This window comes from Gorilla gorilla, chromosome 9, assembly GCF_029281585.2.
Source record: "Gorilla gorilla gorilla isolate KB3781 chromosome 9, NHGRI_mGorGor1-v2.1_pri, whole genome shotgun sequence".
NCBI lineage: Eukaryota > Metazoa > Chordata > Mammalia > Primates > Hominidae > Gorilla > Gorilla gorilla.
Genome location: NC_073233.2, coordinates 126,297,962 through 126,358,909, shown reverse-complemented (window position 1 = coordinate 126,358,909; position 60,948 = coordinate 126,297,962). Strand labels below are relative to the sequence as shown.

At 41.1% G+C, this 60,948-nt stretch overlaps 2 protein-coding genes and 1 long non-coding RNA gene across 4 annotated transcripts; 1 reads left to right on the top strand and 2 right to left on the bottom strand.

Moving 5' to 3' along the window:
• The first annotated feature begins 578 nt into the window (after window positions 1-578).
• LOC134756479 (uncharacterized) lies at window positions 579-37,963 on the top strand. The gene is made up of 4 exons (XR_010129203.1): window positions 579-617; window positions 772-878; window positions 1,976-2,059; window positions 37,812-37,963. It is a non-coding gene; the product is annotated as an uncharacterized lncRNA (long non-coding RNA).
• Window positions 10,158-22,853, bottom strand: ATP5MG (ATP synthase membrane subunit g). Its single transcript, XM_031015794.3, has 3 exons — window positions 17,700-22,853; window positions 12,323-12,483; window positions 10,158-10,357 (listed from the first exon to the last, which is right to left on the bottom strand). The coding sequence occupies exons 1-3, from the start codon at window positions 17,749-17,751 to the stop codon at window positions 10,259-10,261; spliced, it is 312 nt and encodes a 103-aa protein (XP_030871654.1). The 5' UTR covers window positions 17,752-22,853; the 3' UTR covers window positions 10,158-10,258.
• UBE4A (ubiquitination factor E4A) lies at window positions 20,205-60,146 on the bottom strand. Of its 2 annotated transcripts, none has more exons than XM_004052217.5 (20): window positions 59,760-60,146; window positions 54,198-54,359; window positions 50,583-50,756; window positions 49,853-49,965; window positions 47,723-47,875; window positions 46,723-46,882; window positions 46,102-46,304; window positions 45,705-45,896; window positions 44,158-44,491; window positions 42,663-42,783; window positions 39,599-39,903; window positions 37,849-37,981; window positions 36,596-36,783; window positions 34,634-34,734; window positions 34,424-34,537; window positions 32,756-32,930; window positions 29,482-29,662; window positions 28,617-28,764; window positions 26,529-26,686; window positions 20,205-23,112 (listed from the first exon to the last, which is right to left on the bottom strand). In XM_004052217.5, the coding sequence occupies exons 2-20, from the start codon at window positions 54,316-54,318 to the stop codon at window positions 22,986-22,988; spliced, it is 3,201 nt and encodes a 1,066-aa protein (XP_004052265.1). In that variant the 5' UTR covers window positions 54,319-54,359; window positions 59,760-60,146; the 3' UTR covers window positions 20,205-22,985. The 2 variants fall into 2 exon arrangements, with proteins under 2 accessions (XP_004052265.1, XP_018892653.1); XM_019037108.4 differs by having other exon boundaries at window positions 45,687-45,896; window positions 59,760-59,855.
• Window positions 60,147-60,948: the final 802 nt, after the last annotated feature.

Here is a 60,948-nt window from a genome sequence, read left to right as displayed (position 1 = left end):
CTCCCATCTCAGCCTCCCAAAGTGTTGGGATTACAGGTGTAAACCACTATCAACTATTAGTCTTCCCACAGCTTCAATTGCTCTCATTATTCTAATCCTACTGACCATTCTCAAAGTCCTCCCAAGTTTTTTTTTTTTAATGAGGGAAAATGGATAAAACTGAGCAATATTATCTCTCCACTGAGATGTCTAGCTTTTTTTGAGTCATGCTTAAAGTCTAACTATATGGTCTAAAATTGGTTTAGGATTCCTTTCAGCCACCAGTGCCAACTTATCTTAGGCTAAAAGGAATAGAGTTCAGTTGATCTAATTTAGAACAAATTTGTATCCGTAGATGGGACGGAAATCTAGGTGAGGATTAAGGTCATGGCCAAGGTACAAGAGGAGGAGGAAGTCTGAGTTAATTATAACCTAGGTTATGCAGTCTTAATTCCAGGAAGCTGTGCCTTAGCTAGGTAGACAACTTGTTGATTGAGTAATATTGTCAGAGGAACTGGAAGCTACCCATTTCTGAATTCCGAGCTGAATTTCTACGTCATCTGGGATGAAGGTGAAGGTGTCAGCATCCAAAGACTAGAAATTCTAAGAGAAATATGTCGCTTGGAGAAAGCCCTTTAGTAAGTATTTGCTTATTTTCTTTCCAGCAGTCATGACTGGCCTGGAAGATTTCCCAAAGGTTATCTTTTTCAAGACTAGTTGGGTAAGGCTGTTTTGATATGTTTTTGAATATACATTATAATACATTCATTGTGTTTATTTGTTTATTCCTAGATTTTAAAAAAAAGTATATATTTTGCTAATAACTAAAGTAAAAACAGATAAAACCAAGAGAACATGGCCATCATTGTTCAAGGCCTCATACTCTCTGATGCAAAAAGGTAAGCCTGAATTAAAAGCTACATTTCTTAATGTCTCTCATATGAAAAGCTATATAAGCTCCTGGTGTCAAGTTTAAAAACTGAGAACTTATTTGTAAACATTATGGGTAGAGATTAGGGAGTTAAATGATCACTTTTTAAAATGTTTAGGGTTAGGTATTAACACCTATTTGCCTTATTCCCTTCTTTACTAAGAGCCCTCTCTATCAATATATAGCAAATAGTCTTGCTTAAGGCCCAGGAAAAGTCACTGTATCCAAGGCTTGATGCAAATTATATGTTATGAATCTTCACTTACTCCTGCTAAAGTTAAAATGGAGTGTCTTACATGCGGGTTAGAGTTCAGATGTAAGTTTCTGAATAAAAACATAAAAAGTGAACCATCTCCCTTACCTATTCCTGCTCCTCACAGTACAATAAACAACTTAAATATCGCAGAGTAGAGGGAATGTGGTTAGAGTTAGGACACCGAGGAATCAAGTCCTGCATTCCAGTCCCCTACCCCTGACTCATTCACCTCAGGCAAATGGTTCCACTTCATTTCATTTTGTACTGAAAAGTGAGGAGAGTAACATTTTGTTTCAAATTTTCTTAGGTGAGTGGGTTGGGCTAACCTGCAAGGCTTTTGCTGAAGTTGAGATGAACAAATAAGGAAAATATGCAACTATGGATTGTTTTAAGAGAGGTGGGAAAAAACCCAACGGATTTTGTTGCTGATTTGTGTCCTTAGGACTTTCCACAAATAACTTTGAGAGATTTACTACTTAGTCCTTAGAGGCAGCTTCCTTCTGGGATGGGTGGATATGAGGCGTGCGGTGGGGTCAGATGGTGATGGGAGAGCAAAGGAACACAAGGGTCCCAAATCAAGGCCCATTTGGCTTCAGTGTTTACCCTCAGTGCAGTGGGGGTGAAATTTGGAGCCCAGGGTGAGGTAGAAATTAGTTTCCCTGTTGCAGTAGTAACTTGGGTATCAGATAATAAAGTATATTTCTGCCAGCATATTCTAAAGGCAGATGACACTATACAGGGGTTTAAGGTAAAGCTATGATGAGCAAAATATCACCCCTGACTTTTTAAAATTTCATTTTATGTTCCAGGGTACATGTGCAGGATGTGCAGGTTTGTTACATAGGTGAACGTGTGCCATGGTGGTTTGCCGCACCTATCAACCCATCACCTAGGTAATAAGCCCAGCATGCATTAGTTGTATTTCCTGATGTTCTCCCTCCCTCTGCCCTCCCCTTGACAGGCTCCATTGGGGGTTGTTCCCTTCCTTGTGTCCATGTGTTGACATTGTTCACCCTCACTTGTAAGTGAGAACATGTGGTGTTTGATTTTCTGTTCCTGTGTTAGTTTGCTGAGGATAATGGCTTCCAGCTCCATCCCCATCCCTGCAAAGGACATGATCTCGTTCCTTTTTATGGCTGCATAGTATTCCATGGTGTATATGTACCACATTTTTTTTATCCAGTCTATCACTGATGGGCATTTGGGTTGATTCCATGTCTTTGCTATTGTGAATAGTGCTGCAATATGTATGTATCTTTATATGTACCTAGTACATCCACTTTCAAAACAACTTAATCACCTTTTTGGAGAAGTTTTTTTTCTGATTTTCCCAAACTGCTTCCCCTTACCCTCCTGTTGATGCTTCTTGTAGCACACATCATTGTATAATAGAATGATTTATATAATTTATAATGATATAACAGAATGATTTATGTTAGAATGATTCATATTCTATAGAATAGAATAGAATAGAATGATTTATATTCCTTTGGGTATATACCCAGTACTAGGACTGCTGGTTCCAATGGTATTTCTGGTTCTAGGTCTTTGAGGAATCGCCACACTGTCTTCCACATCACCCCTGACTTAATGTTTACTTGGTCATTATTACTTTCATTTTTTTCCCCAATCTGGGGCTTACATGACTTCCTTTCCATTGTTCTACCTGGAGGTCACTAAAATTGGTAACCACTCTTCCACCATCACCTTATAATTCACTGTCTTAGAACTACATTTATTCAGTTGTTCTATTAGGTTCCCCACTCTCTTGAGACCCAGAGTCAGATGACATCAGGTAAAAATGCAGGCTGTCCTTAGGGGAAACAGTAGCTATTTTAACAAGCAGGCTATAATTCAAAACCACACAACAGTATTTAATTGCTTTTGGATTTGACAACACTGGAATGCATTAAAACTTGGAGCCTCTGAAGATAACCTTCCTAACTTCATGCAGGAAGTCCAAGGTATAGTTCTTATAAAAATCCATCCATAGGTTGCATATGTAAAATCCTCTGAGGAAAATGGTGGTGCTATAAACCTTTACATGATGAGCTTCTTTCAGCTGTAACAAGGATATAAATCAGGAAATGCAGGCTTGGCAAAGAAAGAGTTAAGATGATCAATTTCTAAGGAATTTCAGGGATTTTCAGATTTCAGGCTTGGTCTTTTATAAAGGATCTTCTGCTGCCTACCTCCTGGTTCTCCCCTGCTAGACCTTACATATGCAAAGGTAGCTTTGCATTAGCTAGCACAGTAGAGAAGGCTAATCAGAGATCCACATCTCTGTTTCAGAGTTGGAGGTTGAGATGCAAGAGTGACTCAGCTGGCATCAGCTCTGTAGCAGTCTCAGCCTGCAGGCCTTCAGGAAGTGAGTCCTCCAGGCCTGCATCTCCCTCTGTGGCAAATTGCCACTAAACTCTGCTGTTTATCAACCCAGTACCAAACACAGTAGGAAGAGTCTGCTGTTTCACTGTTTTCAACAAAACCAAAAACACAGAAGCCAGATTATATGATGGGACAGTATTACAAAAGTGTATTAGATACAGTATCTCCCTTAAGAAGCTTACAGTTTAGTAAGGAAATAAATGTAAATATAGCATTAGAGTGCAATGATGTGTGCTACAAGAAGCATCGACAGGAGGGTAAAGGGAAGCAATTCGGGAAAATCAGAAAAAAACTTCTCTGAAAAGGTGATGAAGTGGTTTTGAAAGTGGATGTGCTAGGTAGAAAGTGCCAGGAATGAAGGCAGAGGGGAAAACATTTATATAGATTCATTAATGGATACATTCACTTTATTCATCACATTTGCATTGAGTGACTTCTGTGTGCTTGCAGCATGTGATATGAACCATATAGTACAGGCAAGGTGGTGTATATATATAGGTGGAGATATGGTAAGATGAGATAATGATGTTGTGGGAGTAACTGGAAGTTCTCCAATTGCTTAAATTTTCTTAGTCAAGTAGGAAGTAAGGTCATCTGTTGAAGGATGTAATTGCGGTCTGAAGAAACATAATATGATTGGCTGGTAGTATTAAGTGCTCTCTTAAGGTTCTGACCATCATGAATATAAAGTGAGACTACTTTTTTTTGTTTGTTTGTTTTTGAGACAGGGTCTCGCTGTGTCGCCAAAACAGGAAGGAGTGTAGTGGTGCAATCTCGGCTAATTGCAACCTCTGCCTCCCAGGTTCAAGCGATTCTTATGCCTCAGCCTCCCAAGTAGCTGGGACTACAGGTGCGTGCCACCATGCTCAGCTAAATTTTGTATTTTTAGTAGAGAGGGGGTTTCACCATGTTGGCCAGGCTGGTCTCAAACTCCTGGCCTCAAGGGATCCACCCAGTGTTGGGATTACAGGCGTGAGCCACTGCACCTGGCCAGACTAGTTACTTTGTTTTCTCCAACTTCATTTGGCTGCATAGGTGCAGAGCAGGTAGACAGCTGAATTAAGCCAAGGAGGCGGTTTTGGTAAGTGAGTACAACGAAGTGAGTGAGAGGCAAGGAAGTTGAAGGTGTATTCAAGAGAATGCTTATGATTGATCATGGAACCTAAGTTGTATCAGGAGAGAAAAGCTGAAATCAAGGGGGTGAGGGAGATGGTAGGATCAATTTATTGATGGTCATGAAAACTCTGAATTTGTGTAGTTATTTGACAGAATGGGCTAGGAAGGTCATAGGTGGTCAGAGAGAGGGATGCATGAAATTGAAACTAAGATGGTTGATGTTTTTGGTAAAAAGATGGGAATCAGTATTTAAGGAAGGTGAAAGGTATAGCTGTTAAGTTTTTAGGGAATCAAAAGGCCAGGTTGGTTGAAGGATCATTTATGTTAATAGTTCTCAAACTTTAGCATGCATTAGACTTATATATGGAAAGATAATTAAAACACAGATTGTGCTGGGTGCAATGACGTATGCCTGTAGTCCTAGCTACTTGGGAGGCTGAGGGAAGAAGATTGCTTGAGCTCAGGAGTTTGAGACCAGTCCAGGTAACATAGTGAGACCATCTCTAAAAAAATGCAAAACAACACAACAAAAAAAATACAGATTGCAAGATCCCACTCCTAGTTTCTGGGGTAGAGCCTGGTAATTTTCATTTCTAAATTCCCTGGTGATGCTGATGCTGCTGTGGTCCAGGGACTGTACTTTGGAAACTACTGACCCATGTGTATGTTGAAATTGCAATAGTCAAGAATTAAGATAGAAGTAGTGTTGTAAAGTGACAGTGAGCCAGGACACAAAATTGGCAAGAAATAAAGGGGACCAGCTGCGGTGGCTCACGCTTGTAATCCCAGCACTTTGGGAGGCCAAGGTGGGGGATTCTTTCAGCCTAGGAGTTTGAGACCAGCTTGGGCAATGTGGCTACCCTGTCTCTACAAAAAAATAGCCGTGTGTGGTGGCGTGCGCCTGTAGTTCCAGCTATTTGGGAAGCTGAGATGGGAGGATCTTGATTGAGCCTGGGAGGTGGAGACTGCAGTAAGCTGTGATCATGCCACTATACTCCAGCCCAGGCAACAGAGCGAGACCCTGTCTCAAAAGACAAAAAGAAAGAAAGGGGAATGAACTGATTAGTGGAAAATTGCAACAATCAGGGACAGTGGATACACACTCTAATAACATGGCATTTAAAGCTAGGTTTTATGGGGATTGGTTAGAAATGGTGGCTGAAACAATGGTTGGCAGCTAAGTGAGATTAAGGTGAGGCAGAAGGGAGATTGCCAAGGGCTTTGCATGTTAGTATTTTATTATATCAGGGCCTTTTGTTTGGTAAACAGGTCTAGTGTAAGTTCCCTGCTAAGGGATTACCTCTGGTGGAACTGTTACTGAATTCATCACAAGGGTGATCACAATCTTATGTCCTGGTAGAAACAAAAACCACACTAATTAGGAAATAGTAAGTCCTACTAAACTACCTATCACTTTACATAAGATTAGGGAGGTTGATATCTAATGAGACAAGAAATCTTAAACAACTTAATAGTAGGGCAAAGCAGGACCAAGAATATATAATACAGAATGGAACTGTGGAAATACAAAGCAGGACCCACAAGCTGGTCACAGGTAGAGTCAGGGCACAGACTACAACACAGGATCATGACCTGGGCCCAGCTTATGCTGCCACCACTTATTGCTCTTGGGATCCTAGCCAAATTGTTTTATGTTTTCTGCTCAGTTCCTCTCTTGTTAAATGGTATATCATTTATGGCACGTGCTTCAGAGGAAAGTTGAGGGCTAAATGCGATAGTTGGTGCAAGTGCTTTGAAAAGGTAAAGTGTTATACAAATATGAAATATTTAAAAAGAAAGCATTGAGCTATCCTTAGAAATCAGGGTAGAATACTTAGGTATGTAAGAGATGAATGGAAAAGAGGAGAAACTGTTAATCTAAGAACAATGCTGAGATGTATAAAACAAAGGATGAGGCCGGGCGTGGTGGCTCACTCCTGTAATTCCAGCACTTCGGGAGGCCGAGGCGGGCAGATCACAAGGTCAAGAAATCGAGACCATCCTGGCCAACGTGGTGAAACCCTGACTCTACTAAAAATACAAAAAAATGAGCTGGACATGGTGGTGTGCGCCTGTAGTCCCAGCTACTTGGGAGGCTGAGGCAGGAGAATCTCTTGAACCCAGGAGGTAGAGGTTACAGGGAGCCGAGATCACACCACTGCACTCCAGCCAAAAAAAAAGGATGGAATATGCAATGTGGACAGTTTCACATTCGTTTTTTTTTTTTTTTTTTTTTTTTTTGAGACCAAGTTTCGCTCGTTGCCCAGGCTGGAGTGCAATGGCATGATCTTGGCTCACTGCAACCTCCACCTCCCAGGTTCAAGAGATTCTCCTGCCTCAGCTTCCCAAGTAGCTGGGATTACAGGCATGTGCCACGACGCCCGGCTAATTTTGTATTTTTAGAAGAGATGGGGTTTCACTATGTTGGTCAGGCTGGTCTCCAACTCCTGACCTCAGGTGATCCGCCAGCCTTGGCCTCTCAAAGTGCTGGGATTACAGGTGTGAGCCACCGCACCCGGCCTCACATTAGCTTTTTTTTTTTTTTTTTTTTTGAGACGGAGTCTCGCTCTGTGCCAGGCTGGAGTGCAGTGGTGCCACCTCGGCCACTGCAACCTCTGCCTCCTGGATTCAAGCGATTCTCCTGCCTCAGCCTCCCAAGTAGCAGGGACTACAGGCATGTGCCACCACGCCCAGCTAATTTTTGTATTCTTATTAGAGATGGGGTTTCACCATGTTGGCCAGGATGGTCTTGATCTCTTGACCTCGTGATCCGCCCACCTCGGCCTCCCAAAGTGCTGGGATTATAGGCGTGAGCCACCGCACCTGGTCACATTAGTTTTGAAATGATGAAAGCCTCAACAAAAAGCCTCACTTACTTATACATAGATAGCAGTTTCCTTAGGAATAAACCTTTGGACCACAGTGACAAATATTTGCATAACTGGCTTTGACTTAACCATTATGTTCTCTCTCCTCGTGATGCCTACTACTAAATGAGTACTTCTACTTTTACATACTGAGAAAATTGTAGGACCACATGCACTGTTACATGAACCCTATGCAAGTTTGCAGGTTTCTATTCTGGCTTTTGTTACATGGAATTGAAATTACCTGCTGATGTTAGACTACCCGTTACTTCAGGGCAGGACTGTGCCTTGTCAAAATCTTTCAATGGCTTTCCATTCAATGTCCTTAAAGAAGTCCAAGCCTTAATAGGCATAAAATACAATCTGGTCCCCACCATCTCTGGCTTTACCTCTCAGTGCTCTCCTCTGCCTGGCAATTTGGCCACACTTACACTCTCAGACCCTCAATGTACTACACTTTTTCTGACAGTAGCTTTTGCACAGGTTGTTTCACTTGGCCAGCATACCTTGCTCCATTCTTCTTGGCTAATGTACTTTCCTGGTTTATATAGCTACTATTTTCTCTGACAAGCTCCCTTGAATGTCCTTCTCATCTGGGTTAGCCTTTTTTTTTTTTTTTTTGAGACAGAGTCTCCCTCTGTCGCCCAGGCTGGAGTGCAGTGGCGTGATCTCGGCTCACTGCAACCTCCACCTCCCAGGTTCAAGTGATTCTACTGCCTCAGCCTCCCGAGTAGCTGGGACTACAGGTGTGTGCCACCACGCCTGGTTAATTTTTGTATTTTTAGTAGAGACAGGGTTTCACTATATTGGCCAGGCTGGTCTCAAACTCCTGACCTCATGATCCGCCTGCCTTGGCCTCCCAAAGTGCTGGGATTACAGGTGTGAGCCACTGCACCCCGCCCTGGGTTAGCCTTTCAAGTATACCTTCCCCTTCCCTCATTATAGTACTTCTCACATCTTATTATAGTAATTGCATGCCTAATTACCTGTCTTACCAGATCAAACTCTGTGAAACAGGTAACAGTCTTGTTCATGAATGTTTCTGCCATTTTAATTGTGCCTAGAACTTAGGAGGTGCACAATAAACACCGAGTTTGCCAATGCCAAACACTTGGCAGCACACATTCAGTGAAAGCCTCAACAGTTCTGTTAGAAGATATTTGGGGTTGATGAGGACAAAAAAAAAAAGAGAAACAAGCCTGGTGAAGTCAAGTGGCCACTTCAAGGAGCTCACTGCTATTTTAACCTAAGAAAATTCCGTACATGCACTATTAGCCACAGGGGAGACCAGAGGTGTTGTGTATGGCAAAGGAGGAGGAAGTTGCAGTGAAGTGAGTAGTAAATGTTTATTTTGAGGACCTTCTGGTGTGACCGTGGCGTTAAAAACAATCACATTACATATCATGAATCAACTAGGTGTCTGTAGGTTTTAACTAGTACTAGCTGATCTCCTACCTTGTTTTTTTCTGGTTAATTTGAATAATCATGCACTGTATGAAAAAGAAACTGATTGCCATTCTCATATCAGTCTTTTTGAGCACTTTTTGAAAAGAGGTCGTTTCAGTTTTGACCACCTGTTTATTGCAGGAGTAAGTTAGGCATTACTTCACATTTTAGCAGCGTGGCAGTCTCTATGGGGACTTTCTTGCCTATCACTTAGATAAGCTGTGATGTTTATTAGGCTAAAATAGTAGTGTTCTAAATGCAGTGGGTAAATTTGGGATTGACTGGATAAAGGTTCAACACTATTAAAGGATTAATACTATATTGTGAGCCATAATGCTTTTGTAATAAATATGCAACCACCTTTTGGTTATCATCAGTTGGTATTGCATGTTTTGCTGTGGCTGCAAGAATAACAGTGGATTTAGGAAAGTACCAATGAGTCAATTTAGGATTCTAAGATCCCGGGGAAAAGCTAAGGAATGATCAATCTCTCCTATATACCCAATAAAATCGCTCCAGAAGACAGACTAATAGCAATCATTTCATTTATTTCAGGATATAATATACTATTTAGATCCAGGGAAGATGCTAAATTATAACCTTGTTTAAATATCTGTAGGGTATTTTGTTTTTGCAAAGGTAGTAAAACCAGACAAACGAATAACACACATAAAAATCAGATTTCAAATGTATGGCTCTGTCCTACTGCTAAAGATGTTACAAAGATACATACTTAGAATACCACCCTGTTCTCTCTTGGGGAGGCTATATTCAAGATGACAAGTACTCTAACATTTTTACAGACATAGATGTTGTCAATAGGGTCTTTCCGTGATTTTAGCAAAGAAAACAGTTGAAATGTTATTCTAACTACTGACATGATTCATCTCTATCGCTTTGGCATATGGTACTACTATTTCTTCTACTTTGGCAAGTTATAGTTTTCCCAAGACCTAACCCTCACTGTTCTGGAAATAAAGCTTAAATATATATATTCCAAACCTTCAAATTAAAATGTTATCCCCATATATTCATGCACCAGGTTAATATTGCCACATATATCCTCTCCAATTGCGGGCTAAACAGACGTGTATTTAGAGTTGTTTAAAGACAACCCAGCTTAATATCAAGAGAAATTGTGACCTTTCATGGAGTATCTGATGGAGAAAACACTGAGTTTTGACAAATCTTATTTTATTCAGATAGCAGTCTGATCACACATGGTCCAACAACACTCAAATAATAAATCAAATATAATCAGATGTTAAAGATTGGTCTTCAAACATCATAGCCAATGATGCCACGCTTGCCTATAATCTCTCCGACATAAAACCACATCAACACCTCAGTGGCCACCAAACCATTCAGCACAGCTTCCTGAAAAAAGAAGCATACATTTTAAGGTATCTTATATATATATATATATATATATATATATATATATATATATATAAATTATATATGTAAATAAATATATATAAATATATATATATTTGAAACTATTCTTTTCCAGAATTAAGGAGACAAAGAACATAAAAGATGCTATTCAAACTAGAAGGCAGTTTTAGTCAAAGTTGAGAATTACTAACATTACTTCTCTTCAACTGCTGAGAACCCTTGAACTTTCAATTTTGTAAGGTAAGTAGTCAGAGCTTATATAAATTCTTTCAAAGCATTCTTTAAAGACCTGAACTGACTTAACCCTTTCATTATAAGTTTATGAGACACTTTATGAGCCCTAAAACAATCCACATCCTGGATATAGCTGGCGCATTTAGATAGGGCATTCATATGAAAGGATGGCTCTAGGAAGGCCGAGTCTCTGAATAGACATTTTTGTCTGGCAAAAGAAAATCTGCTGAAAGATGAAGTGCTGTCTTCCCCTTTAGACCTCATTTTTATTCATTCAGTATTTGACTTAACTCTGACCAAGTATCTGGTATTCGTATCAACATTTTGTTGTCCCAAAGAGAAATATGCACATATGGCTCAGGAAAGCACTGTTATTAATACATGGAGCAATAATATGGATCTTGAAATTCTACTTGAAAAAATAACTTTCCATAACAAAACTGGACCTTTTCCTTTTAGCACTTCTGGAAGTGAATTTTCCCCATCAAATTAGACCGGAAATTTATGGAAGTCTTCTGAAAAACAACCACACTTCCCAGGATGTAGGCTCTAAAACTAGCAATTATTTAGGCTTTTTGTACTCTGTGCTTGGATCATGCAAATAAAATCCAAGTTCCAGTTCTTTTTTGTCCTTTTTCTTTTTTTTGAGATGGAGTCTCGCTCTGTCACCCAGGCTGGAGTGCAGTGGCACGATCTCGGTTCACTGCAAGCTCCGCCTCCCAGGTTCTTGCCATTCTCCTGCCTCAGCCTCCCAAGTAGCTGGGACTACAGGCTCCCGCCACCACACCCAGCTAATTTTTTGTATTTTTAGTAGAGATGGGGTTTCACCGTGTTAGCCAGGATGGTCTTGATCTCCTGACCTCGTGATCTGCCCGCCTCAGCCTCCCAAAGTGCTGGGATTACAGGCGTGAGCCACTGCGCCCAGCCTTTTTTCCTTTTTTTAAGAGATAGGGTCTTACTCTGTCACCCAGGCAGTGACACAATCAGAGCTCACTGCCTCCTCTAACTCCCGGGCTCAAGCGATCCTCTCGCCTCAGCCTCCCAAGTAGTTGGGACTACAGGTGCATGCCACCACACCTGGCAATTTTTTTTCACTTTTTTGGATAGAGATAGGGCCTTGCTATGTTGTCCAGGCTGGTCTTGAACTTCTGGCCTCAGGCAATCCTCCTACTTTGGCCTCCCAAAGTACTGGGATTACAGGCAGGAAGTGACTGCATATGGCTGCAAGTTCCAATTCTTACAGTTTTTAGATTTTATCTTCACACAATTCAATAACCCAGTTTGGTATTTTTATCTTATATATAAGAAGTGTTAGCTTCCTGACTGTGACATAGTTCAAGAGATGTTTTGGCTGAATTGGGGACAATCTCAGGACTACAGATGAAAAAAGTACAGACTCAGCAAAGCAAGCCATCATATTTTAGTATACTATCTAATATAGGAAAGGAAAAAAAATTTCCCAATAAAAATGGTCACTTTTTTGCTAGGTTTAAGACTCTTAGGAAACTAAGACATAAAATGGGCTAATTATTTCTACCCAGGTGACAAAATTAGAAAAGTAAGTATCTTCCTCAGCAGTCAAAACTTTTTTCCTCATTATGCTGGATTCAGCCTCATTGGAAACATATATATTAATCAAAACAATCAGAAAAATCCCAAGGGAAGACATTTTCTGTTATGCACATCCGTTTTCATTTAGCCCATGGTTACCTTAACTGTGAGCTGTTTGAAGCTACCAGTCTGAGCACTATTGACTATTTTTTTCAGGCTCTGAATAGCTCTAGGGATCTCAGCAGGGGTGGGAGGAACCAGCTCAACCTTGGCGTAGTACCAAAATGTGGCCAATCGAGGCTTCGAGTAAGTCACAGCAGCTGGAAAACAAAACAAAACAAAACAAAAAACCAGGATGAACTCACTAGAGACCGAAAGAAGCAGATGTGTGGGCTGGACACAAATATTTATTCATGCATCACCTTCATTCACTGCTTGTACCAAATGTGCACCCGGTGTGAAAAGTCAAAGCTGCTCCCTGGTAACAAGAGGCTTTTAAAGATGCAGAACACCTGTGCCACAGGGATGTTCAATCAGGCAGGATGCTATAAGCACATTCAATTATGCCAGTACTTCACTATTGGCCAGCTAGTACTGTACTTCATTTATGAATGGCAAATCTAGCTAACTGTAAAGATGCTAGAAATTGGATTTAAAAACAAGAGAACAGTCAATTTATTCATATTTTCTTGGAGAGAGACCAGCAAATTTGAAGAAAGAGGTGAAGAAAGGGATGAAGGATTTAGAATGGCACTCTTAAGAACAAGATGAAAAGTTATCATAATATTATCCACAAGTCCAGATGGAATTAAAACAACTGGTACCCATTTTGGTATCCTCATCAATATGTGCTGGATTAAATGTTTCTCTGACAAAAGCACAGCTGCTCCTCTTTTAAAGGCACCACAAATAATAAAAGTAAAATCTACATGTATAGTTAAGAAGAGCCAAAACTAGAATCTATTACCAAGCTGGAATTCCTCAAGGTATTTACTATTTCAAGAGAAGAGATCATTAACAACCAGGGTAGTTGTGAGACTGCAGTAGTGATTTCAGAAAGAGGAAGACATTTTTTATTTAAAAAATTATAAGAGAGGCTAAGTGCAGTAGTCATGCCTGTAAACCCAGCACTTTGGGAGGCCGAGATGGGCAGATCACTTGTGGCCAGGAATTTGAGACCAGCCTGCCCAACGTGGTGAAACCCTGTCTCTACTAAAACTACAAAAATTAGCTGGGCATGGTGGCGTGTGCCGGTAGTCCCAGCTACTCGGGAGGCCGAGGCACAAGAATTGCTTGAACACGGGAGCCAGAGGTTGCAGTGAGGCAAGATCTCACCATTACACTCCAGTCTGGGGGACAGAATGAGACTCTGTTTCAAAAATTACAAGAGAAACGTAATAAAAATAGCATGAACGCCCATAAAGTGTCTACTGTTCAAAGACAGATTACCCAAGGCTCTTGGTGTTTTCCTCATATTAATGGCCTCCATTTGAGTATTTCTGAATTACTATCTCCCTCATCTTCTATGTTTGGGGATATGGGCATACCTTTAAGCAGACACAAAGCTCTAAGAGATAGTTCCAAACAGAACTGCCAATGCCTGTAAGATGGGACAATAAAAAAAAAGTACAATCTTGTGTAACAGTCAATCAATTGTCAATATTATCTCCAACACACAGATATTTCATCCTTAAAAAAAAAAAAAGAATCAGTATACTGTACATAAACACTATTTTAAGTGGTAAATTTGTTTCTTAGGGGATACAGGTTAAAGAGTTTGAAACTGCTTTACATGTATACAAGAGATAAAACATAATGAATGGTAGATAATGGGAGCTAGATTTCTCAGTGGAGGTTGAGTGATGTTACAGGTAAGCAAGAAAAGCAGCAAGAATAAATCCCACAGTACTGGGTTAGAGTTGGACTCAGGTTTAGCTTAATATATACACAGACTGATAGACACAGAAATAATTATATATACATATATGCATGTATATACATGGCTTAGTATGCACGTATACACATACACACATCTATACTGATACATATCTATATTCCTGTCAAATGAGAGGAACTAGAAGTAGTGATATTCTGGTAGCAAGGAACATAAACAGCACCCAGACCTTAGTTTCTCAATTCTATTGTCCAATAAAAGGAACTAAGGTTCCTTGGAGAAATGGCTGATTCTAGGGCTGGGACAGGGAAAATACAATATAAATCTGAAGCATCTTGTAGTATCAGAAAGGGAGGCGGTATGTCAAAGGGACAGAGGTGCTAACCTGAAAGAGCTCCCAAATAGCCAAGGCTGAAATAATTTGAGCAATAATACAGTATTTGATACAGAAAGTATGAAATCAACGTACAAGTCCATACAATAAGTGACTGGATAAATAAATGGAGAAGAGACAAATCTTTCTCACAGAAAAATTCTATTTAATTTATGTAGATATTCCCCCCTACAGGAGATGGAATCCCCCCACTGTAATCACACTTTGCCTTTATGGGATAGGCTTAGTTATTTGCTTCTATAGAACACGGAGAGAAAAACAGTAACTTTACAGTAGAGGAACCTATAACCAAGTGATGAAAGCTTGTATCACCAGAGATGTCACAGGAATATCATATACCTCCTGACATGTGATTAGGGCATCTCTTCACTGTGGTATTTCCTCAAAATCCATAGTTCCAAACTAAGCATGAGAAAAACACCAGACAAATCCAGATTGAGGAAATTCTTCAGGATACCTAGACAGATACTTAGACAAGACAGATACCTAGACAGACAAGATACCTAGATACCTTAAAACTGTCAAGGTCAGGAAAGATGAGGGAAGACTGGGAAACTGTCCCAGACCAGAGGAGGTTGGGAAGACACAGAAACTAAATGCAATGTGGTACACTGGATTGGATCCCGGAACTGAAAGATTATTGGAAAAACTATTGAAATACAAATAAAGTCTACAGTTAAGGGAAAAAAAAATCAGATTCTATGATCTTCCTAGGCAAGCCTGATGATAAATTTACTTATTTCCATAAGCTTTTTTGACCCCCAGGGGAATTAACAGATATAGTCAGTAATTTTTATTAAATATTTAACATTCACATTTAATACACTAACCTATGTATGTTATAAAGCAAACTGTATTTCCACGTTAACATTCCAGCCCAGTTGAGTCCTCCTTTCTAAGTACTTTTGGAAGAATAACAAGTTATCTTTCAATTATTTACAACGGAGGAAGGGTTTATATTATATATTTCATAACAAAAAAATTACCTTGGTGTTACTTTTCTTTTTAGATCATAAAAATTAGTTTGCAATTCCTTAATATGCGCCACCTAAAAAATGTGAAAGCCACACCAGAAAAAAAATCCACTTGAAATATTAAGAATTGTGCCTTAAATCACCCACAAAGTCCAGAGTGAAGCCTCTAATCCTTTTTTCTCTTTAGTTTTTTTTTTTTTTTAGACAGAGTCTCGCTCTGTCGCCAGGCTGGAGTGCAGTGGCGCAATCTTGGCTCACTGCAACCTCCGCCTCCTGGGTTAAAGAGATTTTCCTGCCTCAGCTTCCCGAGTAGCTGGGATTATAGGCGCCTGCCACCATGCCCGGCTAATTTCTGTTTTAGTAGAGACGAGGTTTCACCATATTAGTGAGGCTGGTCTCTAACTCCTGACCTCAGGTAATCCACCTGCCTTGGCCTCCCAAAGTGCTGGGATTACAGGCGTGAGCCACAGTGTCCAGCATTTTTTTTTTTTTTTTTTTTTTGAGACCTAGCCTCGCTTCGTCGCCCAGGCTGGAATGCAGTGGTGCGATCTTGACTCACTGCAACCTCCGCCTCCGGGGTTCAAGCGATTCTCCTGCCTCAGCCTCCCAAGTAGCTGCGATTACAGATATGCACCACCAAGCCTGCCTAATTTTTGTATTTTTTGTAGAGATGGGGTTTCACTATGTTGGCCAGGCTGGTCTCGAACTCCTGCCCTCAAGTGATCTGCCCGCCTTGGCCTCCCAAAGTGCTGAGATTACAGGCGTAAGCTACCACCGCAGGGCCATCTCTTTTGATTTATATAAAATTGTAGAGCTCTATGACAGATATCTTAACAATCTTAGTAAAGTAAAAGATTTTCTTGCAAGCTTACGAAATTATTTGGGAAAATGTGTAAAATGTTTCACTAGTAGGCTATGAGGTTCTGCAGGACAGCCTTCAATAACTCATAGTTTGGCTGGTGATGGAGGTAAGGGAGGAGAGAATGGATAAATTACCCGGCTGGCGCTGTGGCTCACACCTGTAACTCCGGCACTTTAGGACACCGAGGCGGGAGGATCCCTTGAGCCCAGGAGTTAAGAGACAGACTGGGCAACATGGCGAAATCCCGTCTCTTAAAACATACAAAAATTAGCTGGGTATGGTGGCGCGTGCCTGTGATCCCAGCTACTCAGGAGGCTGAGGTGGGAGGATCGCTTGAGCCTAGGAGGTGGAGGCTGCAGTGAGCTGTGATCTGCACTGCACTCCAGCCTGGGCGACAGAGTGAGTCCCTGTCTTCTAGAAAAAAAAAAAAGAAAGAAAGAAAGAAAGAAAATACCCAAACCAAACTCAAACACAGCAAAATAGGCTAGAAAGTATTACATTTTTTTTGAAGTTCTGCTTTCTATTCACATTTCATAAATCTAGGCGAAAGTTAAGAGATCCGACCTTCAGTCACTTACTGGAATACAGCACATCTAGGAAAAACTTACGTCAATTTAGCTTATCTCACTTCAGGAATAAAATGAATAGCTTGCCACTGAGAAGACAACTGAAATATTTACTGGCCAAATAAACTAGTACTCAGAGGCTGTGATTATTCAGGGTTGTTGTGAAATACAGCGGTCTACCAGTGAGGCTCTTCAAGCTGAAAAAATTCCACGAATGCTAAGCTGTAGTAACAAAGATTATTGTTTATACGGATCCCGTTCTATGCTTCTCGGGGCATGGATACTCATCCATGAAGTCCATTTCCACCTAAAATTTCCCTCGGATTAACGCGGAAGTATCTTAGAATCCGTCTAGGACAGAAAGCAAAGTCAACGTTCAAAAAAGCTCACCCATCTTTAAACATTTCTGTTGACTTCCAAATACTCCACTGAGAACAAGACCACATGTGATGAGGCCGAATTGATTTACTTTCACGTTTCTGCCCTTCCTTTTCTTAGCTCTCCTAACAGAACCATCCCCTCTAGATCCCTGCTCTTAGCGATCTCAGGGGGAGTAATGGTTGCAGCTGCCGGGCAACGCCGGGCTTCCTTCACACTACCTCTCTTCCCAGTCGTGGTTAGAATTCAGGAACTTCTAGGTTGTGTAGAGAACCCAATCTGCAGGTCAGACGAGCGGAAGGTTAGAAAAGAGTCGCCAACCTGCTTCCTGCTCCCTCCACCTGCAGGCCATCCCGCCCCGGCACCCGCAGGCCCCTCGGGTCTTCGCCGCCCGCTTCTTCCTCTCAGGCCATCGCAGGCCTCCCTGCCGCCCGCGTGCCCGCCTCGGCGGTCTCACATCGCGCTCACCGTTCACCAGCGCCGGGGTCTTCTCCACAAGGTTACGGACAAATTGGGCCATGGTTCTGGGATGGAGAGTCCGTCGCCCCGAACCGCCGGCTGAATGTCACCCGCCGGAAGGACCCGCTGCAGGACCCCGTCCCACTTCCAAGGTCAGGCCGCCTCTTTTCGCGCCGGTCGAAGATACTTAAATGTCCAAAGATCTTTGCAGAGTCTAGTCTGTCAATTTAATTTTTCAACATGGAAGAGAAAGTGCATATGAAAAGATGGTATTAGAGAGCATGTGAAGAACAGTAGGATTCCGCAGAGAAGCAGGCATTTTGTGGGGCAGCCACTCGTAGAGGTCCGGAAAACCGGCAAGGAGCGGAAATGCGCATGCGCCCTGAACCTGCAGTGCTTTTCTTGGCGCCGACCTCCGCTATTTTGCGTAGGGTGCTTTCGCTGCGATTCTGAGAACCTTTGAAGTCAGTACTGGAGAAGGATTCGCTGAGATTCTTCTAGTCCAACACGATCGTTGTACAGAGGTAGAGAAGGTCCAAGGCCAAACATAGAAAGTTAGGGGCCGAGCCATCACCACACAGCCTGTCACCAGGCTCAACCCATAGCCCTTTTTATTTGAGACAGTCTCGCTCTGTCGCCCAGGCTGAAGTGCAGTGGCACGACTTCGGCTCACTGCAACCTCCGTCCCCCGGGTTCCAGCGATTGTTGTGCCTCAGTCTCCCGAGTAGATGGGACTACAGGCGCCCGCCACCACGCTTGGCTAATTTTTGTACTTTTAGTAGAGACGGTGTTTCACCATGTTGGCCAGGCTGATCTCGAACTCCTAGCTTCAAGTGATCCGCCCGCCTTGGTGCTGGGATTACAGGCGTGAATCACCGCGCCTGGCCCCATAGCCCTTTTAAAGTTGATTTTTTGTAATCCCAATCTCCCCAAAGTGCTGTATCACGATTGGAATCCATTTCCCCTAATTCCCTAGTTAACCACAAGGAGCTGTGCAGATGTGAGGAAAAAAATCACCTGTATTGAACGCCCACACTATGCCAGGCATTTTGGAATTTAAAGAAAGCCTGTAAGGCATTGTCCCCATTGAGACTGGGCTTGAAAAATGGCCACACAGTTTGGAAGTGGCAGAGTTGAGATCTGAAGTTGCAATGTATACTCAGAGAGGGGGCATTCCATCAGATTAGGCATGGTGCTGATTTCAGCATACTTCCTAGAAAAGATCCTTGAGCCGATGTGTAAGAGAACAGCTGTATACTACAGAGGGCTGAAACTTCATAGTTTAATATGAGGAGGAAAAGATGTATGTAGGGAAGTGGCATCTGATGAGAGGAACAGAACTATAAGTAATGTAACCTGGGGAAGTCTGAGCAGAAGTAAATCTCCGATTTTTGGAATGGTTAGAGAGATGGAAAGAAAAATTAGAAGTGTTATCAAGGAACTAAGAACTTTTCAATGAAGGAGTGATTCTGCTGCCCTAGATACTGCAGAAAAGTCAAATTAAGGATGGGAAAGTTAATTTAGCAATATGGCAATCTTTAACTCATTAGCGCCTTTTCAAAAAATTAGGATAGGATCCAGGGTGAACGGTGAAGAAATATGGCTGTAAAGGATTACAAGTCAGAAAACCAAAGGGGGATGTGGAACTCGGGAGAAATTGAAGACAGAGAAGAGGCAGTCATTTATTTATTTAGAGACGGGGTCTTGCCACATTGCCCAGGCTGGTCTGAAACTCCTGGCCTCAAGAGATCATCCCACTTCAGCCTCTTGCTTAGCTCTGGGATTACAGGCACAGGCCATCCTGCCTGATAAAAAGGGATATTGACAAAAGCCCTGATGAGGCAGGAAAAGAGAACTAGCCAGGGATCTATGGGGCCTTTTCCACAGATGTGATTATGGGAGAGAGGTCTGAAAGTCTTCACAGTCTCTGAAGTCTTTATCTTCCCAGCAAAATGAAGGCAAAGTCATCGGATTGTGAGGGGTAAATGGGAGGGGGGAATGGGAAGGAATTTGAGAAAGGAAGCCAAAGTTTGGAATAGCTGAAGGACACACAGAAGGGTTGTTGGGCAACGTTAGAGATAAGTTTGTGGTTGTACCATTCTAAAAATTGTGTTTTTCCTCCAACAATGGTCTGCAGTTTGGATATTACAGCAGAGGGGAATGGCTGAGTTAATCTAGGCTGACGTCTTGCATGGCAGGGGTATGGAAACAAGGAGCAAGAAAGGGGAAGATAACAGCAACTGATTACAAAGACCTGGGGTTCAGGCCAGATAAAGAAAAACAGTGAAGCCAAAAGAGAGCTGGTTAGGAAAACCATACTGTGAGATTCATCTCCTGAGGGTAACCCCAGGGTCCCCTCCAGAGGCCTGGTAAGGCAGGCTGGGTCAGCCAGGTCACACATATTTGATGTTACTTACCTAAAAAAAAAGTGAAACGTCAGAATCCTCTAAGTTTTCAGGGGGATTTCTGAAACTGCCACTAGCTTTTAATACTGGAATAAAGTGATAACAAAGGTTGTAAGTCAGATGTTCATTTATTAAATACAAGTTTTGAACAAACACTGCCAGGCAAGTTTGACAAGAAGTAACCTTCCTGGAATGTTTCAAAATACAGTCGCGTTGATCAAGTTTTATTTCAATCAACCTTTTCATTTTCTGTTTCTAGGTTCATTTCCTGTTGAGCAGTTAGAGCATGTGCATTATTTCCTCACATGACATCAACAGTGCAGCACCAGCCTCTGGCATGTAAAGGCACCCAGTAGACTTATGCTCTGTGCAATGGCTGCTTAGCAACCACCATCAAATAAAGTAATGAAGCTTTTGTAGAGTGTGATATCTAATAGCAACTGGCACCTTCACTTGCACCATTAAAAAACCTTTAACGTTTCCTTCAGTTTTCACATATCCATTAAAAAGTATATTAAAAAACAAAACCCAGACTGCTTGATAAAACATACTTAAACAATTTTCCAAGTTTAGTATTAGCCTCTTGGTAAGTTATGAGCAATACCAGAGCTGAGTAGAGTCTTCATTTTGCTATCATACTCCAGCAAAGCCAATACACGAAACTAGGTATGTTAGAAAGTCTGCTCTACTAGATTTAGAGCTGCTTCTAAGGTCCAGACAAAACACCTTTTTAAGCTTCCAAGTGTATATACACACGGTGTTGTACCAAGATAACTTTTTAAAGTCTAATTTTTTTGGATATTCTTAAATTACTTCACAGAAAGAAAAAAGGCACAGAGGACACACTTGGTTTCCTTACCAGTAGTGGCCTTAAGCTACACACTTGCCTGTGCAGAGTTTAAAGATATTCAGCAGCATTAATGGTGCCATAGCCATTCATAAAAAGTTTCAGGAAAAGAGTTTAAAAAAAGAAGAAAAGCTTGCCAGAAAAGGCTTACAATCTGAAGGTTAAATACAGAAGAATACAGACAAAGACTGGAGGCAGCATGGGGGTTGTTAACTAGGAAGCTGCTGGGAATAGCTGCCTTCTGAGTTTTTGTGCCCATTTTCCTCCAGTTTTCTCCTGAAAAACTCTGGTCTTTTCCCCTCATTTTTAAAATGAGAACATCCTACTAGATTGGGTTTGGAGGATAAATGCAAATAGGCAGAAGCTTGTTTTATACATAGTTCATTCTCAGAGAGGGAAAGGAGGATGATAAATATTGAATGAAGCTAATTTTAGAAAATAAACAAATCCTGTCAACCCATGCCATAAAGGCCCAGGGAGCACACTGAATGAATCTTACATTCTGGCATTTGCAAAAGTGTCCTCAACTTCCTTTTTCATTTTATAAGCACAGCAATAGGCAACACCTATTTTATATCTAGGATGGGAAGCCCTCTTAGATTTGAGGCTTTCCAGCTGATGCAATCAAAAACACATCAAGGACTGCTTATAGCAACTTGTGTTGAAATATAAAACTACTATTTTATTTGAAAGAGACCATAGTTAATAACATGTTCCAAATGAAGCAGTGACACCCATTTCTTGATCCTATCACTTTTCTTGTCACTTATGACATCTCTGGGCTTAGAAAGACAGTGATATAAAGATAATCCATAGGGGAATGTCCCTAGTCAGCATATTAAGCTGCAAAATTGAGTAGTGAGCTCAAGTTCACTTATGAAAGTGGTGTCCACCTACCAACTACACAGGGCTAAGTGGATATTTAAAATGGCTGCAGACAAGGTTGTGCTCAACTTCCTACTTTGTTAATTGAAGACCTAAGGCTGTGTTAGAAGTAGCTCTTAGAAGTCAGGTCACAAGCTCACACAAATATTAACTATATACATTTTATAATCTCAGAATTTTGTGAAGAATGAGTATGTTAGTAAACATGGCCACATACTGCATACATCTCATTATGGAAGAGAAAATATAAAGTGGTACTCAGTTTACACTAAACCAACAAAAAAGCACATGGGGTGTATGTGTGTGTGTATTTATATATCTCACACACTGAGATATACTGTTGATATTAGTGTCTTAAAATGACATTTTTCATGGATATGATACCCGTTGCCTAAATCTACTTAGGCCTAGTCCTTGTAGAAACAGATTTTCATAAGAGAATAAGGGCCCAACAGTCTCCTCACCCCCATCAATTGGTAGGATTGCCCTACCAATCCTTATTAAAAAGACTGTATAACAAAATTAAGAGTTATCAACAGAAGTTGCACAAGATTCCTTTAAATTCCTTTTTTAAAAAAAATTCTCGTCTATCATCTTATTCAAAAGTCTACACAAACTTAAAGGTATCTGCTTTTATGTGAAGTTACTCTGTAACACAGAAAAGGGGTTAAGTCTAGATCATGAGGACTAGTAAATACACAGGGTAACACAGGATTTTTCTGATAACATCAGCTGTCACTGAAATATGTGACATCACATACTTCTAAAAGCAGCACTCACCAAAAATGTTTGAACAGTAATTGGAAGAGAAATAGCAGGGTGGCGGGAAGTTTTAGTAGTTGAAATAATATAATTTCATTTAGGAAAAGGAAGAAGAATATGAAGAGACAACAGAGGGTGAAAATTAGTGATGATTTCTAAACTTGGTGATGCTATAATAAGTATAATTTCCTGCAAGCCAGGGGAGCATTGTCAAGTTCTTAGGAATCTTAACTATCATAATTTCAGCAAGAGCAGTTCTCTAATTTAGTAAAGAAAAAAAAAAAGAAAAGAAAAAGAAAAGAAGAAAGAAAAGGAACAGAACCAGAAAGAGAGAAACCACAAACAATTGTTTATCTGCACTCTGGGGTTGGTTTTGGTTTGGTTAGTTCACAGTATCTATTCAAGTTGCTCCTTTTGTTGTTTCCTCTCTGCAAGCCACCGTTGGATTTTTTCTTTTAGTTCTGTGTTTGGCCGGATCTGGTCCATGGTGAGGGGACTACGGTTAAAGGGATCTGTTTGGTCACTGGGACAAAGAGAGAAAGGGAAATAGGGTTATTTCCATAAGTTCTAACATTCTAAGCCAAAAACAGAACACCCGGGTGTCGCATCTTAAGAATGAAGCCGGAGTGCATTATAACTTTGAGTCAAATGCCGAGTTGGGGTTAGAAAGAGTGAGAACAAGATGATTCAGGAGTTTTTGTAGCTACTTTGTCTATTTCTTTCTTTCTTTTTTTTTTTTTGGAGACAGAGTCTTGCCCTGTCACCCAGGCTGGTGCAGTGGCACCCAGGATGGAGTGCAGTGGCATTATCTCTGCTCACTGCAACCTCTGCCTCCTGGGTGAAAGCTATTCTCTGACCTCAGCCTCCCAAGTAGCTGGGATTACAGGCCTGCACCATGACACTCAGCTAATTTTTGTATTTTCAGTAGAAACAGAGTTTCACCATGTTGGCCAGGCTGCTCTCAAACTCCTGGCCTCAAGTGATCCACCAGCCTTGGCCTCCCAAAGTGCTGGGATTACAGGCGTGAGCCACCTACCTGACCTCTATTTCTTAATAAACTTTGTCTCAACACTGTTGTTCAGATGATATTTAATTACAGTGGCTTAAAAAATGCTATGCTTCTGTCACCTTTAGATTTCTCTAAGGCAGAGACACTATACATTCATGTCAGTGTAAAGAACTATTTGTAATTATAGTGACAGATTCTTAGAACAGTATGAGATGTTAAGGAATAAAGCCTTGTAGACCAACATTTGATTTAGTCAGCTGATTGTTATGCAAGTACATGCAGATTATGGTTTCTTGAAACATAAGAAGGTTTATGACAGATGTCAATCTTTTGGCTTCCCAGGCCACATTGGAAGAACTGTCTTGGCCCATACATAATTCTTATAATGTTTTAAGAAACGTTATGAATTTTTGTTGGGCCACATTTCGAGCCATATAGTGAATGCTTAATACCAAATACCAAGAGGTAGAAAATTCTTTTTTTTTTTTTTTCCTGAGATGGAGTCTTGTTCTGTTGCCCAGGCTGGAGTTGCAGTGGCGTGATCTTGGCTGACTGCAACCTTTGCCTCCCAGGTTCAAGGGATTCTCCTGCCTCAGCCTCCCGAGTAGCTGGGACTACAGGCACGTGCTATCATGCCCAGCTAATTTTTGTATTTTTAGTAGAGATGGGGTTTCACCATGTTGACCAGGCTGGTCTTAAACTCCTGACCTCAGGGTGATCCACCTGCCTTGGCCTCCCAAAGTGCTGGGATTACAGGCGTAAGCCACTGCACCTGGCCAAAAATTCATCTTTTTAATATTTAAAAATTTCCTTAACTTTGGGTCAAAGTATACCACATGTATCTATCTGTTTATTTAGAGACGGTGTCTTGCTCTGCTGCCCAGGCAGGAGTGCAGTGCTGCCATCATAACTCAGTGCAGCCTTGAATTCCTGTGCTCAAGCGATCTGCCTCAGCCTCCTGAGTAGCTAGGACTACAGGCATGTGCCATTATACTTGGCTAATTAAAAATAATTTTTTGTAGAGATATAACTTAATTTTTTTTTTTTTTTTTTTGAGACGAGTCTCGCTCTGTCACCCAGGCTGGAGTGCGGTGGTGTGATCTTGGCTCACTGCAACCTCTGCCTCCCAGGTTCCAGTGATTCTCCTGCCTCAGCCTCCCAAATAGCTGGGATTACAACAGGCATGTGTCACCACTCCCGGCTAATTTTTGTATTTTTAGTAGAGATGGGGTTTCACCATGTTGGCCAGGCTGGTCTCGAACTCCTGATCTCAAGTGATCCACCTGCTTCAGCCTCCCAAAGTGCTGGGATTATAGACGTGAGCCACTGTGCCTGGCTCGATATAACTTAATTTTAAATATGGAGAGGCCAAACAAGGTGGCTATGCCTGTAATCCCAGTACTTTGGGAGGCTGATGTGAGTGGACTGCTTGAGCCCAGGAGTTTGAGACTGGCCTGGGTAACATGGAGAGACCCCTTCTCTACAAAAAATACAAAAATAAATAAGCCAGGAACAGTGGTGCATGGCCTGTGGTCCCAGTTACTTGGTGAGGCTGAGGTGGGAGGGTTGCTTGAGCCTGGGAGGGTGAGGCCACAGTGAGCTGAGATCATGCCACTGCACTCCAGCCTGGTGACAGAGCAAGACCCTGTCTCAAAAAAATAGATAAATAAATATATAAATAGGCAGAGTCTCTCAGTACTCATTTCTTTCTAATGCTGGACTAAAAAAAGTTAAGGGGCCCATTAAGCAGCTAATAAGCTACCATTTATTGCTTCATTCCTGTCTTTTCTATAGTTATCATGGGGCAGACTGTCCGAAAATAGGCAGGCTGGGGAAAGTTCATGGTTACCACAGCTGACACAACAACAGCAACAGAACGTGAGTTAATCCACATGGTGAATATAGTGTAAAACCTGAATTAGAAAAAGCAGGCTGGGTTAGGTGGCTCATGCCTATAATCCCAGCACTTTGGGAGGCTGAGGTGGGAGGATCACTTGAAATCAGGAGTTTAAGACCAGCCTGGCCAATATGGTGAAACCTCATCTCTATTACAAATACAAAAATTAGCCAGATGTGGTGGTGCTCACCTGTAGTCTCAGCTATTTGGGAGGCTGAGGCTGAAGAATCACTTGATCCTGGGAGGCGGAGCTTGCAGTGAGCTGAGATCGCGCCACTGCACTCTAGCCTTGGTGACAGAGCGAGACTCTGTCGCAAAGATAAAAAAACAGGCCAGGCGCAGTGGCTCACACCTGTAATCCCAGTACTTTGGGAGGCTGAGGCGGGTGGATCGCTTGAACCCAGGAGTTCAAGACCAGCCTGGGCAACATGGTGAAACCCTGTCTCTACAAAAAATACAAAAATTAGTTGGGCATGTTAGTGCATGCCTGTAGTCCCAGTTACTCCAGAGGCTGAGGTAGGAGGATCACCTGAGCCCAGGCTGGAGTGCAGTGGTGCGATCTCGGCTCACTGCAACCTCTGCCTCCTGGGTTCAAGCAATTCTTCTGCCTCAGCCTCCCGAGTAGCTCAGACTACATGTGCGTACCACCATGCCCCTCTAATTTTTTGTATTTTAGTAGAGATGGGGTTTTACCATGTTGGCCAGGCTGGTCTCAAACTCCTGACCTCAAGTGATCCACCTGCCTCGGCCTCCCAAAGTGCTGGGATTACAGGCATGAGCCACTGCACCCGGCCAGAAATTATTTTCTTAAGGCAGGAAGAGGTAAGGTTAGAGTTAGCATTTCTCAACAGAATGTTTTGTTTTGAAATGTTTATATCCTAGCAATTGAAACCAAAATGTCTTCCAACATATCAGTAAATCAATAATATGTGGTATGTATTGGGTGCAAAGTACTGTCTTAGGTGCCTGGGAGAAAAAGATAGCAAACTAATATATACATGTGCTCTTGAGTCTGTTTTTGGGACTGGCCTACCTGAGCAAATGTCTTGCAATGGTGGATCTATCCACAGTGACTCTGGAAGATGGCAGCACCACAGGGTCACACATCAGTGTGCTCATAATGGGATCCAGGAACTCATCACAGGCATCTGCATAGGTTTCCTCTTCCTGTTGTTGGAGGTCTGCAAGAGACTGAGTATACAACATCTGGTAGTTAAAGTGAATTCACAGTGTAGCTGAATTCAGCGTGCTCAATGACAGAGCGAGACTCCATCTCAAAAATAAAAAAACAGGTCATTAATAACCCTTGACAGTGATAGTGACACACGTGAGCTTCATTTTCTCAAAAACAAGCCAAGATATTCTAAGAACAAATTAAGCATTGAGCCCCAACTCTGGACCTTTAGGTTGGCTCAGCTGCTGGCAGTCATACTGGAAATGGGTTTAAATGTTAGGAGGAAAAGAAATACATCACATATAACATCCATCTGGCAACAGTTCTGTTGTAAATGCCATAATTCAAAAGGGGACGGAGAAGGGGGAATGGAGGAGGGTATTGTTTGCATAATTAGAGTCACTCATGCAGCCTGTGTATGAAAAGCAGTTTTTGATTTTTGATACAAACAGGTATAGGAATTTTAAAGTCATTTTGACATTTAATTCCTTCACAACTTGAGTTCCTCAGGGATCCACCTGGCTAAGCTCTAAACAAAGATGAAGTCCAACTCAATAAAAAAGAAACTCAATAGAGGGAAGACTGACAGCAATAAGGAAGGCTTTCTATTAGACTTTTGTGCCATGATTTTCCTTCTTCTTACCTGCTAATAGAGCTCTGTCATACTCTAACCAAAGGGATTTAGCTAAATACAATATAGTATTTTAATCTTTAAAATGTATGCATATTCCAATAAAAGCCAACTACCAACTACAAACATAGAGACAATCCAAATAAAAATTAATGACTGAAAACTACTCATCTTTTTTTTTTTCTAAAAAGTTATTCTGCATTAACACCCTAGCTTTCAAAATCTATTGGTAACACTGTGCATAAACGTTTTCATAAAAACATCTTACATAAATGTGTACATTCTTCTCTTCTAGTTGAGGTTTCTTAAATTTTTTTGTTTTCTTTTTTGAGATGGAGTCTCGCTCTTTTGCCCAGGCGGGAGTGCAGTGGCACTATCTTGGCTCACTGCAAGCTCTGCTCCCTGGGTTCACGCCATTCTCCTGCCTCAGCCTCCTGAGTAGCTGGGACTACAGGTGCCTGCCACCACGCCCGGCTAATTTTTTGTATTTTTAGTAGAGATGGGGTTTCACCGTGTTAGCCAGGATGGTCGCGATCTCCTGACCTTGTGATCTGCCCGCCTTGACCTCCCAAAGTACTAGGATTACAGGCGTGAGCCACCGCGCCCGACCCTTAAATTTCTTTTTTCTTTCTGAGATGGAATCTCGCTCTGTTGCCCAGGCTGGAGTGCAGTGGCGCGATCTCGGCTCACTGCAACCTCCGCCTCCCAGGTTCAAGCGATTCTCCTGCCTCAGCCTCCCGAGTAGCTGGGATTACAGGCGCCTGCCACCACACCCAGCTAATTTTTGTATTTTTAGTAGAGACAGAGTTTCACCATGCTGGCCAGGCTGGTGTTGAACTCCTGACCTCAAGTGATCTGCCCACCCTGGCTTCCCAAAGTGCTGGGATTACAAGCATGAGCCACTACTGTACCCAGCCGATTTCTTAAATTTCTATTCTCACTCTCATGTTGACAAGAATAAAACTAAGAATATTGTAGTTCTAAGTGACTGTCCAAAAAGAACCATCTGTTTATATTTTCTCTTGGTAATGCTCTTTTTCTCCCTGAAATAGAGTAAAAATCAGCACAGCTGAGGTGACAATCTGATTTTTTTTGCGTGGATTTTTAGGAGATGGGGTCTTGCTATCTTGCCAAGGCTGGAGTGTAGTGGCTATCCACAGGCATGATCATAGCACACTGCAGCTTCAAACTCCTGGGCTTAAGTGATCCTCTAGCCTTAGGCTCTTAAGTAGCTGGGACTACAGGCTTGAGCCATCATGCCTGGCTGACAATGTGGTTCTTAATGAAATCAGCAAACAATTCCTCCTCTTCCTCACCTTGATTCTCTCTGCCAAGTTGCTGAAAGCCACAATCATATTCCCAGGCTTATTTATTTTCTTCAAGACTCGAACTGTCTGTGCAAAGAGAGTTGGGGAATAGGAACGTCCATCCTTGGGCACAGTGGCACAGAAATTCTCCTCATCCCTGGAACGTTAGCATCAGAAAAAAAATGATCACCAGAGGGTTGGTCAATGGAAGAGACAATAGGTAGGCTGCAGAACAAGCATTCTCACCACTTAAAAGCCATGAACATTCTTTTGATATAGAAAGACTTATTTCAATATATATTATTTATAATATATAAACATTATTTTATTATTTATAATATATATTATTATAATATATAGATATATTATTTATATATTATAAATAATATATATTCAATACATTATATATTTAATATATATATACTTTTTGATACAGAAAGACTTTCTAGGAAGTCTATCAAGTATCATGTGACCCTAAAAGAATGCTACTTTTCTAAACAGCGCTACAACCAGTCAAGTTTCTCTTTGCACAGATCAAAGCAGAATACTGGAAATCTCAATGTCCCATGGGTCACACAAAATCTTACTAGTTTTTAGAGACAGAGTCCTGCTGTGTTGCCCAGGCTGGTCTCAAACTCCTGGCCTTAAGCAATCCTCCCACTTCAGCCTCCCAAGTAGCTTGGACCACAGGCACACGACACCTTGCCCAGATAAAATCTCCTTATTTAAAACTACAGAAGATTCCTTCATCAAGCAACTAGGAATTAACCATTTCTTTTCTATTTTCACATAATTACCAACCAGTCATTCTACTATCAAAACCCTAAATCAAAACAGCATCCCCTCTGGCTTGACAGATTTCAATCTCAGGTACCCAAGATTTAAGTAGATAGTGCAGATATCTGATACAAGCTGCTGGGGTTTGAAGTCAAATTCGCTGAAGTCCTTGACTTTTAAGGCACCCATCTTGGGGCCAACCAGGTGTTGCAGGAAGTAGTTCAACATGGAGATGATGCGCTCAGCCAGGAAGGGATGCACAAAGAGTGACTTGATCTCTGGAAAAGAATCCAAAGTCTCTGAAAACTCAATCCATTAGCACTCTTTTCCTTATTAGGTATAGTTTATTTGGAGACCTCTGGGGACTACTGTTATTTTATTTCTAAAAATTTTGAAGGAACTACTTTTTTTAAAAACTAAGTAATTCATTTTCACTGCAGAAAATATAGACAAGCAAAAAACCAAAACCAAACAAAAAACAGAAAAGACAAAAACTACCATCCAGAGATAAACACTGTTAACATCTTGCTAATTTAACATTTTGTCCTTCTAGCTTTTCTGTCCTTATTTACACACACACAGACATTTTTAAAACAAAAATGATCATCTTTTACATATTCTGAAACTTACTGTTTTCAGTAACTATATTGCAAATACTTTATCATTTTAGTAAGTGTATGTCCCTGTGCTATCCAACATAGTAGCCGCTGGCCATATGTGGCTATTAAAATTAAAAATAAAAAATCCATTCCTCAGTCACACTAGCCACATGTGGCTAGTTAAGTATGGTTCTGGACAGCCCAGATTTATAGGATATTTTCACCATCACAGAAAGTTCTATAGAATAGGGGTGATTCACATAATCTTTTAAAAAAATGAGATGGGGTCTCACTATATTGCCCAGGCTGGTCTCAAACTCCTGGGCTCAAAGTGATCCTCCTGCCTCGGCTTCCAAAGGGTTAGAGGATTACAGGTGTGAGCCACTGTGCCCAGCTGTTTTACATCATTTTTTTAAAAAATTATTTTTTATTTTTTTGAGACAGGGTCTTGCTGGTGCCTAGGCTGGAGTGCAGTGGCACGATCATGGTTCAAGGCAGTCTCAACTTCCTGGGCTCAAGTGATCCTCCTGCCTTGGCCTCCCAAAGTGCTGATATTACAGGTGTGAGCCACTGTACCCAGTCTGTTTTACATCATTTTTAATGGCTGACTTTTCCAGTTGTAACTGCACCATAAGTTATTTATTTAATGTCTTTACTGGTGGACATTTTTACTATTTTCAGTTTTTTCCTACACTTATCAATGAACTTCATTGTGGATACATCTTGTAGACTCATCGCTTCTTTTTTTTTTTTTTTTTTTTTTTTTGAGATAGAGTCTCATTCTGTTGCGTAGGCTGGAGCGCAGTGGCGTGATCTCCGCTCACTGCAACCTCCGCCTCCTAAGTTCAAGTGATTCTCCTACCTCAGCCTCTCAAGTAGCTGGGACTACAAGCACATGCCACCACACCTGGCTAATTTCTGTAATTTTAGTACAGACGGGGTTTCACTATGTTGGCCAGGCTGGTCTCGAACTCCTGACCTCGTGATCTGCTTGCCTCGACCTCCCAAAGTGCTGGGATTACAGGCGTGAGCCACCGTGCCTGGCCTATCGCTTCCTCTTAACAAATCTGTAAGGAACTGCTATGTTATAGGGCATGAATTCCAAAAATTAAAAAAAACAAATTTATACATGCCAAATTTAACAAGTCAGACAGTATCATAATGCTATGTTTGGTTGGTACTAATAGTTCTTGATTTTTCAGTTTTAGTCATTATCACAGATGCTCTCAATATATAGTCAAATTTTTGGTTAAATATTATTCACAGCAGAGCCATGTGCTGTCCTAATGAGTATATAGTTCCTTTTTAGTATAACTTTTTACTTATTTGCTTATTTTCAGAGCCTCTTATCACTAAATCCTTTCCAAACTCTCCATTGGAATTTAAAACTCTCAACATGGTCATTTCCAGCTGCTGATTTAATTTTTGGAAACATTCTTTCTGGATGTTTCCATCCTTTGCTCCAACCTGGACTGCTTGCTCTACAGGCCTGCTATGTAGTGGCCACACAAGCTCCTTTCACCGTCATCCTGGGAATCTCCTTTGCGTCTCCCTTGTGTTGAATTCCACCTTCCTCCTCCTAGGTTTACTTTCCCTCAGAAATATGTCTCAGCTTCAAATGACACTGTTGGAAGTGCAAAGCCATTTTGATACTTAAACTATGGTAACATTACCTGACTTCTCTGGGATATTTTAGGGTTTTGTTTTTACCATGATTTCCTAAAATTTCACAATGTCATACCTCAGTGTGGGTTTTAAAAAATTCTCTGTGCAGGGGCCTTGGCAAGCCCTTTCAATTTAGAGGCTGTCTTTGAGTCTTGGGGATTTTTTGGTATCTTTGATAACTTCCTCCCCTCCATTTTTCGCTTTTGAGACTTCCTAGATCCATCCTTTGTTTTCTTATCCTTTCTCTTCTAATTTCCATCTTTTTCCTTCTGTTCTATGTTCATAGAAGAGTTCCTTGAATTTATATCTTCTAACTCTTTTACTAAATATTTAACATTTCTGAGGTAAAAATTTCAATATCCAAGGGCTCTTATTCTTTAAACAATCTCTTTCATTGCCTCTTTGTTCTTGTTTTGTGGCTGCTGTATCTTCTCTTATCCCTCTGAGATTAAAAAGTTTTTTAAAAAAGTTTTTACAAAGTTTTCACCTATTTGTTTTTCACATTAGAGGATTTCCTCAAATGTCTGGTTATTATTGATTGTCATATCACATTTAGCTGAGACATTAAAAATGATAATTTCAGTATGTAATCAGTATAAAAATGGACAGATTTCACATTTTAACACTAAGTCTTGTACTTATAGCACATCTCAATTCAGACCAGCTACATTTTAAATCCTTGAAAGCCACATGTGGCAAGTGGCTACTGAATTGGACAGTGGAGCTATAGAAGGAGTAGAGATAAATTTCTGTTAGATCCACCATATTTAACCAGGATTCAAGCATATTTCTCAGATTAACAAACATATATGTATATATGTGTGTGTACAGACACACATATATTTATATGGCTAACTTGTCCTCAGGAAAGATTTTACCACCTTATGCTCTCTGGCAGCTGTGTGAGGGTGACCATTTCCTCACTTCCATGTCAACAATGGGCATCATCATTCTTTTTGAAGCTTCTCAAGTGATTCGTTTCCCTTCCAGATGTGGAGGATACTGTCACCAGGGTCTGAATTCTTAGTTTCAGCTGGGCTGATCCCCCAAGTGAAGCTGATCTTGGCCATTACTTTTTTGGGGGGAAGCAGTACTTCGTGTCCTTACCTGATGTGAGAAAGGCAAGGGTACCGATTGTTTCATTGGACATGATGTTATGGAAACGTGCCAGCTGTCCGAACATCTGTAGGCCAGCCTCCTTTTCTCGGCGGGCTTCTGGAGTCAGACTATCCCATTCACCTCGATCCTTCTCAATTTGCTGAATCTTTATCTTGCTCAAATACTGCAGAAACCAGAGATGGGATATATCAGAGAAGAAAGGTGCAGTTGAAGGGACGTGACATTTAAGAGGTCCTATTCAAAATCCAGTCAACTAAGCTGGGAAAACAAGGGACCATGTAAGAGACATGAGCCTTTATTTCTCAGCATAAGGCTGAAGCTTAAAAGAACTTTCAGGAAAAAAAGAAATTGTGGCTTCATACAGATTTGTTTCAGCTTGGGTAGATTCACAGGTAATTCCCCTAGAAATAGTATAGCATTGTGAAATGCAAAGAAGGATGAATAGTTTAATATATGAAACCCAGGCCAAGAAACAGAAAACTAAAAAACCCCACACTATAGTGAAAAAACAATGAATCCTTCCTGAAAGATGAAAACAAATCCCCCCTGCCAAATTGCTTACCAAAAAATCAAAGCTCTATCACATATGCAAGATGCGTGGAAGAACCATAATTATTTAAAACTCTCTACCTCACGTCATCCTTCCTGTTGTAGCAAACAACTTGTTAAACTTACAGTCTCATGAAAATACCATCTGCTTCATGCTTTGTGTCACACACCTCTTGCTTAAAAGGGCCTGTTTGTAACAGGACCTATTCTCGCTTTTGAAGAAAACCTATCTTAAATCCTAAAGCGTAGGATTATGAAGAAATCAGATCAAACCTTTCTCACAAATTAAACACAAGCTACTCAGGGGATTGCTGATCATAAGGAGGAGCTCATGACTGTCTAAAGGCTACCCTCAGGATTTACCTGCTTCATCTCCCTTTAGGTCAGTGCCCTGTCCATCCTATACCCATCACAGGTAAGGGAAGTTTTGCTCTACAGACAGCCAAGTTTTTATGGGAGAAGTAAGCAGTTCCACCAGGGAAGGTTAAGGAAATAATACACTGAAGGAGCTGAGAGGCACCCAGCTGCATTTTATACTTTGTGAAACCTTTGTTTCACCATATAGCTAAGAATTTAGAAGGCAGTGGAAATATGAGAAGTATTGACAACTTGGAGCCTTTATATGAAAAAATAACCCAAATCAGAGATTTTCTTTCAAGTAGTGGTGCAAAAATCAGAATCTTTTAGGAAAGTGGGTTAAAAATCATTGTCTTAGTGAGATATTTTACTGACATGTTGAGATTAAAAGAGTTGAAAGTCACTGACCAAAAGCAAGCTCCTCTGATTTCTTTCTGTAGTGCTGGCCTGATGAATTACTCCTGCCAGTACAACTTAGTTTGGCTTCACCATATGGTATTTTTGACTCTGCCAAAATGTCCATCTCATGATGCTTCAATGACCCTTGATCTTGGTCTCTAATGGAATGAACTAGAAAGCTCTATAATGACAAGCTTGGTGGTACACTACTAACCACAAATTTTTGGTGTTCAAGTCTGGTACTAGGGGCATAAGGACTGCTCTATTATGATTAAAAGGTAAAATGTATGTACTGATGATGATTTGATGGTATGGAGAAGTTAAATCTTTTTTTTTTTTTTTTTTTTTTACCTGTATGGCTTCATCCAAAAGGAAGATGGCATCATTCATTAGCAGGTTAAGAAAGCGGAGGAAAAGTGGGGGATTCATGGCTTCTAAATTCTTAGAGGCATAGTCAGCCAAATCCTGTAAGTCCCAGCCCACAAGAAAACCATTTTAGTACTGAATTACAACTCATTGGGGCTTATATAAAGCAACAGGTTTCATCAAAAACTCTCTCACCTTAATGCTCTCCCGATAGGTATCTGTCCCCCACATGTATCTTAGGATAGGATACATGGGACGGCGGTAATTAAACTTCTGTTCAAATTGATGGGGGTCTCCTGGAGTAAGGCAAGAGCAAAATATCAGCAAAGGCGGTGCCATAAGAGGAAGAGTTTATGCTTATGTGTAGTCATTTGCTTTGTAGTCATTTGCTTTTGAGTGTGTTAAGGCTACTAACAAAATCTGCCCTGGAGTTTCTAAAGGCCTAGAGTTATGGCCAAGTGTTTGCTCATTTCCTTACTGATGAAGTAAGGGGGAGACAGAGATAAAGGATACCTTACTCTGCAAGAGACAAGTACCAAGCTGTAAAATAAAAGTTAAGGGAAACAAATGTTTCCATATCCAAACATGAGTACTTCTCAGGCTTTAAATGAGGGCTCAGGGCTGGCCATTATGGCAGTGAAAGCCATGTGCAGGACGGGACACTAAGCAATTCCCACATTCTTCACAGACAATATCCCAAACTGTGTAGCCAACAGGTTCTTGATTACTCTGAAAAATCAGGTCAGGAGCTAAAAATCTGAGGCTTATACTGCTTTTGAAATACCAAAGGTATTACTAGAGCTCCACAGGCTGGGTCATAATAAACGAAGAGTGTAGGATTTGGAGTCAAAAGACCTACGTTTTCATTCTGGCTCTGCTTAATCTAAGTCTCTTAATCTTCTTCAGCTTCCACTTCCTCAGAAATAAAACAGAAATTGTACTCCATTACAACGCTTTGGTTGTATGGTCACATAACGAGATAACTGCAGTGATTTATTATACAATTTCTTATGTATTATAAAGATTTACATGCATTATTTCACTTAATCATCACTTTGACCCATTTTATAGATAAGGAAACTAAGGCTGATAGGTGAGCGAATTAAAAAAAACCAGAATCCAAATATGGAAAGGCGGCCAGTAAAATGTTAAATGCCTCTTTAAATGTTAGTTGTATTTATCATTGGATGGTAGATATCCCTTTAAAAAATGGTCTTCAACAACTTCTTAACATATCTTATTTACTGATTGAGACAGGGTACTGTTTAAACACAGGGGCTCAGGGTTAGATAGAGAGGGAATGTTGCCTGCTGGTTTTTTTTTTTTTTTTTTTTTTTGAGAGGGATTTCTTGCTCTGTCATCCAGGCTGGAGTGCAGTGGTGCGATCTCAGCTCACTGCCACCTCTGCCTCCCGAATTCAAGCAATTCTCGTGCCTCTGCCTCCTAAGTAGCTGGGATTACAGGCACCTGCCACCATGCCTGGGTAATTTTTGTATTTTTGTAGAGAATGGGTTTCACCATGTTGGCCAGGCTGGTCTCAAACTCAGGAGCTCAAGTGATCTGCCTACTTTGGCCTCCCAAAATGCTGGGATTACAAGCATGAGCCACTGTGCCTGTCCGCCTGCTGGTATTTTTAATAGAACCATTAGCCTGTTGGAGAGTTAGATAGTCTGGTTAAGATAAAAGAATCTCTCAACCAATACACGGCCTCTTTATGCACTATTCTGTAATTTTAAGGCAGAGAAATATAAAGACCCAAATAGTCTAATTTGAGTCTGATTTGATGATGCAACATAATAAGGGTGTTGAATATGTAGATTTCTTTAGGTGACACAGACCTGATTCTACCACTTGGTAGTTTGTTATGACATGGACAAATAATTTGATCTTTTGGGCAGTCACGTCTTCATATGTAAAACAAGGATAATTAAAAAAATAAAAAATAAATAAAACAGGGATAATAGAGTGAAACTTTTCCGATGGTGACAATGGGATAATGTTAAAAAAAAAAAAAGCACTTATCATCAAGCCTGGCATATAGTAGGTATTCAATAAGTAATGGCTTGACATTTCTTTGATATCCAAATATAGATCAAACTATGAAACTCCACTGGTATCAGCTTCTCAGTTCTGGGCTCAGCTTCATGACTGCTTTACCTGTAAATTCGATGTCCACAAAAACCTTGATTAGAGCCTCTGCAAGTTGGGGTGCATACTGAAAGTTGCAGAACACACGTTTCCGGTGGAACACACTGGATACCAAGGGATTTGGGGTCTGATCCAGGTGGGGCATCACTGCTTCCAACACCTCTGCTAGTTTGGCCCTCAGGTGGGGATTCTTCATTCTGCAAAATGGGCAAAAAGCAAGATGAGCAGATAAGCTTAACTCCAAATTCATGACTCTGTTCTCTCCACATAAGAATCAAAATCCACCCTAAACCATATTATAGGAAAAAAAAGGATCCACTTCTGCAGTTTTAAGTTTGTCAGTTTCTTGGTGCGGGTGGGCGGGGGGTGGGGTGGTGATGCAGGGTACATCATTTAACTCTTGAGTTGACAGCTTACCAAATATGAGGGTGAGCACTTAAGTTTCTATTGAATGCTTAGCCATTGTTTACTTCTCTGTAATAATGCATTATTTACTGCTTCCTATTCTCTGACAGTTTCATGTGGAATAAACTTGCCTTTTCAAGCTTTCTGAGGGTAAAGACTAGAATATAATTATGCTACATTACCCATGAAGCATACAGTGTATGCATAATACTTGTTGACTTATGACTTCTCATTAGGTATGCTCAGCTCAGTGAAGAATTGGCTTCTCTCTACTTATCACTGATACGGCTCAGGGAATTGTGGGTCATTCTCTTCATTGTGCAGCAAATCTTCACTTTTGTACACAGAGTTTCCATTTCCTTTAGCCTATGCATCAAAAAAATCAGGGAAGCAATTCTACAAGTCACAGTATCTTCCTTTGGAAAAGAGGACTAGAAGCTATGAGTGAGAAAACTTCAAATGAGAAATAACATTGACTTAAGTTCACTGCTCATCCAACTCAGAATAGCAAGAACAAGCTTTATTATCATATAATTATTAGAAGATCATTAGCACCTGGCTGCCACTGTTAAATTTCTGGCATTACGTTAACTACTTTAACCAGGGACTGGCAGTGGAATTCCCATAAGATACTTATATGCAGGATTAAATTCTCTGTGGACAAAGTCCTTTGTTTACTATACCTCTCAACAGTGGGATTTCTGGCTACCCATATGGATGGTCAGGTGATTCCTTAATGTTACCATAACTTCTGAAGGCAACCCCTTATGATTCAGGCTTGTTTATTTCTTGGTTTAGAAGTCTTCTGAATGTTTTACAGCCTAAACAGTGACAGAACCAAGCTTTCAGCACTTCACCTTTCTATGCTTCCAGTGAAAATGGTGATAAAGTGAAGGACATGCTCCAGGGAATCTGCTGATGTCTCCAAAATGTCATCGGCAAAGCGGCGGAGAAAAATGAGAAAATCACCCAGGTTATCTGCAAAAAATTCTGAAAAAGAAAATATTCACTGGAATTAGCCAAACATCTGTATATCTGTACTAATAAACAACATTTAAATTCCTTTCACCCGACTTAATGAAGGTTAAAAAAAACCCTAAATGTTTTGTTGATACTAGAGATGGTGATAAGTCAATAAATGTAAAATCTCCTTTAAATGTAAGTCAATTTAAATTTTTATTCAAGTAAATATATGAACAGTAATGACACAAAATGTTAACACACCAGTATACTAATATATACATTTTTACTCTCAAGGTTAACTGTGGTTTAAACCCTTCAGATGTGTGAGGACTCCCTAATAAAGATTAATATGTTAGGTGACCGTGGTAGCCAGACTCCAGGATGGTCCTCCAATGATCATTGCCTTTTGGTATTCATGACCTTATGCAGTCCCCTCCCACATTCACTCTTTCAGAGTAGAAGATAAACTCTGAGGCATACAGCAGATGTGATGGTATGTCATTTCCAAGATTAGGATATAAAAGCTTACAGTCTCCATTTTGGTCACTCGCTCTGGGGGAAGCCAGCTGCCATATCATGAGTAGTATTTAGAAGACACATACATGGCCTAGAAAAGAAGCTGCTGGCCAATAGCACAAGCAACTGAGGCCTGTCAACAACCACATGACTGGGCTTGTAAGTGGATCCTCCAGCCCTAGCAGAGTCCTCAGATTCCTAAGGCCCTGATTGACAGCTTGGCTATATAACTTCCTGAGGAACTCTGAGTCAGAACAATGCAGCTGAGTGAGCTGTTTGCAGTTGTTGTTATTTTATTAATTAATTAATTTATTTTTTGAGACAGGGTCCTGCTGTCACCCAGGCTGGAGTACAGTAGTGCAATTATGGCTCACTGTGGCCTCAACTTCCTGGGCTCAAGCGATTCTCTCACTTCAGCCTCCTGAGTAGCTGGAACTACAAGTGTGCACCACCATGCCTGGCTAATTTTTTATTTTTTGTAGAGATAGGGTCTCTCTATGTTGCCCAGGCCAATCTTGAACTCCTGGGCTCAAGTAATCATCCTGTTTCGGCCTCCCAAAGTGCTGGGATTACAGCCGTGCACCATCATACCCGGTCTGTAGTTTTAAGTTGCTATGTTTTGGGGTAATCCGTTACTCAGCACGGTATGACCAATACAATGGTTAAGAACATATAACCTGATTAGATTGACAACACCTGCCCACCCCCAATGACTCACTGACACACACACACATACACACACACACACACACACACACACACTCTTTCCCTTTTGAGTTAACCAACAGGAGCTAATTTTTTTTCTACAAAAAGGACAGGGAAAGTTAGATGAATGTGTAAGTTGAACAAATATTAATGATAGAAACTAACAGCTCTGAAAACTCTGATTACACTTAATCCTTTGAAGATGATTTTCTGATATGCATAGCAGGGGGACACAAGGTTGAGGGAACAAACTGTTAGTCCCCCAATACTTTGACCAGTAGATATTATCTAAGTTTGGGTTGTTTCTCCAAAAACAACCGAATGATAACGAAGAAAGGGTATTTTGAGGATTAAACTTCCAAAGTGACCCACTTAAACTCAGAAGGCTATAAATAGGACATTCCCAAGGGAGAGCCTGCTTACCTGGCACATAAGCCAAAGAGCTGTAGCCATCTGGCAAAGGAAAGGTTAGCTCTATTGGCTGTGAGCCCTCATTGCCTATGGCCAGTTGAACCAGTAGAACAGCCATGGACACCTGCAAGTTTAGGCAGTTTTGTAGCATTTGTGGCTCTGTCATGGCAGTCTTGGTAGAAAGATAGATGGTCATCAGTCGTTCAAACTGCTCACGAAGATTGTCAGCAGCAGGGCTAGAACTTTGCTGAGCATCCCGCCAGGCAACCTGCAGCCGATGCAGATTTTGGTTGATTTTTACCATCTGATCATGCAACCTGCCCCCAAGAAAGCAGAAGAGACTGGGTCAGGGAAAACAGAAAGTCACAAAAAAACAAATTCTCAATTATTTATCTAGCCTTCTCTTTAAGGATAGTAGGGAGTTGCAGTTGCAATGACACAGAAGGCACTCACAAAAGTTTTTGACAGGACACAGGCAGGGTGCACAGCAATGGGAAAATGCTGCGAAGTATTCAACATAATTGAAGCTAATTGCAAATAGTTAGCAGCCTTCAGTTGAAATGCACTATCCAAAGAAAGGCAGCTTGGTTGAGTAGGGTGTAGAATGGGCTGTTATTACATAAAATAATTATTAGGCAAAGTACAAGAAGCCCAGCAGGATAGTTTTACATCACACAAGGGCAATGATCATACTTTGATGCAATGATCATACTTTGATGGGGTTATATGGATAGTCTTTCTTTGGTTAGTAGAAAACTAAGCTGGTGAAAAGGGACTCTAGATTAGTAATGACCACATATAAACTAGTAGCCACCTGAGATGCAATCTAAGAGCAGCTTCCAGCTCTCTGTTGTTCAATATTAAATTAAATTATTCTTCAGAAAAGGTCAGCCTAATATTCTCTACTGAAAGGAAGACACATAATTCAAAGTTATGGATAATAGTCCAAAATCATTTCCTTTGGCCCTGTAGATAATGTCTTGAGCTAGTTAATATTGGGAAACTAGATGATATTCATTTTTTGTTTGAATCTAGGCAGCTGAGCAGCTTAAGCACATGCTGAACTTTTATCTACTGTCTTATTTAAAATGTCTATGATGGAGATTTCTCTCTAAAGACATAATTTCCTTCTTCCGGCAATGTGTTGACTGAGTAGTTTTGAAAAATGCTCTGCATCAATTCAGGTATCTTGAGAAGGCATTAAAAATTGCTATTCTTAGTGTCCCTTTCTATGACTGAGTTGCTGTTTTCTCCCTCTACTTATACCTGTCATAATCAGCTAAATCAGAAGAAAACAAATTACAGAATAATGAATAGCCAGAACCAGAACTGTTTTTGGAAGTCATACATTCTAGTTCTAAAATCTTAACATTTCTAGAATCTTCTTTATCTAATGTCTTTTGTGGTCCTATTGATCTCATCAGCTCCCTTATAAACATTTCCTTAATATTTGCCACTTTTGTCTCTATCTGTAGAGTAGAACTTGGTCTTTTTTTTTTTTTTAAATTAATTAATTTTCTTTTTTTGAGACAGATTCTCGCCCTGCTGCCTAGGCTGGAGTGCAGTGACACCATCTCGGCTCACTGCAACCTCCGCCTCCCAGGTTCAAGCGATTCTCCTTCTTCAACCTCCCGAGTAGCTGGGACTACAGGCGCGTACCACCAAGCTGGGCTAATTTTTTGTATTTTTAGTAGAGACGGGGTTTCACCATGTTAGCTAGGACGGTCTTGATCTCCTGACCTTGTGATCCGCCTGCCTCAGCCTCCCAAAGTGCTGGGATTACAGGCATGAGCCACTGCGCCCGGCCGAACTTCATCTTTTATCACCAGGAGTAGTAATGAAATTTTTTTTTTTTTTGAGACAGGGTTTCACTATGTTGCCCAGGCTGGAGTGCAGTGGCGCAATCTCGGCTCACTGCAGTCTCAACATCCCAGGCTCAAGAGATCCTCCCACCTCAGCCTCGTGAGTAGCTGACACTACAGGCACACGCCACCATGCCCAGCTAATTTTTGTATATTTTGTAGAGACGGGATTTTGCCACGTTGCCCAGGCTGGTCTCAAACTCCTGGGCTCAAGTGATCTGCCTGCCTCGGCCTCCCAAAGTGCTAAGGATTACAGGCATGAGCCACTACACCTGGCCAGTAATGAAAATTTAAGAGCAGAAAGTGCAATATAAAATGAAAACAATTCCACTTTCCCAGATCACAATAGGAAGACAGTGATTTAATTTTTAAAGTTTAACAGGTCAAAAGTTAAAAACAGGCCAGGCACAGTGGCTCATGCCTGTAATCCCAGCACTTTGGGAGGCCAAGGTGGGTGGATCACCTGAGGTCAGGAGTTCGAGACCAGCCTGGCCAACACAGCGAAACCCCATCTCTACTAAAAAAATACAAAATCAGCTGGGCATGGTGGTGCATGCCTGTAATCCCAGCTACTTGGGAGGATGAGGCAGAAGAATTGCTTGAACCCAGGAGGCGGAGTTGCAGTGAGCAGAAAATGTGCCACTGTACTCCAGCCAAGGTGACAAGAGCGAAAATCCATTTCAACAACAACAACGACAACAATAAAAGTTAAAAACAAATTTAAGGAATCTGGACAAAGCTGATTCATGAAACACAAGTAAATTCATACAATGCCCCTTTTCTATTAGATTCTAATGTGAACCTTTAGAATAAGCTCAGATTATATCTGTAAGACTCTTCCTCTCTTTTTTTTTTAAGAAACAGGTTATCACTCTGTCACCCAGGATGGAGTACAGTTGCACAATCATAGCTCACTGTGGCCTCCAACTCTTCGGCTAGAGCAATCCTCCTGCCTCAGCCTCTGAAGCAGCTAGGACTACAAGCATATGCCACCATACCTGGCTAATTTTTTTTTTTTGGTAGAGATGGGGGTCTCACTTTCTGCCCAGGTTGGTGGTCTTAAACTTCTGGCCTCAAGCAATCCTTCTGCCTTGGCCTCCCAAAATCCTGAGATTAAAGATGTGAGCTACTGTGCCTGGCCAAAGACTCAATTTCTACCTTCTAGTTATCAACACAACTAAACTGTTTTTTCCTAATGACATCAGAGGAGTTACCTGTGAAATCCCAAGTACAAGGTGTACTCTGTCAGAGCAAGGTTCTCTGTTACAAGGTTGTAGTTCTGTGGAAACTTCGGCTCCTGCACAGCTGGGATCAAACAGGTTTCTTTGTCCAAACCTCAAAGAAGTTAAAAAAAAAAAAGACAAAAAAAGGGTAAATGTCTTGCCACAGACATCTACCTTGGTCTCCAGTCTCCTCTTACACTCATTCAATTTCCATACTGTTAGCAGTGATATCTTCTTAAAAACATATCTTGTCATATTAGTTCTTTGTCTGAATATATCTTCTGGTTTCTCACCGTCTACAGAAATACAATTAAATCTTTTTCATGAAATCACCAAAAATTAAAAGGAATACTACTATAGATTGTTTCAAGTGATAGGCAATAGATCATTTGTATTTATTTTGTGCTTTTCTGAATTTGATTATTTGCTTTTGAGCAGTTATCATGTTTACAATTAGAATTATAAAACTGGAATGAAATATACCAAAATTAAGAGTGACTTCACTTCGAATGGCAGGACTATGAGTCATTTATTTTCTTTTCATTTCTCTGTACTGTTTTCTCCAATCCAGCCCCACCTATCTTCCCCCCTTGATCCATTTCCTCCCCAACTCAACCCCATCTACCCCTTGCCCTAGCCACATTGAGCCTCTCACCATTCCTTAGTCAAGACTTTCCATAGCTTTGTACCTTTACACTTGCTTTTCTCTCTGTACAAAGGGACCCTCTTGCTTCTTTGCCTGGTAAAACCTAACTTGTCTCTCAAGACTCAGCTATGAAGACCTCCAACTTCTGCAGAATTGATTATTTACTCCCTCCTCTGTGCTCCCATAGCTTAGCCCTACACCATATTATAATTATCAGTTAATATATCTGCCTTCTGGAGCCTCAGTTCAAAAAGGATGAGGACTCTGCTTTATTCATTTTTATAAACTATGAATGAATATGCAAGGCTGCCAAATCCAGAGAGAAGGTCTCACTAAAGTACAACATTTAAAAGCTACCAGGTGTTTTTTTTTTCTCTCAAACATCTGTCTTTAAAAAATTCTGGCTGGGTGTGGTGGCTCACGCCTGTAATCCCAGCACTTTGAGAGGCTGAGGCGGATGGATCATGAGGTCAAGAGATCGAGACTATCCTGGCCAACATGGTGAAACTCCGTCTCTATTAAAAATACACAAAATTAGCTGGGCGTGGTGGCGCGTGCCTGTAGTCCCAGCTACTCGGGAGGCTGAGGCAGGAGAATCGCTGGAACACGGGAGGCAGAGATTGCAGTGAGCCAAGATAGCGTCACTGCACTACAGCCTGAGTGACAGAGTAAGACTCCATCTCAAAAAAAAAGAAAAAAAAAATCTAAATAGCTCGTTTCTGCCTCATCTTTTTTTGAGAAAGGAACTCTGTGAAAAAGGATAAGGGAGTGAATACTTTACACGTTACACACACACACACACACACACACAGAGTTTTGAGAAGCCTGGTTCTCTCCTACCTCTCATGTGTACATTTTTAATTTTTCGTTCTTCATCATTCAACTCCTTGAGGGCACAGTATGTGGGATTAAAGGTGAGGAGCCGAGAGGATCTGGGTTTGCAAAATGGCTGGCATAGCTTCAGGAGAGCAGCACCCAGATTCAGAAAGAAAGCATCTGAGGCATACATTTGGAAAAAGATTTCTGGCATCTGATTGGCCCAAATCTTGGTGCGGCCTGCATTTGCATGCAAACAGTTTCCAAGCCAGGACAAGATACAGTGTTTGGTTTCTGGAGAGAGCTGGAGTAAGTTCTTCAGCATCTGGTAGATCTTTTCGTGGAACTGAGCCATGAACTGTTCAACCAGAAAACACAACCACAGAACGTTTCACAATCCTAATAGTTTTTATTCCCAAACCTTAGCAACTGGCAGTTTCCAAAAATATGCTAATCCTAATCTTTCCCCTCACTCTCTGTGCCTCATCCCCTAATTTGATTTTAAAATATATTTCTGGGCACTTATAAGAGATTTTCTGATCAGCTGCCCAACTGCAGATGGCATTACACGGTACTAGAGCACAGGTCTGTAAATTTTTTCTGCAAAGGGCTAGACGATAAGGATTTCTGGCATTACTTGCCATACAGTGTCTGTAGCAATTATTCAACTCTATCACTGTAGTATGAATTCAAACCACAAACAATACATATACTAATGGGCATGGCTATGTTCAATAAAACTTTATTTACAAAAACAGGTGGCAGGCCAGATTTGGCCACTGCTAGTTTGCCATGCCTTGCCTTAGAGAGTTGTAATGATTAATGATTAGGGGACTTAAACTATCCCCAATTCAATCATTCAATGCCTCATGTTGGCCAGACCTCTACTGTAATTTATGTGAAGAAGCCCAAATAGAGAGGGCATAGGTGGAGACAGGAAAAGGAAGAAAAACTGGGTTTATAAGCTAGAGTTCAGTCAAAAGATTTTCAGAGCTAAAGTTATAGCTCAGTGAGAAAAATGAGGGTTGGGGAGAAGTAGCTGTAGCAGTGCTACAGCAAAGGGTAATGAGTAGCAGCAGCTCATTCTTACCCCACACATGCTGTTCTTAGCATATACTACAAAGAGGGGATTGTTTTTTTTTTTGAGACAGAGTCTTGTTCTGTCATCCAGGCCGGAGCGTGATGATGCAATCATGGCTTACTGAAGTCTTGACCTCCCAGGCTCAAGTGATCCTCCCACCTCAGCCTCCCGAGTAGGTGGGACTACAGATGCTTGCCACCATGCCCAGCTAAGTTTTGTATTTTTTTGTAGAGATGGGGGTCTCACTGTGTTGCCTAGGCTGGTTTCAAATTGAACTCCTGGGCTCAAGCGATCCTCCCACCTTGGCCTCCCAAAGTGCCAGGATTACAGGCTTGAGCTACCATGCCCAGTTTTAATTTATTTATGTGATGTAAAAGCCAACTAGATCAATTTGCTTTCCCAGAGAGGCTTGAGCAGCCTTATCTGTATCTGCTTTCTGAGAAAACTCTTTAAGATCAGGGGGCTGGGATACCCTGGTAAACAGTTCCACCTGATGGATGTTGGCCTCCTGTACTTTGATCTCCTGGGGGCTGGAACGAGACGGATTCAAAAAGTAGCCATGATTTTCTACAACACCCGGAGTCTTTAATAAGCAGGAGATATTCAGAATTACTCCCAGCAAGGTCTTCTGGTACATTTGCCCATTGGTAGGGTCCTTGGGCTGAATGTATTCTACAAAAACCTGTAACAGAAGACAAGTTCTGCTTATTCATCTTCATGGTGACATAAGGTGATGGGGTGGGAGGTCCCCAAAACAGTTAAGTTGATACAACAACCAAGCTATCTTTTTCTTATTTTATAGGTAGTATTATAGTGTCTTCAGGATAGGGAAGCATCATGTATTACACATCTAGCTCAACTGAATACATATCATCTTTCAGACCTACCTTTGCCATATCTTTTTGCCTAGTGAAATAGAGAAGAATATCCAGATATGCATACAAAAGGATCTGACAGAGCTCTAGATCTTTTATTCGGCCCAATAAAATATCAAACACTGGAATCATGACTTCTGGAAATGTTCTAACTTCCTCATCCAATATCAAGGCTTCAATGACCTCTTCCAGAAACTCAGTTACATCTTCAAAATCTAACAGAAGACAAATGAGAAAGGAGGGCACAAGAATTTTTATATGCCTTTACACACTAGCTCTTTACTTTCAATAATTCTTTTTTTTTTTTTTTTTTAAGAGATGGGGGTCTTGTTTTTTTGCTCAGCCTGGAGTGTAGTGGCTATTCACAGGTGTGATTATAGCACACTACAGCCTCAGACTCCTGGGCTCAAGGGATCCTTCTGCCTCAGCCTCCAGAGTAGATGGGACTACAGGGGTGTGCTACCATGCCCGGCTTTATTCTATTGGTACTCAACCTCAAAGATCAAGATGTGAGCCCTCCTCCTTAATTTATACCAGAACCATAATGGCTCTGAGACTTTCTAATGCAATTAGTGAAATTTTAAATCTGAAAATCAAAATGTAGAAGCTTACAGATCTTGTTCATGTACTCACGGGCTCCCTGGATGGCTTCTAACATCAAATCTACCAGTTGCTCATGGATGTTTTGGTCAACATAGATCTCTGGGGTGAGAAGAACTGTTCGGGTATTGGACACAGTGAGGTTTCTGCACTGCACTGCAAAGGGTAGCAGGTTCTCTGGAACTTTGGTAATCTGCAAACAGCATGAAGAAAAGAGGGAATAGTCTAACTCTGTAATCTGGAGTGAAAGTAGACATAGTGAATACAATAGAAGAGACATACTAGTCTCCTGTGGATGCTTGAAAATTAATTAGAGATTCCTTCCTTGGCTTAAGGAATCATCTATCTGCCTATTTAAAATTCCAAACCTGGAAATATCCGGCTTAGCCTACTCTAATATTTACATCTCAGTGGAAATGAATTCTTGAGCCCTTTTCTGGTTTTTGAGACACAGTCTCGCTCTGTCACCCAGGCTGGAGTGCAGTGGTGTGATCTCAGCTCACTGCAACCTCCACCTCCCAGGTTCAAGTGATTCTCCTGCCTCAGCCTCCTGAGTAGCTGGGATTATAAACGTGTGCCACCATGCCCGGCTAATTTTTGTATTTTCAGTAAAGGTTTTGCCATGTTGGCCAGGCTGGTCTCGAACTCCTGGCCTCATGTGATCCGCCTGCATCGGCTTCCCAAAGTGCTGGGATTACAGGAGTGAGCCACTGTGCCCAGCCTCATGAGACTTTTTTAAGGATGTGATTTCTAAAGAGGTTTTAGAGAGAATAGGAGGCATTGGTTAATTGGGGAGAAGGGTGGACCCCAAGATACGGAAAGGAGACTAAAGCTTTAGTGCATCTGATATCCAGTGTTCTAAACATACTATGACATATATAAATTGATATAAAAGCTTTAGTGTCCCTGATATTCACTTCTAGACATACTATGACATATATAAATTGAAATAAAGACTGATCCAACTCTGGCCCACATGCTAAAGTCATACCCAAGAGGACAATACAGTATTCAACGGGGATTATTCCTTTACCTCTTCCTTGGCTCTCTGGAAGCAGGAGTAAAGGTAACAAAAAATGTGCCTCTCTCCTGCATCTCGATCAGCAGAGAGATTTAGCGTTGTAGAAGAAGTCATGTTAATTAAGTGGTTGCCTGGATCTTGAAGTAATAAGCGAGCGAAGAGGGCCTATAAAGAAAACCAAACAAAAATACTAAACTATTGCAAAATTAATCTGAGAACATTAAGATGTAAAAGGTAATTCTGACACAGGTTATTAGCAAGAATCACAGATTTGAATGTAGAGTGAAGGAGAAAAAAAGGGCCCTGGATATTTTTACTTTAGAAAATTTTAGAAAATTATGGCATATATAAAGTTATCCTAAATCAAGCCTCAAGTGTCTAGTATAGCCCCAGCATAGAGTAGGCATTAAAAGACTATTTGTTGAATGGTGCTGAGATCAGTGATTAAACTTAAATGTGAAATCTACTATTCTGTGTGATTGCTGATCTCATTCAGACTTATATAAAGATACCCCAAATGTGAAGTTAAACTGCAAGCTGTCAACTGTCTTTCCTACCAGACTTTTATTCTTTTAATGTTACTCAGGCACCTGCAAGGTACAACGCACTGTTCTGATTTTTAAAGTGCTGTGGTTTATATGTTTGTCTCCAACAAAATTCATGTCGAAATTTGATCTCCATGTGGCACTGTTGGAGGTGGGGCTAGTGGGAGGTGTCTGGGTATGGAAGCGGATCCCTCCTGAATTGCTTGGTGTTATTCTCAAGGTGCTGAATGAGTTCTTGCTCTCACAAGACTGGATTAATTCTCATAGGAATGGACAAATTCCCTCCAGAGCGGGTTCTTATTAAGCCAGGACACCTCTCAGGTTTTCTCCTCTTTGCATGCGTCCTCATGGTATGTGTCCTTTGGTGACTTCCTCCACCACGTTGTGAGGCAGCACAAAAGCCCTCACCAGAGGCCAAGGACATACCCTGAATCTTCTCAGCCTGCAGAACTGTGAGCTAAATAAACTTTTCTTTATAAATTACTGCTTGGGTGTTCTTTTTTTTTTTTCAGATGGGTCTTTCTTGCTCTGTCGCCCAGGCTGGAGTGCAGTCGTGTGACTATGGCTCACTGCAGCCTCTGCCTCCCAGGCTCAAGCAATCCTCCCACCTCAGCCTCCTGAGTAGCTAGGACTTTAGGTACATGCCATCACACCCAGTTAATTCTTTGTATTTTTTGTAGAAACATGGTCTTGTTATGTTGCCAGGGCTGGTAACTCCTGGTCTGGAGATCCTCCCAACTTGGCCTCCCAAAGTGCTGGGATTACAGGTGTGAGCCACTGTGCCTAGTCACAGGTATTCTTTTATAGCAACACAAAACAGACTAAGATAGAAAGGATATAAAGAAAAAGTGATGGGCCTTGCCCTTAAGAACTTAAGTCTAATAGGGGAGATAAGACAGGTACATAAGAAAGCTGCAATATGAGACAGAAAGTGACAATTACCACAAGAGACTCAGAGGCTGATTATTCTAGGTACCCAGAGGAGGGAGTAACAACTTTTATTTGGCAAGGCTTTGTAATTTTTTCTTTTTTTTTTTTTGAGACGGAGTCTTGCTCTGTTGTCCAGGCTGGAGTGCAGTGGTATGATCTCGGCTCATTGCAACCTCCACCTCCTGGGTTTAAACCATTCTCCTGCCTCAGCCTCCCAAGTAGTTGGGACTACAGGCGCCCACCACCATGCCCAGCTAATTTTTTGTATTTTTAGTAGAGATGGCGTTTCACCATGTTAGCCAGATGGTCTTGATCTCCTGACCTCGTGATCCACCTGCCTCAGCCTCCCAAAGTGCTGGGATTACAGGCGTGAGTCAATGTGCCTGGCCAAGGCTTTGTAATTAAGAAGGCATTTTAACTGGTTCTTAGAGGATGGGTAGATTTGGGCATGTGGCCATGGTAGATGAAAAGATTCCAAAAGAGGAACACCACAATGTTAGAGATGCACATCCAGGTTAATTGGCCTTCTACTGGTAAAAAAAAAAAAAAAAAAAAAGAGAGAGGGATGGACATATGGACACAAGCATAAGCTGGAGAACAGTGAGCAGAATTCAGCTGCATAGCTAATTTTTGCTAAGGGCACACATTAGGAACATAAGAATATTACCTGCTCAACATTGCTCATATCAAGCCAGTCTTGATCTTCTAGCTCTACTGCCATTTCTTCCAAATACACACAACGGCTAGGGATGCCATTCCCGCTTTTCAAGCTGGGATCACCTGGGAAATGGTTTTAATATGATAGGTTAAGGATAATGCTTCTGTTTTATACAGACAACTGATCTTGAGAGCATCACTCTTGAACTGCAAATCTGACTCAAGTAGTACCAGAATGATCCTGATACACAAAGCAACATCTAAAGATTCAAATCTTTTTTTCCCCCCTCTAGTCACAGAGAATGGTATTTGTTATAAACCTAGCATCATGACATCTAAAGAGTAAATCCCAGACATTAGTACCAACCTTGGGGTTTAAACACAGACAGGGCACAGAGGGCAAACACTCTCTGATGCCTCTGAAGGCTTCCATCTGAATATTTAGGTTACCTCTGAGAAGAAAATGGGTTTGGCTATCATTCCCATTTCCTTTTTAAGGTAGTAAAGGCAAGTAGCTATATAGTGCAGTCAGTATTGAAATGGGAACAAAAGTTAGATCTGTGTCTAAATACTGTTTTTAGGTCATACCAAAAGGTTCACTGAAATATAAACCCTGAGTTCCAGGGAGTGCAGTGAGTAGGTTTGTATCTAACCATTAGCTGTAACCAGTTTCAAAGAGCAAGCCCCTAGCCCAAGCTCAAATAGGAAGGGTAGAATAATGCTACAAGTTTGTAACTCACTGTTGTCCAGAGTAATAAGGAAGATCCTTTGGATCATGTGATTGATGTTGAGTTGCTCACATATTTCCTGCTGTGATCGGAATGAGCGGCTAATCTCAGCCACAGAGTAATCGAATTCATCCAGGCTCTCTGACACGCTATTATCCGAGTCATCTGGGCTAGCTGGGAGTTCATCTGCCAGAAAATGTATACTGTTAAATGTTACACCCCTTTAAGAGAGAACCAAGCATGCTACCAAAAATAATAAATGTAACCAAGAGGATGATAATTTCAGATGTAAAACAAGCTAATCATCTAATTAGTGAACATCTCAAGTCAGGGAAGTTAAGTATAGGGTTTTGAAATTCCTGGCTATAAATCCTACATTTTACAAAGCAAAAGTTTTATTTCTATCCATAATTATACTCCACACTGCCAGAAATAGCAAAGTTATCTTCTCTACAGAATCCTAGTGAACAGAGAATTACCTAATAGATCAAAATGACTTTAATTATTTTAAATGTATGGCTTTTCTCCCTGATTTTAAGAGATCACATTTGTTTTAATAGTTCTTAACTGTACAGAAAAATATAGTATAGAAAGTCTCCTGAACCAATTCCCTAAAGACACTTAACAGTGTTCAAGAATTTTTTTCTTTTCTGGTGCTAATATTCATTACTATCTTTTTAATTTTTTTTAAAAAATGGGATACTATACATAGCTCTTTTCAGCTTGCCTTTTAATCAGCACCAACACCTTTCCCTGTTAGGCCATTTAGAGGCCTACCTCACTCTTTTTAATAGCTGTATTGTATCACATCTTTTGCATGCCCTGTGGTTTATGTAGCTACTTTTCAACTGACGAACAATAGGGTTGTTTCTAATATTTCATGATTTTAAATACTGCACTGAATACAACTGAACTCTTTTTGTTTACTTGTATGAGTATTTCTATAGGATAAATTCACAGTAGTAGAACTGCTGGATCAAAGAGCTTGAACATTTAAAAAGTTAACATTTACTGCCTGGCACGGTGGCTCACACCTGTAATCCCAGCACTTTGGGAGGCTGAGGCGGGCGGATCACGAGGTCAGGAGATCGAGACCATCCTGGCTAACATGGTGAAACCCCATCCCTACCAATACAAAAAATTAGCTGGGCGTGGTGGCACACACCTGTAGTCCCAGCTACTCGGGAGGCTGAGGCAGGAGAATTGTTTAAACCCGGGAGGCAGAGGTTGCAGTGAGCTGAGATCGCGCCACTGCACTCCAGCCTCGGTGACAGAGCAAGACTTCGTCTCAAAAAAAAAAAAAAAAAAAAAAAGTTAACATTTACTACCAAGTTACCCTCAAAGAGACTGTCTGATTTACATGCAAACCCAACAGTATATGAGAGAGTGCCTGTTTGAATCTTCACAAATTTCATAGGTAAAAAAACTATTTAATGGTTGTTTTAATTGGCACTTCTCTAATGATTGATGAGAATAAATTTTTAAATCATTTGGTTATAAGTTGCATGTCACATTTTTTGTACCTTTTTATTCTTTGTTTTTTTTTATTGATGAAATTCCTTCAATTTTTTTTTTTTTAAAAACTTCTGTCCTCAAAATCTGCTCCCATCCTTTGATTTTTTTTTTTTTTTTTTTTGAGATGGAGTCTCACTCTGTCGCCCAGGCTGGAGTGCAGTGGTGTGATCTTGGCTCACCGCAACCTCTACCTCCCAGGTTCAAGTGATTCTCCTGCCTCAGCCAAGTAGCTGGGACTACAGGCGCCCACCACCATGCCCGGCTAATTTTTGTATTTTTAGTAGAGATGGGGTTTCACCATGTTGGCCAGGCTGGTCTCAAACTGCTGACCTCAGGTGATCCGCCCACCTTGGCCTCCCAGAGTGCTGGGATTATAGGCGCCTGTCATCGTGCCCGACTAATTTTTGTGTTTTTAGTAGAGACGGGGTTTTGTTATGTTGGCCAGGCTGGTCTCGAACTCCTGACCTCCCGTGATCTGCCCACCTAGGCCTCCCAAGGAGCTGGGATTACAGGCGCAAGCCACTGCGCCCAGCCCCATCATTCATGTTGAATGACTACATAAAAGTAGTGTTATTCACTATATGCCACATATGAGTCTATACCTACTTTTCTCTACTGACAGAATGGTTACTGTGAAAGTCCAGGTAAAACTCTCAAAGTAAGAGTTGTTTCAGTGTGGTGAGTATAAGCTCAACATAGGAAGCCAAAGGTTTTGGCAAAGTACTAATTGCTAGTGGAAACAGGTTGGACCTGGTGGCATGATAAACTCAGTGTAAACAAACTAGGATGATGAGGTGCCAAAATAGTAACAGAAGGGCATGTGCCTGCAATGCTCCCAACTCTAGCCAGATTTATGTCTGTTTATAGCCAGAAGGACAAGCGTTCTGTTGCTCAGCTGCTATACTGTTGAGTTTTTCTCTGACCTCCAATGGTGACAGAAGCTAAGAATCTGTTTAGCAAAATTTCCCTCAACCACATACTCATAAATCATACTTTCTCATTCCTTATTTTTCCTATTTTTCACTCTGCTTTTCCCCCTACAATCTTCTAAACCAGAGTTTCCCATTCTGGCCCCGTATCATAGAAATCATGGGAGAGATTTCAGAGACTGAAAATACCATGTTAAAAAAAAATCAACATTGATTTTGTTTTTCCCTTGCATCAATCACTCATCTGTCTTGCCTTTACCTCTTTTTTCTTCAGCCCTTTCTAACTGAAAGGCCAAAAGTCAGCTATGCACCTGAATGTTTTTTTTTTAAATAAACAAAATAAAGGGAAAATGCGAACACTTCTCCTCTCAAAAGAAAAACACTATTATTCTTTTCGAAGAGAGGAGAAGGGAAGCAATTTCTGGTTTGAAAGATTGTGAATATCTTCAGAAGACTAACATATTTGAGAAAAATCCTAATTCTTCTAGTGTATATGTCTCCTTATAGGAGGAAGCTGGACTTGATCTTAAATTCGGTGCCTGAAAGAAAACCATTTTTTCTGATTAGTGAGATGTTATTCTGATGTTTTTCATAGTAAGGCTAAGGATCAGATTTTTAAAAAAAGTCTGTCCTAACAGGACTAAGCTACAAATGATGCCACTCATTGGAACAGAAGAAGCACTTTGCTTGGGAGGGCCTTTGAAGTGCTGAGCTTAAGAACAAGTCTCATTTGCCTACAGGTCAAAAAGCTTTTATAGTTCTTCCTTTTACATCTACTTTCTATAGCTGCACATGACTTGCTTTCTACACCTACACTTACCACCTCTGTGTCCCATGTTAAAAACATTTATTTAAATAGCTTTTACTAGGTGATTTTTTTTTCTTTTAAAGAAAACAGCCTGACAGCTTTGGGATCACGACTGGCATCTGTTACTATGGAACCACCTGTTATCTGGTCTCTTTTTGTACAGTGGAGAGGACAGGGGAGGGGAGGGACTCACAACAAAACCAACAACAAAAGCAAACAAACAAAAAACCCCAATTTCTGCTCTAAACAAACAAACAAAAACCACTTTTGTTCCAAACTTAAATTCCAATTGCAATTAAGGACTCAAAGAATACTTAATTTGGGAAGACCCCATTCTAGGTCATCTTATTTGCTGCTATTGGCTCCTCCACTTACCAGATTGTTGCTTCAGCTGCTCTTTTTGGATTGCCGCAAACTGTTTGGCATCAGCCAGGGAGCCAAAAAGAGCAGCAAAGGGGTTACTTGAGATGTTGTTGTTATTCTCCTGGTCTGTCATTTCACTTTAAGGTATCCTCCATCCAGACCTAGTGGGAGGGGCTGTTCAAAGGACAGGTATTAGACACAAGAGGGCAGATGACACAATAGCTGTAATATACCTGTGGTTGTTTCTTTTCCCATTTCTCAAATACAATACATTTTAAAATACTTTGGGTTAAGATCTTCCAATTCCTGTCCCCAAACTCAAGACATTTTTGGCAAAATGGTTACAAACCTACCAGCTGGACTCGGTGGCTTGATTTGCGGATAGCTGAAACTAAAAAGTCTAAAACATGTTTAGCTGGAATGCATTAATCTGTTGATATGCTTTTATTTGCAATACCTTTAAGAAAACAGGTTAAGTAGAAAGAATTATTGAAGTCAAAGAGAGAACTCACCTACTAATTGTAATAACAATGTGGCACTGAAAAATAATAAGACAAGAATTATGGATTTCCCAAGAATTAAGCTGGCAGTCTAGTTCTCATTCACTGGGGTGAGGACAAGGCACTTCCATGACTTAGGGCTGGGGATGGATATTTCTCAGCTACATATAAATTAAGTAAAAGCCCATATCTTAGATTTGGACTCTGGCAAATCAGGACTGGAAGCAGTTCAGCTGTATGTTGTGGGTTTTTAATATAGATTAAGCAATCTATTTATTTCTAGGCTTAAAAATACTGATATTTCTTCCACTAAAAATTAAATGGTCTTTGCTTCATGCTATATCTAACCTTCACTGTTTACCTGATTTCTTAAAATAATACTGAAGAAACACGAATTCCAACGGTCAGGTCTACTGTGTAATATGAAATATAGATACCTCAAAGGTGTTTAGGAGAGCTGGCTGAGCCTGCATTCACACTCTTCTGATTACATTTCCTCATTCGAGACCAAGTGAACTCTGGCACAACAGAATAAGTAGGGCTCCCTGAAAGGCTTTCTCCCCTTTCTGAAATTTTAAGGCCATGACATAGAAATATTAAATACAACCCTGAAAAGGGTGGGAAGAGACAAAGGGTATGAATGTTTTGTTCATAAGGATCTTGAACCGCTACAAGGACAGAGACCTTAGAAATAGCGGGGGTAGGGGTATAAAGGAAGAAAAAAAGAACATTTGGTCTACCTTCAGTTTATTGAGGCAAGACTCCTCACAGGATCATATTAACAAAAGCTAATGTAGGCCAGGTGCAGTGGCTCATGCCTGCAATGCCAGCACCCTGGGAGGCTGAGGCAGGTGGATCACCTGAGGTCAGGAGTTCAAGACCAGCCTGGCCAACATGGTGAAACCCCATCTCTACTAAAACACGAAAATTAGCCAGGTATGGCGGCAGGTGCCTGTAATCCCAGCTACTTGGGAGGCAGGAGGCTGAGGCAGGAGAATTGCTTGGACTCGGGAGGCAGAGGTTGCAGAGAGCTGAGATTGTGCCACTGCACTTCAACCTGGGTGACAGAGCGAGACTTCGTCTCAAAAAAAAGAAAAAAAAAAAAAGAAAAGCTAATGTGGTCGAAAAAGTTACCCTTATTTACCAGAGAAAGAGATTATTTATAACATTTCTTGACAATTCTGAGGCATCTTCAGCACTTGCTTCATGCTCCTCTGCCATTTTTTCCACACAAGAGCTAACGGCTAATTAGCTGTAATGACTTAAGCAGTCTAGTCTCCTCTCAGTGCAGCTCAAAGCTTTACTGCTTCAAGGAATTGAACTGTTATTTGGATTTTTAGTAGAGATGGGGTATCACCATGTTGGCCAGGCTGGTCTCGAACTCCTGACCTCAAGTGATCCTCCCACCTCGGCCTCCCAAAGTGCTGGAATTATAGGCATGAGTCACTGCGCCTGGCCTTCTGTATTTTATTTTTTGCTATGTATATTTCAGTCAAGCTTAATAATGCCAAAAAAGGGAAAGATACCATATTTAGTATTGAAATTAATGAGAGGGATTTTCCCCATGTAATTACTGCATAAGTTTAATTATTACCTCTAGTTAATGTAAAAACACCAAGAATTGTCTTATTGTTAGCTGACCACCATTCTACTTCCATCCTAAAATACCTCAAATTCCAGAGGAATGCAAAAAGCATATTGAGCTCTTGTTATTTCTCTCTCTAAAACATCACATTCATTTTTTTCCTTTGGGTATCCACTCCACTCAATCCAGAAGAGGCTGACCAGTTCAGAAGGGGTTGACCTCACCCACTAGCCCCAGGAATGAACATACAAGTCTGGCCAGGCTAAAAAGAATACAGCATTTTCCGGCCAAAGCAATTGATCCAGGAGTGGGCACAAGACACTATGGAGGCCTAACAGAGTCAATGAATACCAGCTTCAGGACTTCAGTTGAATCTACGGAAAAGTGAGTTTTTTCCTGATTGAGTTGCTAAGCCGGTAAGATAGAGTTGCCATCTTTACACCATTTAGAAAAGGCCTAGCCTAAAACCAAGCCAACATACACTAGAAAATAGAATTGAGAGATGGAAAGATAAGTCTGGACTTTTCAGTCATAAAAACCAATAAAATTTCCCTAAATGCCTAAACCAGTTTGATGTTTTTTAAAACACAACTGAAAAGCGTCCAGATTATTACAAAGGACATGCATCATCTGCAACACGTAAGCAGAAAGGAAGCTGAAAGCCAGGAATATAGGACATATGACAGAGAAACTCTTAAGACTATCAAGAAGGCCAGGCACAGTGGTTCATGCTTATGATCCCAGCACTTTGGGAGGCCAAGGCGGGCAGATCATGAGGTCAGGAGTTCAAGACCAGCCTGACCAACATGGTGAAACCCCATCTCTACTTAAAACACACAAAAAATTAGCCAGGCATGGTGGCATGCACCTGTAATCCCAGCTACTCAGGAGGCTGAGGCAGGAGAATCGCTTGAACCTGGGAGGCGGAGGTTGCAGTGAGACAAGATCGTGCCACTGCACTCCAGCCTGGGCAACAGAGGGAAACTGTCTCAAACAAACAAACAGACTATCAAGAGAAACAAAAAGAATTTATCACCATAAATTGCATTACTTCCTTCTTTCTCAATACTATACTGTTGCACTGTATAAAGAAACTAGCTTTCTACATTTTACCTCTATTTTTACTAGGATTTTAAACTTTCTGCATTGTATTTCTAAGCAGATCTTCTACACTGCTAGGCTGTAAGCTCTTTTGATTACACGTTCATATCTGATTATTCTTTCTTCTGTGTCTGGCATTATACATCACAATCACAAAATCCTAAATAAGTAGTTATTGAATGGCTTCAATCTTACATGCAGTTCTTTCTGAACTCCTTGTAATCAACAGCATCACCCATGATCCTACTTCAAGGTAAGGGCTTTACTACTTGTCTTAGGTTGCAGTGGAAGGTCAAGCTACCAGGCTAGACACTGGTTCTTTGGTATCTTGGCATGTGTAGAATGGTGGATGGAAATAAGTCTCTGTTGTCATCTCTACTATCTGTGAAAAACAAAAAGGTTCTCACCTACCTTTCACTAAGCTCATCTTGTTCACACGTACGTCAAATCTGTGCACAAATTTTTTTCATAAAAAAAGGGCTAAAACTGTGTAGTCACTTATAGAAAAGTTTTACAGGAAAAAGGAGGACTGATCACTTGATGAGAACCTTTGTGGAGATGCCAGTTTAGATTTGTTCAATGGACTTCCCCAAGAGCACCCAGATAATCACCCACTCTAAAGGTCCGATAAAATGAAACCTAAATGTTTTGTTTAATATTCAACAATGTCACTCGGGATTTATAATCTCCTATTTTCAGGGCCGGGCGCAGTAGGTCACGCCTGTAATCCCAGCACTTTGGGAGGCCAAGGCAGACAGATCACTTGAAGTCAGGAGTTTGAGACCAGCCTGGCCAATGTGGTGAAACCCCGTCTCTACTAAAAGCGATTACAGGCGCATACCACCACACCTTAGCCAGGCTGTAATCCCACGACTTGGGAGGCTGAGGCAGGAGAATCACTTTTAAACTGGGAGATGGAGGTTGCTGTGAGCTGAGATTGTGCCACTGCACTCCAGAGCAGAGCCTGGGTGACAGAGCCAGACTCTGTCTCAAAAAAAAAAAAAAAAAAAAAAAAAAATATATATATATATATATATATATACACACACACACACACACAGAGACACACACACATATATATATATACACACATATATGTATGTATTTTTTTTTCCTATTTTCAACTGCCATACAGAGATACAACACTATCCTGTTGTCAGCCACTTTGGGATGGTACAGCTACCAACCTTAGAAGCTTTTGGATTTGATTCTTTTAAAATATATCCTCCTTGAAAACAAGTTTCACTCTGATATACTTGCTGCAAAGATCTATATCTATAATAGCTGTCCTACAAAATTCTGTCACTTCCTCCTGATACAAGCTTTTGTTTATGAATAGTACCACTAATCCTTTAAGACCATTGTCAGCTCTCATGAACACACAAGTGTGTTAACATCAGACTTGGTATTGTTTTTAAACAGAAATGTCTGGAACACTTTGTAAAACTGGGATCGTCAAAATCAAGCTCTATCAAATCATACTCCCATAAGGTCTGTGTCCTGGCAAATAATACATATATCAATTTAAAATAGAAATTAAAATATCAATTTAAAATAGAAATTAAGAAACAATTTTCGTTGTCGTATGTTTCACCTAACACTATCAGGCCATGCTAATGTGGCAACAAATTCCATCAACACATCTATCTGCAGCCTAGAAGGATCTCAAGTCAAAAAGCAGACAGCAGTCCTTCTTGGATCCCATTTTATCGCAGGCGGGCTTCCACGTGAGACCAAAACAGTAAATGACAGCAAGACTAAACACATGCTTGCTGTCAGGGCATAAAACTGATCCTAAAAGGAAGGCTCATCAAATATAACGTCCTGAGGCATGGTCACTCAATTTTAGAAGTGTCTTCTAAACCCAAGGAAACATGAAGCAGAGTGCCCCAAGAGTTATCTGTGGTGAACTCATCACCTGCCTTAAGAAATATCAACACCCTGACGTATGCATTGAACTGGTTTGCTTACGACTCGCGATTAATCTTATCTTCTTGGCATCTGCCTATTTGTTATCTACTCTTTATATTTTATCCTTCCATGTTCCATAAGGGATTCGCGGGAAGGAGGGAGATCCACCCGCCCGGGGCACGTTCTAGAGAAAGTTAAGTCAAAAGATAATGCAATGATAGCGCTCCGGCCTCTTCCAGGAGGGGCTTGGCAAAGATGGGGACAGAAATGTACAAAGAGACATCAGAAGCTGGGGCACTGTAAGGGGTTCCAAATCAGACAGGGTCGAAGTTCAAGAAGGAGAAGGTCCCTGGTTAGGAAAGCACAGGAGAAAGAATTTGGAGAAGAGTGAACAGGCTTGAAGTGGCATTGGACCAGCAGAAAATATCACAATGCAAAGTCAACGACCCCGTCCCCTGAAGCTATTGCCTGTCTTACCAGAGCCTGAAGTGCCAGCAGCGACGACACGACAGAATCTCAGCGGCCGAAGGGTTCCCACTTCCGACTCAGCACAGCGACCGGAAGTCACGTCATCAACAAGCGCCGGCGCATCTGGAAGTTCATCTCCGCGCCGGAAGCACGGTGTGCAGGCTCACCCGGGGAACCGGCGCGCAAATAGTCCTACAGCGCATGCGCTAGCTTGTTAGCGGCGGGCTGGAGGCGGGCCGGAAGTGGCAAGAAGTGGCTTTGGCATCGGATTGTGGGGGCTGGAGTTGGCCCACCTGGCAGTGCGCTTTGGAGTATAGAATATGAGGCTGGGTTTTGGAAATCAGCGTACCGAGGGCAGATAAAACTCTGTGATCCCTGGCTCTGCTCGCAACCTCTGTTGGGGGTCTGCTCTCTTATTTTCCCACCAGTCCTAGACCTTTTTGAAGCAGCTTCTGTTACTCTCTATTATTCAAAGGGATAACACTAACAGCAATAACAACTACAAGTTTGTTATTATTGTTGTGCTGTCTTTGGAGCAATCTTTGGAGTGTGCTATCTTTGATTGGATTTCAGTTTTCTTATCTGTAAAGTGGAGACAGTATACATCCTACAAGGTTGTTTTGAGATACACATAGATGGCCAGGCACAGTGGCTCACGCCTGTAGTCGCAGCACTTTGGGAGGCTGAGACGGGCGGGTCACGAGGGCAAGAGATCAGGATACACATAAATAATAGAAGCAGCATAATTTTCAAGAGTTCAAAGCGCTGTGCAAGTGAAAATTCACAGATTGAGAGAAAATAGTTGCAACTCATATATCTGATAAAGGATTCATCTCTAGAATATATAAAGAACTACAAGAACGAAAAACCCCCAAACAGTTCAGTTCAAAAAAGGGCAAAGGACTTGAATAGACATTTCTCCAAAGAAGATACATTCCAAGAGAATGACTATCCACTTGGTATCTGTGGGGGATTTGTTTCAGGACCCCCTTGGGTACCAAAATCCAAGGATGCTCAAGTTCCTTACATAAAATGATGCAGTATTTGCATATAACCTATGCACATCCTCCTGTGTCATCCTAGAGATGACTAAGTCATCTCTAGATCACTTATAATACCTAATACAACATAAATCTAAAGAATGTTGTATTGTTTAGGGAATAATGACAAAAAGTCTGTACATGTTCAATACAGATGA

Excerpts from the sequence above, each read along its gene's own strand:
- ATP5MG (XM_031015794.3), bottom strand. The coding sequence starts at position 17,751 with ATGGCCCAATTTGTCCGTAACCTTGTGGAGAAGACCCCGGCGCTGGTG. Across the intron at positions 12,484-17,699 it reads GACCCCGGCGCTGGTGAACG|CTGCTGTGACTTACTCGAAG; the intron begins GTGAGCGCGATG and ends TTTGTTTTCCAG. Across the intron at positions 10,358-12,322 it reads TCAAACAGCTCACAGTTAAG|GAAGCTGTGCTGAATGGTTT; the intron begins GTAACCATGGGC and ends TTCTTTTTTCAG.
- UBE4A (XM_019037108.4), bottom strand. The coding sequence starts at position 54,318 with ATGACAGACCAGGAGAATAACAACAACATCTCAAGTAACCCCTTTGCT. Across the intron at positions 50,757-54,197 it reads GCAGCTGAAGCAACAATCTG|ATGAACTCCCAGCTAGCCCA; the intron begins GTAAGTGGAGGA and ends ATTTTCTGGCAG. Across the intron at positions 46,305-46,722 it reads AGAAGCCATCCAGGGAGCCC|ATTTTGAAGATGTAACTGAG; the intron begins GTGAGTACATGA and ends GTCTTCTGTTAG.